The sequence below is a fragment of the Octopus sinensis genome, linkage group LG14, assembly GCF_006345805.1.
Source record: "Octopus sinensis linkage group LG14, ASM634580v1, whole genome shotgun sequence".
Taxonomy (NCBI): Eukaryota; Metazoa; Mollusca; class Cephalopoda; order Octopoda; family Octopodidae; genus Octopus; species Octopus sinensis.
The window spans coordinates 217,870-289,958 of record NC_043010.1 but is presented as its reverse complement, the minus strand read 5'-3'; the positions used below and the strand labels follow the sequence as shown (position 1 = coordinate 289,958).

Sequence of the window (72,089 nt, the reverse complement as noted above, 5' to 3'; positions counted from 1 at the left end):
CTCTTGGTTTTTAAGAATCACATTATTTCATAGATATGAAAACTGTGGATCAAGTTTGCTTATAATCTATTAACTGAAAAGGATGTTTGGCATTACACGATAATAATATTTAAGCTTTATACCAGTGGTTCTTTGTTGTAACAAAAAAAAATTAACAAAATAAAGGTAAATGTTAAAGCTACAACTCAGAATTAATGAGGGGTTTGAGGGATATGAAGTGGGGGTCAATAAGTAAAGAAAATGGTAAGTGGCGCTAAGATAGTAGAATAAGAATACTAAAGGTATAAGGCAATACTTTTGCATTTTTTTATAAACTTCTCATTATTTGACCATGTTCTCATTAAGAGAATAACAAATATAATTAGAGAAATTACAGCTTTTTCTCACGGGCTGCCCCCTCCCCCGCTAGAAACTACTGATGCCTTCCCATAGGGGGCGCGCCCCAGGTTAAGAACCACTGGTCTAGTCTCTTATCAATCACTAGAGATTTTGTGAATGCAATGATTAAAGTATGCCGTAACATTTTTCCAATCAGTAATCTTAGATATTTTTTTTCACTTTTCGCGGTGTATTGTCCGAAAAATTCAAGCTTATGGAATAGACGCTGAGTTTGCTTTAAAAATGCGCATCGTGTGTGCTCTGGCGTTTGTCTGTACGAAAAGATGTTGATACTTTTAAAACGCTGTGTAATGATGACATTTTCCTTTCAGAGACTCAAAACATTATTGATTATTTCGAAGACCTGGAGAGGGCGTCCAGACAGAAGACAACGTCGTAGACACCCTAAATATCTCCTCGAAATGTAGAATGTTTACTCTTCCGTCAGAGGTAATTTACCAAAAACTAATAATAATGTTGAAGGGAGGCATAGCGCCTTTGAAGAGAAAATGACGTCTTGTCATTCCAGTATATGGAAATTATTGGAGTGCATTAAAAAAGAACAAAAGCTAACTGAAATTAAAATTGAACGGTACATTTCTGGAGAAGCTCTTAACAAAGGATAAAAAGCCTACGTTGCTTTTGCTGTGCAAATTCAGACTCAATCAAAGTTACAATGGAAATAAATTGCATCCGCGACTACTTGCGCGGAATAGCGCATAACATCACTTATTAGAAATCTGGTTTACTTATTTAATTAAAATCATTAATCTTTAAAATTTTGTTCATTAAATTGATTGATTAAACCCATTTAATTTTTGAATAAATTGATGATAAGGTTATTTTTTTCCTTTATTTTTTTACTGTGAAATTTCCTATTCGTTGATTAAACACTTTAGAGTTCGAAAATTAGATTTTTTTACTTCTTTTACTGTGAACTTATCTCTCCGTATATTTTGTTTGCAATGAACTTCCCTCGCAGTGAACATTCCTTACTGTGAGCTTTCCTTGCGGGAAATTGTTGACGGTGAACTTGGCGGAGAGTACGCAGCAGATGCTAAACAATTAGAAACAATGCTACAGAGAATATATGGTTTTAGTAGAGGAAATGATATGAGATTCGGCGTGACAAATGCATCAAGGCAACCTTGATTAAAAAAAAAAGAGTAATAAACTATTTAACACTTCGAAGGCCACCGAACTTTACTCGGCAGTACAGTAAGGGTACACAAAAATAAGATGATGATGCTGATGATAGTAGTAGTAGTAGTAGTAGTAGTAGTAGTAGTATAATTATTCTTTTACCTTGAACTTATCTCTCCATAAACTTACCTTGTGGTGAACTTTCTTCGCAGTGAACATTCCATTCGGTGAACTTCCCCCACAGTGAACAGATGACGGTGAATTTACCGAACATATTCTTAACCCCAATGATTTTATGCTTGTGTCTCGAAAAAAATATTTTTTCCATATAAAATTTTTTCATATCATACGAGGGGCGTTCAATAAGTAATGCCCCTGACTCACTTCTCATAGCAGTAGAGCAACAAAACTTGGCACAGTTATTAGTCTTTTTCTACATAGGAACCACCCAGAGTTACGCATTTCTCCCATCGTTTGATGCAGCTCTGGAGACCGTTTTTGTAGAGGACCCCAGCTTGGTCCTCCAACCACGACATAACTTCAGAAATCAAGGCCGTATCATCTGGGAAACGCTTTCCTTTCAAAAACAACCTCATGGCTGGGAAGAGGTGAAAATCAGAGGGTGCAAGGTCAGGAGAGTAGGGGTATGGGGAAAGAGTTCATAGCCGCACGCCTGTGTTTCTGATCTGGAAACACGTGAGTTGTGGACCGGAGCGCTGTCCTGCAGGAGGAGGATGCCTTTGCTGATCTTGCCCCGCCTCTTGATTTTGATAGCTTCTCTTAATTTCCTCAAAAGTGAAGCATAATAGGCTCCTGTAATTGTGGAACCCTTTGCCAGGAAACCTGTCATCACTATTCCGTCCTGGTCCCAGAAGACTGTGAGCATGACCTTACCAGCGAAGGGCTGCACCCTTGCCTTCTTTGGAGGAGGTGAGTCATGGTGCTTCCACTGCATTGACTGGGCTTTGGTCTATAGATCATAGTGATGGACCCAGGATGAAACCTGGGTAATCAGTCTTTTGAAAAATTTTGACTTATCTTCTTGGCACATCTCCAAATTCATCCTTGAGCACTCAACGCGTTCTTGCTTCTGGAAAGGTGTGAGCAACTTGGGAATCCATCTGGCAGACACCTTTTGCATATGCAAATGGTCATGAATGATAGTTTCCACAGACCCGGTACTAATCTTGACCTCATAGGCTATTTGGCGAATAGTTATGCGTCGATCTTCCAAAATGGCAGCCTCAACTTGACGGACAGATGCCTCATCAATGGCAGAAAGGGGGCAACCAGATCTGGGAGCTGTTTCCACAGAGTTCCGACCATGTTTGAATTCACGATGCCAGCGTTTTACAAGGTCATATGATGGGGCATCATTACCATAAGTTACTTTCATTTCATCAAAAGTCTCCCGTGGTGTGTGTCCTTTCAAATACAAAAACCGGATCACTGCTCGACACTCAACAGGCTCCATTTCACACTTGACTCAGTTCAAACACCTGTAAATCAGAAACCACAATTAGTTTAGAGCTGTAATTTACCACTTAATCTATATAGATAGTAATAATTTCACACGCAAAATTTCAGCTAGATCAAACAACTGCAAATGGGTCAGGGGCATTACTTATTGATCGTCCCTCGTATTATTGTATATTCCTTCGAGTTTTGCAAAATTTGATTTTTTAAATTTTATGTCACTTTGTTTTATTTTATTGGCACAATACGAGGGAGTGCTGAAAAGTTCCTGGCTTTGGGTAAAAGAAAATACAGGGTGATTAGACAATTATGATTGTGGTGTTAGTGGTGTTATGGGCTGTGATGATCTATGTGGTGTTGGTGGAGAGGATTGCAGATGAGGTAAACGGAAGTGAAGACTGCAGGGGCCGGCAGAAGAGCCACGGGGACATGCGCGGGCAGAAGCACGTGGGGCAGTTCGAAGAGAGACGGCGAGTGTGGAAGGACGTGTTTTTTCTTGACGATAAGGACAGTGATTGCTCATCCCGCTTCGGTCAGCAGATAAGGTATCTGTATTTCTTTCTCCCTTTTGCTTCTTTTTCTCTTGTCTTTTTCCTCCATCACACAACAATGTCTCTGTATTCCAATATATTTCCCTCTCAGATTCACACATTTTTCGCAGCAGTTCTTCAGTTTTTTAAACACTGTAAAATAACTCGGAAGATTGGGCCTCCAACTAGGCCTTTCGTGATACTCTTAAACCCAGGAACATTTCAGCATCCCCTCATATATATATCATGTTCTTACCCTTACAACTATCATATAATTAGGGCTTTCGGCTATTTTTTAAATAATATGTTTTTAAATATTACATTTTAAAAATAATATTTGTAGTTAGAATGCAATACATTTAAACTGAATCAACCAGACTTTGTCATCTGTTCACCCGTCATCTCTTTTCTTTTATGGAACAATTAATCCAAGAAATTAAACCCATTAGATTTCAACAGGACTATTTATTATTGCTGGCAGGAGCTGGCGCGTCAATCGTCGTAAAGTCGATCGGTCGTAAGTCGGATAGTTTGTAAGTCGACGACGACCTGTATATTTTTTAAGCCTGGTGCCTTGGCAAGTGAATTATGTAACTGAATAATTCTATTGGGTCAAACAATAATCTCGGTTCTCTACCAGCCTTACATAAAACTAGTTGCACTGATTGCCATATATCTCAATTATCTAATTCTAAAAACAAATTTCTATGTCCTCTGAATAATTTATGCTTTACATAACTAACCTATACACTTTTACCTATATCGGTTCCACCTCATGCAAATTTCAAGTAAAGATTTTACAATAATTCTTTTTTCCTTCAATAATTGTTTTAAGGCTACGGTCAAAAATTGAATTCCAAATTACTTGGAGCATAATAAAATATGTTTTACCATACTCAAATGATAGGCATGGGCACCATTTGCTGTGCTGAATTATGGGAAATTCTTAAATGTCCAGGTAATATCCTTTATAAGTCTCATGAACTTAGAATGAAATGCCTACATAATACTGATTTCAAAGTTTGGCACAAGGCCAGCAATTTCGGGGGAGAGGTTGTTACATTGTATTCTATACCCGACATTTACCCGTTGACATAAATCTGTGTCACGGATGGGACAGTTTGTAAGTGTGCATTGATTGTTGTCCCTTGTTTGTTTCTTTGCGAGGTGTCCTCTCAGAGAGGGGCCGGAGTGGGCTGGTTGTATGTCTAGCCCTTCTCTTCTTATGGCTCTTCGGAGGGATGTAGTTATCCTCTCGCTAAAATGGGGGTATTTTAAGAAAGTATGTGTTGCTGGGTTTTCTATGTGTTCGGCGTATTGGTCCGTCTCGGGTACTTAAGCCAATTTATAATGGCTCTAGGGTACCCGTTGGTTTTAAAAGCTTTACCATTTTATATATGGCAAAAAGTCGTCGTAATCTATAACTGGCGGTAGATCGTCAAACTCTACCCTCACCCCCATTGATTCTGTTTTATTTCCAAACCATTTCTTCAATTTCTCATATCTCTCTTTTGTCTATTACAATGGCTTTTCTACTTTCTGGGAAATGTTCCGTTGGTAATTTAACTCTTATCACCGATTTAAATTTGATTTTTTCCTTTCTATGTCTGTGTTTTCTGTATATGTTATCATATGCCATTTATTTTTTGTTTTTTTCCGGGTCTCTTGACCGTTCGTTCCTGCTGTGGAATTTGGTTGCCTGTGATGGTTTCCTTTTCTTTTTCCTTTGTTGTTGATGCTGGTGGAGGTTCATGAAGTGAAAAATATGTTCAATCTACTTCACTCTTCTTTTTCTTTATTGGACTCTTCAGAGGTGAGTTCACAAGTCATTTCCTTTATCTTTTGGTAAATGGTTCTTCCGCTTCTTTCGAGCATTTTTCATTTTCTAGGTCCGCCACTTCGGTATTCTGATCCTGTTGGCTTTCCTCGTTCTTTTTTTTTATTTTCTGAGGACACTTTATTCTAATGTGTCCTTTTTGCATTGATAGCAAGTTGGTGGCCTTCCTTCTACCACCACTCTCAAACTTATGTCCTCCGGTAGTATTACTTCTTCAGTAATTTCATTAGATCTTGATGTCCCACCTAGATGACCATTTCTAGTCCGTATCCCCACAATTTACCATCTTTCTTCGTCTCACATTTAGACTTTTGGACTCCTCTTCGGTTTTATGCATTACGGATTCCACCAGCCACGTTTCTTTGATTTCTGTTGGCACTCTACCTATTCTCATCTGGCGCCCCTTTTGCCGCAGTAGGTAGGCAAGAGTACCCATTTTTCTGTCTTCAGCGTCACAATGGAGTGATTTATTGCCTCCTGTTCGTTGGCAGATCTCACCTCCACTGTGCCGTATTTTCTGCCTGTTGTATAGAATGTTGTCAGGTTCTTAATTTCCTTCAGACATTCTTCAATTGCTTCTTCTGTAGCTATCTCTATTTTGTTGGTCGCTGTCGATAGTGTTCTGTACACCACTGTTGTTTTCTTGGTACTGGTTGTCACTTCTTCTGGAGGGGTCAGCTTTAAACTGGCCCTCTCTTTCTGAATCGGCCTGTAGTATTCCTTTAGCTTCCTTTGTTCAATTCTAATTTCTCGCACTTCTAGCGAATCTGCACTTTTCCCAGCTGCTGAAGCATAACTCCCGGCATGTGCTGGAACTGGTTCACATTCCATTTTTCCATTTTTTTCAGTTACTTCACTCCAAAATGGGGAAGAAGACAAACACGAAATTTAACAGGCCCGCAGGCAAAAACAGCTACGGTATTAAACAAAGTCAACAAAACATGGAGAGCCTTCAACAAAGATACAACAAAGTACATCACGACTTACGTCAACCGGAATCAAAATTGATTGAACACTAACAAAAATACCTCGCGGACTGTTTTTCTTTATTTGGCACACAGGCTACGACACACCGGGGGACGGCACAAGGACAGACAAAACACCACAGTGGGGACAAAAAACATAAAACGAATGAATGAGTGATGTATAATAATTAAATGAGGATGTAATGGTTGCTTGAACCTCACTCTTAACTGTTTTAATACAAAGTTTTTATATCATTTTCCTTCTTTTTTCCTTTATTTTTTTCCTTTATTCGGCATGCAGGCCGTAACACTGAGGGGACAGCACAAGGACAAACAAAACACCACAGTGGGGGCATGAAACACAGAACGAACAAAGGAAGGATGGATTATAACACTGAGGATGAAATGGGTTGCCTGCTCCCCACTCTCTGGCAGTATCATTTAAATGTTTTCCGTTTAATGTTTATGAATCAGTTTTTTTCCTCTTTTCCCCCTTTTTGCATGTTTTTACACTCATCTAAAATTTTTAAATATTTACTTTTTTTTACAATTTTATGTACAGCAACAGGTCATCGTACTCTATTACTGGCGGCAAGTCGTCGAACTCGACGCGTACTTCCGTTGGGTCTATTTTCTTTCCGAACAGCTCTCGTAGTCAATAATAATTTCTTTGGTGCTCTCTGGATAGTATTCCGTCGTTAGTTTCACTCTTATTACTGTTTTCATTTTTGTGATTTTCTTCTCTATCTCTGTACTTTTCGCATATGTTACCATATGTCATTTATGTTTTGGTTCTTTTTTATTCGTTAGTTTCTGTAGTCCCACTTGTTTTTCCGCGTTGGCTTCCTTTCATGTTGTTGGTATCTCATGTTGTGCTTCTTGTTTACTTTCTTTCTTTTCTTTAGTGGTCTCATTGGCGGTGAGTCCACGTCTTCTTTCCTTTCTTCTTCCTATTCACCACCATATACTCTTCCTCCACCTTCTCTGGACACTGGGTTCGTCGCTTCTGCATTTTGCTGCTGCTCTTCACCTGCTGCTATTGCTCCTTTTCATCTTTATCATCGTTCTGGGACACCTTGCTCTCATGTATCCCCTTACGCCACATAGGTAACAGGTTGGAGGTCTTCCCTCCACCTCTACTTTCAATTTCACATCCTTTGGTAGTATTACCTCTTCCGCTATCTTATGCAAGTCTTGTAAACCGAGCTGGATGGCTACTTCGAGGCTGTAGCCCCATTAGTTCACCTCTCTCGTCCTCGTCACCTTCAACACCTTCACGTCCTCCTCCATATTATACAGGATGGCTACCACCAGCCACGCCTCCTCAATTTGCGGGGGTACTCTGCCAATCCTTACCCTGTCCACTCAGGTATCCTTTGTGCCACAGTGGAGTGGTTTATCGCTTTTTGTAGCGAACCTTACCTCCACTGTGCCGTATTTCCTCCCTCTCGTGTAAAATGCTGTGAAGCTTTTTACCTCCTTTAAGCATTCCTGTATAGCTTCTACTGTGCTATTTCTATTTTCTTCGATGTCTTGGACAGCGTTCTATGCACCACTGTCCGCTTCATCTCGCTCGTTGTTAAATTTTCTGGCGGTGTCAACCTCAAACTGGTTCTATATTTCTGTATGAGTCTGTTGAACTTCAGCTTCCTCTGCTCCATCTTTATCTCTCGTACCTGCTACACGTCAGCTGTCAAACTTCTTCCAGTGGCTGAAGCATAGCTGTCGGCTGGAATTGGTTCGCACTCCATCCTCTGTTTCTTGTCTTCTTCACCTATGACTGGGGAAGAAAACAATTGTAATTTCACAGACAAAAACACCAACAACAATTCAACAGTTTAACAATGATATTCAACCAGCAGGTTCACCCTCACGGGAGATCTTCAGCAAGTGTATAATTTTTTTAACTCACTATTTAACTCACAGGGATCAAAAATGATTTAAAAAACATCAAAATACCTCGCGCAGTGACATTACTGACTGTGTCAGTCCACTATTTATTAGTTGTGGTCCAGCCCACTTCTCACCTGGGGGCGTCCACCACAACACTTTGCTAACCTAATGATGTTCTAGTTTTCCTACTTGCAAACTATAAGCACGATAGTTGCTGACGTCTTTCTTCTATTGAAGATGTTGCATCACTGACACGATAGGTGCCTCATGTGACATCGATACAGATTTTAGAACACTGCCATCACCCTGATGTGGGAAGTATAGCCTGTCTACATCTCCACTGATGTTGAAGTTTCCGGAATCACCGAGAAGCTCGCGAGTCCGTACGTCTATCTCCTGCAGTAACCAGTTTAGAATGTGGATGTGAGGATAAGGAATGTGAAGATGTGGGCGATAAGCTGAGAGTTCAGACGATCATATGCTTTAAAACTCTCTTGAAGCATTTCTGTCCTCTCCTTATTGATGGCCTCTTCATAGCTCATCCTTTCAAGATACTTGTAGCTTTCCCAGATAGTACGTACATATATATATTTGTTTACTACCCACAAGGGGCTACACATAGAGGGGACAAACAAGGACAGACAAAGGAATTAAGTCGATTACATCGACCCCAGTGCGAAACTGGTACTTAATTTATCGACCCCGAAAGGATGAAAGGCAAAGTCGACCTCGGCGGAATTTGAACTCAGAGCGTAACAGCAGACGAAATACGTCTACGCATTTCGCCCGGTGTGCTAACGTGTCTGCCAGCTCGCCGCCTTTATGTATGTATGTATGTATGTATGTATGTATGTATGTATGTATGTATGTATGTATGTATGTATGTATGTATGCATGCATGTATGTATGTCTGTATGTATGTATGTATGTATGTATGTATGTATGTATGTATGTATGTATGTATGCATGTATGTATGTATGTATGTATGTATGTATGTATGTATGTATGTATGTATGCATGTATGCATGTATGTATGTATGTATGTATGTATGTATGTATGTATGTATGTATGTATGTATGTATGTTTAATCATAGATTTTGAGATTGTAAACTGTATTTTGATCTTAGCTAAAACGTCGAGGGGTAGCCTTTTGACTAAGAAGAAAGTGTAGTATTTAAATTATTAAAATTCATCCGAATTTCCGTAAGGACAGAATTGCAGATAGTATTTCGAAATTAGTTATCATACTTTAAAATTTCCGTAAGCGCGAAACAACCGGGGGAAACCGTAACACAGGAAGAGTCTATAATTATTTTCATTCGTAAAAGTAGTTATGTTGCTTGGTTGTAGTCGTTTCGAAGAAATTCCATTCGAATGTATTTTTTAGAGCATGAAAACCAATAGCAAAGTCAATTTCACGTCGTGATTTCATGTTACAGTAATTTTTCCAGGAACTCATTATTTCACGTATAAGCAGAGGATTCCTGCCAATCACCTTGTTATAGTTGTAGTTGGTAGTGACAACAAATTGTCTGACTGCCATGCAAAGACTTCGTTGAGTTCTTATGTCTAGTTAGTCGTAAAGGTATGAGACATTTTGGCACATCCGTTTTGGCTCCGCTTATTTGCTGTCGTTGGCTCGACGATGACTTCACAGCAGACGCTTTAACGTTTCTTTTGTTTTAATGTCTTTCTTTCTTTCTCTCTTTCTTTCTTTCTTTCTTTCTTTCTTTCTTTCTTTCTTTCTTTCTTTCTTTCTTTGTGAACGTCTAGTTATGTTTGTATGTTAATGTAAAGTCTCTCTCTGTCTCTGTCTGTCTGTTTGTCTGTCTTTGTCTATCTATCTGTCTGTCTGTCTGTCTGTTTCTCTCTCTCTCTTTCTCTCTCTCTCTTCTCTCTCTCTCTCTCTCTCTATATATATATATATAATATATATATATATATATATATATATATATATATATATATGTATATATATGCATATTTCTGTGCGCGCGCCTGTGCAATCTTCAGTGCCAAAACATACCACCTCCAAAGGAGGTTGAATATCAAGTCAGCCGTGCCGAATCGTCGACGTCCAGACAGCAGCGCCAACTCGTCTCATTCTGTAGAAACAGTTTACAGCTGTATGCAGCGGGAGCACTGTATAACTGATTTTTTTTTCTCGTCCAGTTCGAACTTTACTGTGGAGAAACAAATCGATGCAGCATATCAAAATTCTATACAACTGTTTGATTAAGAAATGTCAAGCACGGGCCTCTATGTATTATACTTGCAAATATTGATTCGAATCTGAATTGAACTCTGAATAGTAAGGTATCAAACTAGATACACATCTCAGTCTAAATCCACCGTATGACAACTGGAAACAAACAAAAGAGAGCCAGGGCAGTGTGTTGGAAACATGAAAGAAAAAACATCTCAAACTTATTAGCTTTAGATGTAGCAACTTAAGCAACGTTAAAGCTTGAAATGTCATGTCTATAGGTTAACACGGGTTGTAATGTGTGTATCGGTGTTCTTTACACAGATATCGATACATAGCGAAACATATAATTCACACACACACACACACACACACACACACACACACACACAACCACTCTCACACTCTGTCTCTGTCTCTCTGACACATAACAGCTTCATTCCTTTTTAATTTTCTATATTTTTCTATCTCCTTCAACAGTAAGTTTGTGTGCCTACGTAAGCAAGTTTACACCAATACATTGACAATCTGATAGACAGACGGACGATTGTCAGGCAGATAGCTAGCTAACAAAATAGATAGAAAGAGGGAGATATATAAGTGGAGTGATACATAAATATTTTATGATTAAATTGTATGGAGAAAGGTTACATTTTTTTACGTTCTGTTCCTCTTCATCTTTCTAATCACAGCAGTTAGACACATACAGTAAAATAAACAAAAGCGCATATACAAACACACACGTAAACGTAAACACATTCAGTGAACGATACTTTTCTTGTTTGGATAAGACGCTAAATTAAATTATTTTCAGGTGCTTTCAAAATGTGGAAGCGATTGCTGAAATTTGACTTCGTTTCGCAAAGTTAAATTTTCATTAAATGCTTAAAACTAATATTTCAAACGAAATTGATTCATTTTTAATAATACTGTTTTCTCTTTCAAGACAATGCACACGTGTGAATAGTATTAATTTCGATTTACTGACTCTAATTTTCTCAGTATTCGTTGGTCCCCCCATGCTTTTTTTTTTGTGTCTGTTGATAAGTGCAGAGCGCTGGTTATTAAACGATTCCATGGCGGATTGTCAAGAAAGCGGAATCTCAAAATATAGAAGGAGCAAACTACTGGCCGATATCTGAAGAAACGGACAGTAGATTTGCAACAGCATGACACCGTTTGCATTTGTTTTTGCCTCTCGGGCTTAACAGTTATTATATAACTGACCGTCGTTTCAAGGAAGGTAGCTTCTCTCACCTGGACCAGGCGTGGTCGCTGCCACCGTCAACTCCCTTTTCCTTGATGGCATCTAATGTAGAAAAAGTAAAAGACTGCCCTCTAATCTAGCAGCTACAAAAAAAGAGAGGTAAGACAAGATTTTCGCTCACATTTACATGTACTATACAGCACACATATTTGTTGTCGTTTAACCGTATGTATGTATGTATGTATGTATGTATGTATGTATGTATGTATGTATGTGTGTATGTATGTATGTATGTATGTGTGTATGTATGTGTGTATGTATGTATGTATGTATGTGTGTATGTATGTGTTTATGTATGTATGTATGTATGTATGTATGTATGTATGTATGTATGTATGTATGTATGTATGTGTGTATGTATGTATGTGTGTATGTATGTATGTATGTATGTATGTATGTGTGTATGTATGTATGTATGTATGTGTGTGTATGTATGTATTTATGTATGTATGTATGTATGTATGTATGTATGTGTGTATGTATGTATGTATGTATGTATGTATGTGTGTATGTATGTGTGTGTGTATGTATGTATGTATGTGTGTATGTATGTGTGTGTACAGACAGAGAGACAAAGAAAGAGAAAGAGAGAGAGAGAGAGACATTACTCTTATTCACTTTATGTCTGACTACTTGTTCTTCTCGCTTCATTTCATATTTCTCTTAATTCTCTTTTCTCATATCAATCTGTCTTTTTCTCTGTCATTCTCTGCCACATGCAAACGCATTAAAGATGTGCACATATTTACTAATTACCTGTCATTTCTCTCTCTCTCTCTCTCTCTCTCTCTGTAAATATAAACACAAACACGTTATTTATCTATCACTTGGCCTCCTTCCTGTTCAAATGCTTCCTAGACACATAATAGCACTCACATTTTACTCACATTTAATAAACACGCGCACACTAAAGTAACTTAAGCTGTCAGCCCCTATTTTATCTCCCTCATTATTGTCGACGTAAACAATAACGGAATGTAATATAAAATATATTCTGTATGTGTTTGTGTGTGTATTACACCCGATACGTACACAAAGCAATTTCTCTCCTCCTCTCTCTCACTTTAAATGCATTAACACACTCTCTTTCTCTTTCTCTTGCTTCTGTTACTGTCTCTCCTCCCCTCTAACGTCACCCTCTCCTCTCTCTCTCTCTCTCACCTTCTTTCCTCTCTGTTTCTCCTTCTCTTCATCGTTTACATTCTCCATTCCCTCTTGACATGTAATATTTTGTTTGTCTAGTTTTTTTATTTATTAATGAATGTCAGAGGGGGTGCATTGTATCAGTATGTGTTGCATTATTTTCCTGCTTCTGGAAGAAGTGACTTCGACTAATTGTCAGTTACTCCTTCAGTCGTTCCATCCGAAAAAGAAATTATAAGGAGTAACGGATAGAGATTAACAGGGAGATAGAGGGAATATGTAAACATATGGATGGATGTTGCTACGACATACAAACACATTCGTCGATATAAACAAGCATGTATAATATAAAGACAATGACAAACATACGTTCATGTGTATGTGTATGAGGGTTGTACTGAAAGTAATGCAAAACAGGGTATTATATACACAAAGGTATCACTCAACATAGACTCCATCACAGACGAAGTATTTTCGCCATCGTTGAACTCATCTCTTGAAACTTATCTGAAAAATGTCAGATGTGCACTGTTGTTCCCACTCTACACAGTAACTTTTCCCACGCCTGTGTCATCAAATGGTACAGGTTGCCGCTTGCCTGAATTGTTCCCAATGGTGTTTGTGGTAAAGTATTTTCCTGTTGAATATATATATATATATATATATATATATATCGTTTTCAGATTCTTGTTTGCTCTCTTCCTTCTAATGACTTCTCTAAGTAGTGTCTCAAAATACCGTTCGTTATTCAAGATACAGCCACGTTTCAGAAAATCAAGGATAATAACGTTCTTATCATTCTACCAAAACAGTCACTATGACTTTGTGTGCCGATCAGGCTCTTGAACTTCTAAGGTCTTAGATTGGAAGTATGACGCCATTCCATCGACTGATCCTTCATTTCTGGATCATAAAGATATGCCTACATTTCATGCCTTCTCTCCAGATCGGGGAATAAAAATCTTTTCTTCATTAACTTCAAACACTTCTAGCAAATCATAGCAGACTTCCCCATTTCATTCCATTAAATCGGGTATCATCTTACTATACGTACACACATTCCGATACCGAAATTCTTCTACCATCTTTTGTAATTCATTGTAACCACAGTCCAGTTGCGCAGTTAGCTCATGGATTTTCCACCCGTCTATCCGCTCCAATCAGTTTGTCCTCTCACTGACGAGGGCATAGATAGTCTCTTGTCCGAAGACACTGCTTTTATTACCGTTCACATCTAGGACTACCAGTTTACCGTCTGGTTCCAGGAATATAGCCTGTACCTCGAGCTCTAAAGATTTCCGGAATAACGCTGCCACCTCATCACCGATCCTGATAGAGATGGAGATGAGAATATCTCATAGTCGTTGAAAATTGATGAATGCTTGCACTCTAAAGATCCTGGTCTTGCTGATTGCTATATTATCTATGTCTAGCTACCTAAGATCATTGAGCAGGTTAACGTGCTTCCAGGCTGACCCCAGGCCACGTACATTTATACATCCCGCACTCAGCACAGCTATGTTTGTCAGAGAAAGTAAATAGAGAGTTTATTCATCTTGCCCTTGGAGAAGATCACATGATCCACCTTCTTCGTTGGTTTGGAGGAAAACGTCAAATTGATATTCTAAGACGTATTTGTTGGGTATTTTTCTAAAAAGCTTAACGTCGAAAGGGTAGTCCTCTTCTAGGTGTCTGTAAGTTTGTGAGTCAGTTTTTGCTGTAGACTGTCTGTTGGGGGTTTGGGGAGAATCTTCCGAAATCTTCCCCCAATTAAGGGATATTTATATCGTTTGTCATTTACCATCTCTTCTATTAGTTCAATGTTGCTCTTCCCAACAACAGTGAAGCTGATGTACGAGGGCTGATCTAGTGTGTTTTGTTGTTGTTGTTGTTGTAGTTATCATTATTGTTGATCTTGTGGTCAAGGTGGTCTCTTCTCTTTCTTTTGTAATTGCTGTTTTTGCAATTGTTATGATTGTGTTTATGATTTTCGTTTGAGTTGCGGTTGTGATAATGGTAGAGATATATTCTGACCTTGTGAAACGTCTAGTACCCTTTTGATTTCACTGGCTTTCACTTTTGGGTCGGCTATGTTCTGTGGTAGTTGGGGAAGGTGAGTGTGTAATTGTGTGTGCAGTTGTGTTTGGGCTTTTCTGTTTTCAAGTTGCGTTTGTATGGTCAGTTCTCTACCAGTACCCGACCATCCACTCTCCAGGTGAAACGTATGATACACCTTTCATCTTCATCACCTATTACGGTGGTTATCAACCACCATATATATCTATTTCTGTAGGAGCCTCTTTACCAATGTTGCTGGGATGAGCTGTTGTTGTGATGGTTGCTGGTTGATTTGATGAAGCTGCATGTAATGATTTAACAACACCTAGCAAACATTTAAACATGATTTATTAACGCTACTCAAGTCATAAAAACAATCTAAATAGACGAAAGAAGTATAATGCAATATGCGAGGAAGCTGGATATCAAAATTTACCAGTGGCTTGATTAAATACAAGGCATATATATATATATATATATCATCGATAGGATGATACACAAAGTCAACCTTGGTGGAATTTGAACTCAGAACGTAAAGGCGGACGAAATGCTGCTAAGCACTTTGTTCAGTGTGCTAACAATTCTGCCAGCTCATTGCCTTAATAATAATAATAATAATAATAATAATAATAATAATAATAATAATAATAATAATAATAATAACAATAATAATAATAATAATAATAATAATGCTAATTGATACGATGAGGTAGCGAAAGTGCTAGTTTAGAAACTACGCGAAAAGTGGAGTCTAGAGAGAGGCAAGACGTGGTATGAGCACAAACTGCAGAGAGTAATAGAGTCGGAGACCTGAAAAATCCTGGGGGATTTCCCAATCGAAACTGGTCAGGTGCTAGACCATAACAAACTGGATCTAGTGGTGGTGGACAAGGTGCGTCACATGTGCTACATAATTGATGATTCGTGCCACTTTGACCGTTGAACAGTCAAGATGGAAGGCAAAAAAAAAAGATATATACAATCCTCTTAAGTACGAAACAGCCGGAAAACGAAGGTAAAGATAGCGCCAATTATTGTTGGGTTTTTTGAGGACAGTAACAGAAGGCACCAAGAGGAATATAATGGAAGTCGGAATAGAATGCCCTGTTAAAAAAGATTTACCTTCTTGGCACGGCCAGAATAATCAGGAAAGTATTAGATAGTTGAAAAGAACATTGCCATGGTACGGTAGGCTGCAGGTAGCGAACCCGCTACGCATGCAAGATAACGTTTCTCTAAAAGAAATGGAGAAACTTTCAAAATACAAAGACCTGGAAATAGAGGTAACTCGAATGTGGAGTCTAAAAACAGAAACAATTCCTATCATAGTGGGCGCATTAGGTATGATAAAAAAATATTCAGACAAATACATAACAAAAACACCACCAGGACTTACAAATATATATAACATACAGGAAATAGCAGTACTAGGTAATGCACACATCCTACGTAAAACACTTTCAATACAGTAACCATAAGAGCATCACAGCAAACCACAGCACATACCCAAGGTACACAGAGCTGCGCTCGGTAGTGAAGTGAAAGCACGGGATAAAAATAAAACTACTGAATAATAATAATAATAATAATAATAATAATCTTTTCTACTATAGGCATAAAGCTGCAATTTGGCGGGAGTGGGATAGTCAATTTTATCGACCCCAGTGCATAACGGTACTTATTTCATCGACCCCGAAAGGAAGAGAGGCAAAGTCGAATCGGCGGAATTTGAACTCAGAACATAAAGACGAGCGAATGATGATGATGATGATGATGATGATGATGATGATACTAATAAGGCACACAGAGTTGCGCTCGGTAGTGCAGTGAAAGCACGTAATAAAAATAAGACTACTGAATAGTAATGATAAGAATCCTTTCTACCAAAGACACTAAGCCTGAAATTTGTGGGGAGGGGACTAGTTGATTACATCGACCTCAGTATCTCACAAGTACTTAATTTATTGACCCCGAAAGGATGAAAGCCAAAGTCGACCTCGGTGGAATTTGAACTCAGAAAGTAGCGGCAGACAAAATACCCATTTCTTTACTACCCACAAGGGGCTAAACACAGAGGGAACAAAAAGGACAGACAAACGGATTAAGTCGATTACATCGACCCCAGTGTGTAACTGGTACTTAATTTATCGACCCCAAAAGGATGAAAGGCAAAGTCGACCTCGGCGGAATTTGAACTCAGAACGTAACGGCAGACGAAATACGGCTACGCATTTCGCCCGACGTGCTAACGATTCTGCCAGCTCACCGCCTTCATGATGATGATGATGATGATGATGATGATGATGATGATGATGATGATGATGGTGGTGGTGGACACTCGCATCGACGACGACGTATGAGAGTTCAGTTTTTGCCGGACAACAAGGTGCTAAACCCTCCACAATTTTGCGATACTACTACTACTACTACTACTACTACTACTACTACTACTACTACTACTACTACTAATAATAATAATAATAATGATAATAATAATCCTTTCTACTATAGGCAAAGGCCTGCAATTTAGGAGAGTGGGATATTCAATTTCATCGACCCCAGTGTTTCACATGTACTTAATTTATCGACCCCGAAAGGATGAAAGGTAAAGTCAACCTCGGTGTAATGTGAACTCAGAACATGAAGACAGATGAAATGCCGCTAAGCATTTCGCCCAGCGTGCTAACGCTTCTGCCAGCTCGTCGCCTTAAACAGGTGAAATAATAATAATAATATTTACCAGCTGCCAGATGAAATCAAACAAGCAGCTGATTGACGAAAGTGAAAGTAGTGACTTAAACTCAAGTGTCAGCGGACTTAATTTTATTGATGCAGGCGTAGCTGCGTCGTAAGAAGTTTACTTCCCAACCTTATGGTTCCCGGTTCAGTCCCACTGGGGAGTACCATGGGCAAGTGCTTTCTATTATAACCTCGGGCCGACCAAAGCCTTGTGAGTGGATTTGGTAGACGGAAACTGAAAGAAGTTTGTCGTATATATATATATATATATATATATATATAATATATATATATATATATATATATATATATATATATATATATATCTGTATGTGTGTGTGTGTGTCTTTTATCTGTGTTTGTCCCCCAGTGCTGATTGACAACTGGTGTGAGTTTACGTCCCCGTAATCTAGCGGTCCGGCAAGAGATTCCGATACAATCAGTACCAGGTTTAAGAAATACAATCACGGGGTTCGATTCAATCGACTAAAAATTCTTGACGGCAGTGCCCCACCATGGCTGAATCAAGTAAAAGACAGAAGATTACATGGATGAAAGACAAAGTTGATCTTGGCAAGATTTGAACTCAGAATGTAAAAGATGCGAGCCTTTTGCGTCTAAGGCTTTAAGGATTCTGCCAAACCTGCCATTTTATTTTCCCAGTTTTTCAGTCAGTACTATTTGATTCTGACTAGATGTATTTTAATGAATACACAGAGGCATGCCTGTGTAGTTAACAAGCTCACTTTGCAACATGATTTTGGGTTCAGTCCCACTGCACGGTACCTCGGGTAAGTGTTTTCTACTATAGCACCGGTTCGACTAGTACCTTGTGAATGTATTTGGCAGGTGGAAACTATGTGAAAGCATGTCGTGTGTATATATATATATATATATATATATATATATATATATATATATATATATATATATATCTGTGTGTATGTATGTATATACACACACACATATATATAGTCTTTTAATACCATTTTGAGAACGATCTCCATTTTGTTCGTACTAAGGCTGTTCGTTCAAACGTTTTGTGAGCTATCTTCATCACTAAGAGGTTACCCTTCAGCTTGTCCTTATATCTGACCCATGGTTGACCAACATTCCTGTCTCCACTCTCAGGCTGGTTGTACATGAAGACTTTAAGTATTCTTTTGTCACTCATTCTGACGACATGGCCAGCCCAGCGCAATTGTCATTGTATAAGGAAGCTCTCAAGTCCACCAATCTTACACTTACTAAACAAGTCGGTATAAGAAATTTTGTCTTTTAGGGAATAACCGCAGATTGTCCTCCGACAGTCTTTGTGGAAGATGTCTAGTTGGTTAATGTGTCGTCTATAGGGTGTCCACGATTCTGAGCCATACAAGAGAGTAGTAAGAACGGCTGCTTTATAGACCCCTACTTTGGTGTAAAGTTTGATGCCGTTTTCATTCGATAGGCGATGACGGAGTTTGCCAAATGCGTTGATTGCCTTTGCAAGACGGTTGACGATTTCATCATCAAGAGAAGCGCTCAAATTCACTTTACTACCAAGACATGTAAATGACTTAGCATAATTTACGCTTCTCACATCAACCTGTATAGGAGTGTCAGGAAAATTGTGAACCGGTGGCCTCTGCTTGACACCGAATTTGTTTAGGAGTACGTCTTCTTTATGCTGATGGTCAAACCAAAGACTTTACATGCAGCAGAAAACTGTTTAGATGTTCTTTCGATTCCTCTAAAGAGGTCGCTACTGGTGCAGTATCATCCGCAAAAAGCAGATCACGAATGATACTGATGCATAGCAGTGTTCTGGCTTTGAAAACGCTGATGATTGAATAGTCCACCACTTGTTCGAAAGTGGAATTTGACACCACTTTGTACGCCAAAAGCATACCTCAGCATCACTGAAAAGAAAAGAAAAGTGCAAACAAAACAGGAGCACACCCTTGCTTTGTGCCGTTTGTAACGTCAAAGGGAGCCGAAGATTCCCCACCGGACACGACAGCATCTTTCAATTCCTCATGAAAGGAGATGATAACATTCAACATCTTGTCAGGTGTACCAAGCTTTTTCAGAACTTTCCATAGTGTTTGCTATTTAAGTGTCGAAGGCCTTAGTAAGTTCAACGAATATCAAGAACAACTCTTGATTTTTCTCACATACCTTCTCCATGACTTGTCGAAGGGAAAAGAACATGTCGATAGTGCCACGACCAGAGCGAAATCCGCACTGTGATTCTGAATAGATATTTACAACGTGTTTGAAGATCTTGTCAAGAATAAGTCGAGCAAGAATCTTACCAGCAATAGACAAAAGCGATATACCACAATGATTATCACAGACACTTCTATTTCCTTTGTTCTTATACAGATGTTAAATTGAGGCATCCTAGAAGTCCTGAGGTACACAGCCTACCTTTCAAATATTTATGAAGAGGTCATGCAATTTCTTAAAAAAGCTTCTGTCCACCATGTTTTTAAATTTCAGGAGGGATAGCATCACTTCCAGGTGTTTCACCAGAAGAGATCTGCTTAATAGAATTTACCACTTCCAGTAAGGTTGGCTCCAGAGACAGTCCAAGTATTAAAGTATGCTGTGGAACCGACATTATGACGTCGTCTTTAGTGACTGAGATGGAGTTTCAAAGTGATCTTTCCATCGTTTCAGGATGTCAGATTTGTCAGTATGCAGTGTCTCTCTATTTGATGAAAAAGTAGGAGTAACACCGTGCTCTTGAGGACCATACACTTTCTTGAGGCCATCATAAGAGGCTTTAGAATCCTTTCTGTCTGCAGGAGTTCAGTAGCCTTGAAAAACCACCAAGTTTCCTTCATCTGTCTCAGAGCATGTTGGACCTGGCCTCTGCATTTCTTGTAGGCATTCTCTTTATCATTTATCCAAGTTTTGTGAGAGCTGTGCATTTTATCTATCCACTGTTGGACATCTGTGTTGTTATCGTTGAACCAATCTTGATGTTTACGAACAGGAAGACCAAGAACCGCTACAGATGCAGAGTGCCGAGCCTTTCAAGATGATTCTATGTCATGATTGATATCAACAGTGTTGAGTAGTGTCCAACTTGATAGAGAGCTCAGCCTACTTTTCAACAGTTTTCAAAGGCAGACTATGAATGTGCTTAGGCACTGATCACTTTTGTAGTCTTGTGTGTTTCAGATGGAACGTCGCTTTGCCACAATACCAAGAACAACACACTTCAGGCTTTTTCAGAAGTTTCTCTAGGTGATCTCAAGAGAGGGGCGAAAGACCAGCTGTACAGCTTTGGGGTTGGTCCAGTGAATTGAGAGATTTTGGCCTAACAAATAAGCTGGGGACGATGAGGTTCATTCTCGCTCCCATGACGATCCCAGACAACTGATGATAAACTTCACCTGAAAACGTGAAGCAGTTGGGGGGTGGGGAGAACGAGTCCAGAGAGGTGAAGAAGTGTAGATAAGCTGGATTTGAATACAGTACCATGGTTGCGAAGGTACTGAAGGGCCAGGAGGTCATCATTGTGGGCGATGACAGTATAGAAGGATTTCATGGTCACGTTAGTGGGAGGGGCTCAGTGGGAAGAAAAAGGAATTCAAAAGATGGAGAGTATGATTGGTATCTTGGACGTGGAATGGGAGGTAAGTGACTGGGGGAAGGTAGGATGAGGTCCAGGTATTTTGAACTGAGTAGGCAGCTCGAGTAAAATCATTATCTATATGACATACTTAACATATGTGTATTGTTAAAAAGCCAGATACCGCAGCTTTTATCCAGGACTTAAAATACTTTATAGACATATTCTATTAAAAAATACAAAATGAAATTGGCCCAAAAGTGACAAATCAGCTTGTCGAAAATATAAACATGGCTTGCTACGATGCAGCTTAGGCTGAATACAATTTGAACTGTGCAATAGAAGCTCTCAAGTAAAATTATTATCTAGGTGGCATACTTAATGTATGCATTTTATTGAAAAGCCAGACGCTACAGATTTTGTTTAGCAGTAGACGGACGTGGTGGTGAGGTTAGGTGATGTGTGTGAGAGTGTGTCGCTGTGTGTGTACGTGTGCTTTTATATGTGCGTATGAGTGTGTGAGTACGTTAGGTTAGGCGGTAGGTAATGACAAGTGCGCTAAACACATTTGCTACCTCCGTCCTCCCTTTCAGGGATAGCCTCCACCAGACCAGGTCTGAGTTATGGACGCCACCCTACCCGTAACTTCGCTCCAATTCTTCTCTATCTGGAGGTCTGGACCAAACCAGATTCCAAGTATTTTCACCGGATCGTCTGTCCAGCGCCCGACGACGCTGTTGCACGGCATCGACTTGCCTCTCCAGGTGCCGAGCTGCAAGCCGACCGACTTATCCCGGTTAATTCTTGCTCCTGCCACCGCTTCGTAATCCTTTAGGGCCTCACCTACCCTCTGTAGGTCCTGGTCCCTGGATACAATGACAGTGACATCGTCCGTACATGTTGTGACTGACTTTCCATACCCTAGATCTTGCAGGTCTCCACTTGTCGCCTCCAATCTCCACAGTAGTGACTCGATAGCCATACATACAGCAGTGGTGAGAGTGGACAACCTTGACGAACCGAGCGATCGATACTGAACAGCTTTGAAAAGAAACTGTTCACCGGAATTACTGACTTGATGTTGCTATATAAAGCATTGATCCGGCCGCGGAATGTCGGGCCAAAACCGGCCACCTCGAGGACCGCCACCAGATGCCGATGGTCTCCCCTATCAATGGCTTTGGATTGACAGGAATCCTATTTATCCTTTCTAAGGTATAGCGTTTAAGGTGGATATTATCGTGTATGGTCTTGCCAGGGATGGTGCTGGCTTGCGCCTCCACGACGATACTATCCACAACTTTCACCAACCTTTCTGCTAAAACCTTGGCCAGAATCTTCAACTCTTCGTTAAGTAGAGTGATCAATACCACCATTCCCTGACTCACGAACTAACTCACTTACTCAGACTGCTAATGTTTATATATAGTGGTCCAGTCCATTCTCGCCAGGGAGCGTCGTACTCTCGCACAACATCTCCTCTTTTGAGACTTCGTATTCCAAAAGAATAAAGAATTTTTTGTTTATATATATATATATATATATATATTATATATATATATATATATATATATATATATATATGTATGGCCTGCTCGCTTAGCCAGCAAGGTGGCGTCGTTTGAAGGCTAGAACAATGCGAAGCGCATTGTGACCAGCGATGTGTAGCAACATCTGATTGCCTGGTCAGTCATGTGATCATGTGATATATATATATATATATGTATATATATATATATATATATATATATATCTTTCGTTTGGGTATTATCTCAAGGTGTTCGGTCTGCTTTCTTTTCCTTATGCTGATTCTACGGGACTCAATTACTTTTGGTACCGCTACATCGAATATTTCACAGAATACTTCCATGGGAATTTCTTCCTGATCTTGGCTATGCCTCTTCCTTAGTTGGTTTTGTATGTGTCTTATGTTGACCAAGTAACCCTTTAATCAAATACATCATACATCATAGGCGCAGGAGTGGCTGTGTGGTAAGTAGCTTGCAAACCAACCACATGGATCCGGGTTCAGTCCCACTGCGTGGCATCTTGGGCAAGTGTCTTCTACTATAGCCCCGAGCCGACCAATGCCTTGTGAGTGGATTTGGTAGACGGAAACTGAAAGAAGCCTGTCGTATATATGTATATATATGTATATATGTGTGTGTGTTTGTGTGTTTGTCCCCCTAGCATTGCTTGACAACCGATGCTGGTGTGTTTACGCCCCGACACTTAGTGGTTCGGCAAAAGTGAGCGATAGAATAAGTACTGGGCTTACAAAGAATAAGTCCCGGGGATCGAATTGCTCGACTAAAGGCGGTGCTCCAGCATGGCCGCAGTCAAATGACTGAAACAAGTAAAAGAGAGAGTAAAGAGTCTACTTCCAAATACACGACCGTCTTTTCAGCCTTCTTTATCCTTTCTGAAATGCACTTTATCACCTATCTCGGCGTTTTCCGTTGGCTCATCGTTTCTGAAATGCACTTTATCACCCATCTCGGCGTTTTCCGTTGGCTCTTCGTTTCTGAAATGCACTTTATCACCCATCTCGGCATTTTCCGTTGGCTCTTCGTTTCTGAAATGCACTTTATCACCTTTCTCGGCGTTTTCCTTTGGCTCTTCGTTTCTGAAATGCACTTTACCACCTATCTCGGCGTTTTCCGTTGGCTCTTCGTTTCTGAAATGCACTTTATCACCTTTCTCGGCGTTTTCCTTTGGCTCTTTGTATCTGAAATGCACTTTATCACCCATCTCGGCGTTTTCCGTTGGCTCTTCGTTTCTGAAATGCACTTTATCACCCATCTCGGCGTTTTCCGTTGGCTCTTCGTTTCTGAAATGCACTTTATCACCTTCTCGGCGTTTTCCTTGGCTCTTCGTTTCTGAAATGCACTTTATCACCTATCTCGGCGTTTTCCGTTGGCTCTTCGTTTCTGAAATGCACTTTATCACCATTCTCGGCGTTTTCCTTTGGCTCTTTGTTTCTGAAATGCACTTTATCACCCATCTCGGCGTTTTCCGTTGGCTCTTCGTTTCTGAAATGCACTTTATCACCTATCTCGGCGTTTTCCGTTGGCTCTTCGTTTCTGAAATGCACTTTATCACCTATCTCGGCGTTTTCCGTTGGCTCTTCGTTTCTGAAATGCACTTTATCACCTATCTCGGCGTTTTCCGTTGGCTCTTCGTTTCTGAAATGCACTTTATCACCTATCTCGGCGTTTTCCGTTGGCTCTTCGTTTCTGAAATGCACTTTATCACCTATCTCGGCGTTTTCCGTTGGCTCTTCGTTTCTGAAATGCACTTTATCACCTATCTCGGCGTTTTCCGTTGGCTCTTCGTTTCTGAAATGCACTTTATCACCTATCTCGGCGTTTTCCGTTGGCTCTTCGTTTCTGAAATGCACTTATCACCTATCTCGGCGTTTTCCGTTGGCTCTTCGTTTCTGAAATGCACTTTATTACCTATCTCGGCGTTTTCCGTTGGCTCTTCGTTTCTGAAATGCACTTTATCACCTATCTCGGCGTTTTCCGTTGGCTCTTCGTTTCTGAAATGCACTTTATCACCTATCTCGGCGTTTTCCGTTGGCTTCGTTTTGAAATGCACTTTATCACCCATCTCGGCGTTTTCCGTTGGCTCTTCGTTTCTGAAATGCACTTTATCACCTATCTCGGCGTTTTCCGTTGGCTCTTCGTTTCTGAAATGCACTTTATCACCTATCTCGGCGTTTTCCGTTGGCTCTTCGTTTCTGAAATGCACTTTATCACCTATCTCGGCGTTTTCCGTTGGCTCTTCGTTTCTGAAATGCACTTTATCACCTATCTCGGCGTTTTCCGTTGGCTCTTCGTTTCTGAAATGCACTTTATCACCTATCTCGGCGTTTTCCGTTGGCTCTTCGTTTCTGAAATGCACTTTATCACCTATCTCGGCGTTTTCCGTTGGCTCTTCGTTTCTGAAATGCACTTTATCACCTATCTCGGCGTTTTCCGTTGGCTCTTCGTTTCTGAAATGCACTTTATCACCTATCTCGCGGTTTTCCGTTGGCTCTTCGTTTCTGAAATGCACTTTATCACCCATCTCGGCGTTTTCCGTTGGCTCTTCGTTTCTGAAATGCACTTTATCACCTATCTCGGCGTTTTCCGTTGGCTCTTCGTTTCTGAAATGCACTTTATCACCTATCTCGGCGTTTTCCGTTGGCTCTTCGTTTCTGAAATGCTTTATCACCTATCTCGGCGTTTTCCGTTGGCTCTTCGTTTCTGAAATGCACTTTATCACCTATCTCGTGCGTTTTCCGTTGGCTCTTCGTTTCTGAAATGCACTTTATCACCTATCTCGGCGTTTTCCGTTGCTCTTCGTTTCTGAAATGCACTTTATCACCTATCTCGGCGTTTTCCGATGGCTCTTCGTTTCTGAAATGCACTTTATCACCCATCTCGACGTTTTCCGTTGGCTCTTCGTTTCTGAAATGCACTTTATCACCCATCTCGACGTTTTCCGTTGGCTTTCGTTTCTGAAATGCACTTTATCACCCATCTCGACGTTTTCCGTTGGCTCTTCGTTTCTGAAATGCACTTTATCACCTATCTCGGCGTTTTCCGTTGGCTCTTCGTTTCTGAAATGCACTTTATCACCTATCTCGGCGTTTTCCGTTGGCTCTTCGTTTCTGAAATGCACTTTATCACCCATCTCGACGTTTTCCGTTGGCTCTTCGTTTCTGAAATGCACTTTATCACCTATCTCGGCGTTTTCCGTTGGCTCTTCGTTTCTGAAATGCACTTTATCACCCATCTCGGCGTTTTCCGTTGGTTCTTCGTTTCTGAAATGCACTTTATCACCCATCTCGGCGTTTTCCGTTGGCTCTTCGTTCCTGAAATGCACTTTATCACCACCTATCTCGCGTTTTCCGTTGGCTCATCGTTTCTGAAATGCACTTTATCACCCTCTCGGCGTTTTCCGTTGGCTCTTCGTTTTGAAATGCACTTTATCACCCATCTCGGCATTTTCCGTTGGCTCTTCGTTTCTGAAATGCACTTTATCACCTTCTCGGCGTTTTCCTTTGGCTCTTCGTTTCTGAAATGCACTTTACCACCTATCTCTCGGCTTTTCCGTTGGCTCTTCGTTTCTGAAATGCACTTTATCACCTTTCTCGGCTTTTCCCTTTGGCTCTTTGTTTCTGAAATGCACTTTATCACCCATCTCGGCGTTTTCCGTTGGCTCTTCGTTTCTGAAATGCACTTTATCACCCATCTCGGCGTTTTCCGTTGGCTCTTCGTTTCTGAAATGCACTTTATCACCTTTCTCGGCGTTTTCCTTTGGCTCTTCGTTTCTGAAATGCACTTTATCACCTATCTCGGCGTTTTCCGTTGGCTCTTCGTTTCTGAAATGCACTTTATCACCATTCTCGGCGTTTTCCTTTGGCTCTTTGTTTCTGAAATGCACTTTATCACCCATCTCGGCGTTTTCCGTTGGCTCTTCGTTTCTGAAATGCACTTTATCACCTATCTCGGCGTTTTCCGTTGGCTCTTCGTTTCTGAAATGCACTTTATCACCTATCTCGGCGTTTCCCGTTGGCTCTTCGTTCTGAAATGCACTTTATCACCTATCTCGGCGTTTTCCGTTGGCTCTTCGTTTCTGAAATGCACTTTATCACCCATCTCGGCGTTTTCCGTTGGCTCTTCGTTTCTGAAATGCACTTTATCACCTATTCCGGCGTTTTTCCGTTGGCTCTTCGTTTCTGAAATGCACTTTATCACCTATCTCGGCGTTTTCCGTTGGCTCTTCGTTTCTGAAATGCACTTTATCACCTATCTCGGCGTTTTCCGTTGGCTCTTCGTTTCTGAAATGCACTTTATCACCTATCTCGGCGGTTTTCCGTTGGCTCTTCGTTTCTGAAATGCACTTTATCACCTATCTCGGCGTTTTCCGTTGGCTCTTCGTTTCTGAAATGCACTTTATCACCTATCTCGGCGTTTTCCGTTGGCTCTTCGTTTCTGAAATGCACTTTATCACCTATCTCGGCGTTTTCCGTTGCTCTTCGTTTCTGAAATGCACTTTATCACCTATCTCGGCGTTTTCCGTTGGCTCTTCGTTTCTGAAATGCACTTTATCACCTATCTCGGCGTTTTCCGTTGGCTCTTCGTTTCTGAAATGCACTTTATCACCCATCTCGGCGTTTTCCGTTGGCTCTTCGTTTCTGAAATGCACTTTATCACCCATCTCGGCGTTTTCCGTTGGCTCTTCGTTTCTGAAATGCACTTTATCACCTATCTCGGCGTTTTCCGTTGGCTCTTCGTTTCTGAAATGCACTTTATCACCTATCTCGGCGTTTTCCGTTGGCTCTTCGTTTCTGAAATGCACTTTATCACCTATCTCGCGTTTTCCGTTGGCTCTTCGTTTCTGAAATGCACTTTATCACCTATCTCGGCGTTTTCCGTTGGCTCTTCGTTTCTGAAATGCACTTTATCACCTATCTCGGCGTTTTCCGTTGGCTCTTCGTTCTGAAATGCACTTATCACCTATCTCGGCGTTTTTCCGTTGGCTCTTCGTTTCTGAAATGCACTTTATCACCTATCTCGGCTTGTTTCCGTTGGCTCTTCGTTTCTGAAATGCACTTTATATCACCTATCTCGGCGTTTTCCGTTGGCTCTTCGTTTCTGAAATGCACTTTATCACCTATCTCGGCGTTTTCCGTTGGCTCTTCGTTTCTGAAATGCACTTTATCACCTATCTCGGCGTTTTCCGTTGGCTCTTCGTTTCTGAAATGCACTTTATTCACCTATCTCGGCGTTCGTTTTCGTTGGCTCTTCGTTCTGAAATGCACTTTATCACCCATCTCGACGTTTTCCGTTGGCTCTTCGTTTCTGAAATGCACTTTATCACCTATCTCGGCGTTTTCCGTTGGCTCTTCGTTTCTGAAATGCACTTTATCACCTATCTCGGCGTTTTCCGTTGGCTCTTCGTTTCTGAAATGCACTTTATCACTCCTCTCGACGTTTTCCGTTGGCTCTTCGTTTCTGAAATGCACTTTATACACCCATCTCGACGTTTTCCGTTGGCTCTTCGTTTCTGAAATGCACTTTATCACCTATCTCGGCGTTTTCCGTTGGCTCTTCGTTTCTGAAATGCACTTTATCACCTATCTCGGCGTTTTCCGTTGGCTCTTCTTTTCGTTTCTGAAATGCACTTTATCACCTATCTCGGCGTTTTCCGTTGGCTCTTCGTTTCTGAAATGCACTTTATCACCTATCTCGGCGTTTTCCGTTGGCTCTTCGTTTCTGAAATGCACTTTTAACCCTATCTCGGCGTTTTCCGTTGGCTCTTCGTTTCTGAAATGCACTTTATCACCTATCTCGGCGTTTTCCGTTGGCTCTTCGTTTCTGAAATGCACTTTATCACCTATCTCGGCGTTTTCCGTTGGCTCTTCGTTTCTGAAATGCACTTTATCACCTATCTCGGCGTTTTCCGTTGGCTCTTCGTTTCTGAAATGCACTTTATCACCCATCTCGACGACGTTTTTCCGTTGGCTCTTCGTTTCTGAAATGCACTTTATCACCTATCTCGACGTTTTCCGTTGGCTCTTCGTTTCTGAAATGCACTTTATCACCCATCTCGACGTTTTCCGTTGGCTCTTCGTTTCTGAAATGCACTTTATCACCATCTCGACGTTTTCCGTTGGCTCTTCGTTTCTGAAATGCACTTTATCACCCATCTCGACGTTTTCCGTTGGCTCTTCGTTTCTGAAATGCACTTTATCACCTATCTCGGCGTTTTCCGTTGGCTCTTCGTTTCTGAAATGCACTTTATCACCCATCTCGACGTTTTCCGTTGGCTCTTCGTTTCTGAAATGCACTTTATCACCCATCTCGACGTTTTCCGTTGGCTCTTCGTTTCTGAAATGCACTTTATCACCCATCTCGACGTTTTCCGTTGGCTCTTCGTTTCTGAAATGCACTTTATCACCTATCTCGGCGTTTTCCGTTGGCTCTTCGTTTCTGAAATGCACTTTATCACCCATCTCGACGTTTTCCGTTGGCTCTTCGTTTCTGAAATGCACTTATCACCCATCTCGACGTTTTCCGTTGGCTCTTCGTTTCTGAAATGCACTTTATCACACTATCTCGGCGTTTTCCGTTGGCTCTTCGTTTCTGAAATGCACTTTATCACCTATCTCGGCGTTTTCCGTTGGCTCTTCGTTTCTGAAATGCACTTTATCACCCATCTCGACGTTTTCCGTTGGCTCTTCGTTTCTGAAATGCACTTTATCACCTATCTCGGCGTTTTCCGTTGGCTCTTCGTTTCTGAAATGCACTTTATCACCCATCTCGGCGTTTTCCGTTGGCTCTTCGTTTCTGAAATGCACTTTATCACCTATCTCGGCGTTTTCCGTTGGCTCTTCGTTTCTGAAATGCACTTTATCACCCATCTCGACGTTTTCCGTTGGCTCTTCGTTTCTGAAATGCACTTTATCACCTATCTCGGCGTTTTCCGTTGGCTCTTCGTTTCTGAAATGCACTTTATCACCCATCTCGACGTTTTCCGTTGGCTCTTCGTTTCTGAAATGCACTTTATCACCCATCTCGACGTTTTCCGTTGGCTCTTCGTTTCTGAAATGCACTTTATCACCTATCTCGACGTTTTCCGTTGGCTCTTCGTTTCTGAAATGCACTTTATCACCCATCTCGACGTTTTCCGTTGGCTCTTCGTTTCTGAAATGCACTTTATCACCTATCTCGGCGTTTTCCGTTGGCTCTTCGTTTCTGAAATGCACTTTATCACCCATCTCGACGTTTTCCGTTGGCTCTTTCGTATTTTCTTTTCGTCTTTTTTTTTTTTTGTTAATAGGTTATCAATTCTGCGGGAGACTTCCCTGATTGGGGGGTCACTCTGTATATTCTTAAGAAATTTGTCAGTGCTTCGTCTTTACTTAATTTATTCCTCGCTTTTCTTAACGCCCTCTTAAAGGTGTCCACAAATCTTTCTACCTGCCCGTTTGACCTCGGGTGGTAGGGTGAAGTGAAAATATGCTTTATCGCAGGTCTTTTACCGAAGTTCTTGAATTTATACTCAGAGATCTACGTTCTGTTGTCTGAAACTAGCGTGTTAGGGATACCGTATCGTGCAAACAATTCGTATAAGAACTTTATAGTTGTCTTAGAGGTTGATCTATAGCACCTGCAAACTTCCGGCCACTTGGTACAGCAATCTACTATGATTAGGTAGTAAGCGCCGTCTACCGGTATGGCATAGTCAATGCGTAACCTTGACCATGGGTTCTCCATCTCTGGCCGTGATTGATATTTACCGAGCGCGCAACCTCGGCAGGTTCTCACCAAGTTTTAGATATCTCGGTCTGTAGACGGCCAATAGACATAACTCCTCATCAGAGCCCCCATCCTTGCCATTCCTGGATGTTCGCCGTGAAATTGTTGTTATACATCTTTTTGTAATGTAGTTGGAACACTTTTTTAGACCAATAAATCAACAGCAAAGGTCTGTGGTCTGTTTGCAATAAAAGAACTTCTGCCATGCAGAAACCAGTGAAATTTTTTAACTGTAAAAATAATTTCTAGGGCCTCCTTTTCAATTTAACTATATCTCTTCTCTGTCGCTTTTAGCGAGCACGAAACATGAACCACTGGTTTTGTACTTCGTCTTCGTATTTATGAAGCAGAACTGCACCTAATCCGTGCTCGGGAGCATCAGATACTACAGTGATGACCATTTTGAAATCATAATGTGCTTCAAAAGTGTTCTGTCATTTAATGGACCAATTCCACTTTACTCATTTTTTTTAATAAGTCGTTTTTTAATAAGCTCTTAACTCGTGCAATATTAGGAATAATAATTTGCCGATCCAAGAAATGCTTGTGAAGTTGGAATATTTGTCGGCGCAGTAATATTCCTTATTGCGTCTGCCCTCGACGGGTCAGGACGTCTTACACTTTTATTAAATAATTGCCCTAAGTACTTAATTTGGGGTAGAATAATTCACATTTGTCTTCGCTCAAAGTGAACCCCAAAACTTTAATTTTCTTAAACACAGTTTTTATGTTCCACATGCTGTTCGCAAGAATTACTCCTGATCAAAATATCGTCCAAGTAAAGGATTGCAAATTCACAATCAGATAACTTAGTATCCATGATCTGCTGGAATATTGCTGGTGCAACTTTTAATCCAAAAGGTAATCGTGTGTATCTGTACAATCCTTTGTGTGTATTTATTGTCAAATATTTTGAGCATTTTTCATTTACTTGTATTTGTAAATAGTCTTCAGACAGACCTAATTTGGAAAATAATTTTCCACCATTTAACTTAGAAAAAAATGTCCCCTTCAGTCGGGAGTGGATGCTGTTATGTTTTTAAGCAGTGGTTCAATCCTGTAGAACAGTGATTCAAAAAGATTTACGTGACAGTCCCCTTAGTTTTTTCGAGGATTCACGGCCCCTTATAAAATGCAGGGTAATCAACATGGAAAAAATTATATGCATTCATGTACTATAATTTCCGGACTATGAACCGCTCATATCTCATTCGGCATATCTCCTGACGGCATTATAAAAAAGATAAAATTCAGTAAACCAATTTAATATAACTACATCACATGTTTATTTCGCATAAAGCCCAGCCACCATGCGGGATGAGAATTGGTGTCTGGCAAAGTGCACAGTCATGCTGGAACATGCACCGATGAGGATAACGACGGCAAGAGACATGCAAATGTGTGAACTGCAATAGTGGAGTGGTGAATCATGTGAGAGTTGAATACCGACAGCACATGCACGATCAACAGTTATACTCGCATATTTTCAATCGGCCAATCACACTTGTTGTATAACAAGTGTGATTAGCAAATGAGCGATTAGGAGTGGCGTGGGTTTTTGAGGCCAACGACAAAAAAGGATGATAACATGCGAAAAGCTAAAAGTCCTGAAATTTTGTAACTTAACTGTCGCAACCCACCCGTTTTCACGATACTTCAGCATCCCTTCGCGGTCCCCCAGGGGACCGTGGATTCCAGTTAGAGTACCACTGCTGTAGAGAAATCTGCACACAGCCTGATCTTATTATTCTTTTCAAAATACATACCGTGGGTGCCGCCCTCTTCGAGCAATCCACCTTTTTGATGACTCCACTCTTTTCGAGTTTGTCCAACTCTTCATTTAAGGTTTCAATTGTTGCAAACGGTACTTCTCTGCTTGCTTTAAATACAGGTATAGCGTTTTCACTTACTTGGAAATAGATCTTCGCCTTTCTTCATAGACTTAAATCCTCTGATAACACTTACGAGAACATTTTCTTTTCAATTTTTTCATCAGCAGTTCCGAAGACTTGTTTTTAAACGGAACAACCATTTATGTTATTGCAGTAAGGATTTATGGGGAGGTGCCATAAACCGAATAGTTCTAACCAATCTGTGCCAAACAGATTGATTGTATTATCCACAACGAATAATTTTGCTTCGCGTGTCTCTTCTCGAAATGTGACATCAGTACATGTTTTGCCCATGAAATGAAATTTATTGCCTGTTACACCACACGCTATTTTCGCTGTTTTACGTAATCTCGGTTTACCAACTTTTTCCAAGTATCCGCATTTATAATCGAGATGTCACTACCAGAGTCTAACTGTAATTTGGTATTCACATCATTTATTTTTACGAGCACAAATTTTCTTTTTTCCGTCGCAATCAGTCTTCGCTGTAAACACCTTAGAACTTTTTGTGTTCGAGCTCGTAGTCTTGTTCTACAGTGAGAACTCATGTGTCCCAGTTTCTGACAACTATAGCACTTTTTGTTTTTAAATGGACAATCCTTTTTGACGTGTAGGTCTCCACAACCATAACACGGATTGGGGCCTGACATTTTTTTATTGTGCTTCCCGAGATGCATTTGAATTTTCGCAAAGTTTTTATCTTGTATTTTTTCACATCGTGTTTAAGATGGTCTGTAGAGATAAATCCTGGTTCGCTTGCTCCACATTCGAAAAAATCCTGGTCAGAATTTCTCTATCTTCAGGGGCTATAAGTCCTTGCACGAAGATAAGTGATTTGACCATATCATGAGTGAGATTCCTGGAGTTTGAAATTTTCGCACATACGGTTGACTGCTCTGGTGTTGGTGATAAAATCCTCCTCCTCATTTTTTGTTGTTTCAACACTCCATTCTGGTGTTGAATAATGAACTTCTATCACAAAAAAAGCAGTTCCATGACGCAGAAATTGTCAAAACCAATGTGTGTTTCGAACGATCCTCCTCGCCAGATATTATATTGTTACGAACCACCTGCCGTCGCTCAAACTCTTCGGGAAAAAACCCGGGACCCTACCAAGTCGAGCGACGACGATTTACCGGCCCGATCGATCGGTGAATTCGCCACGGACTCGGGGAGAGAGAGAATTCGGTGGGGGGAAAGGCGGCAGCGAACACGGCAAGACCGGCGAACGGAGATAACAACAACAGGAAGAGATACAGAGAGAGACGGCGGAAGGCAATTGGCTACATTTAACAACAGTTTATACAATTATTACAACATCAAATAAATCAAAGATACATCAGGTATACATTAAAGAACATACGTGCAATCAAATTAAAGCATGCAGATTCAATATACAGTTCAGATCAATTAAAACAAATAACGTTCACATTAACGATACAGTTCAAAGTTCTTTAAAGTCTACATTAGAGTTTTTCTCCTTCTTTCTTTAACAGTTCTTTCTTTTTCTTTTAGCACTGTTCTTTCTTTTTCCTTCTTTTTTTTTCCACATATCAAAGCATAAATAAACACATACCGTTACGTTCTTTTCACAATGTCTTTACACAATAGCCAGTGCCCTCATACCGTAGTCCCTCTCTCTTAGCTCCTTAATCTTATCTGTCTGTCTGTCTTCCTCTACGCTGTCGCCGCCTCTCGCGGTAATCCTATCCGCCTGTCCTCCTCTTTCACATTCACCGTCATTCTCTCCTTGTCATCCCTCACATTGTCTGTCTGTCTTTCTCAACTGACCACCCCCGTATCAGTCCCGTCTCTGCTAGAGCTGCCGGCCGACTGTCCCAAACTCACAGCTCGTTCGCTTTTTAAAGGGTAGCTTCCTCGAACTTTCCCTGACCGGCACAAGGCCAAAGGTCGCCTCAAAACTCATTAATCCTTCCAGAATCTGACGGAACAAAGGACAATAACTTTGTATTCCAGACTTTCAGACTACAACGAGCAAAGTAGGTCATAGCATTTGTTTCCCGAATTGACCTACTCATAACAATATCCTTATGGATAAAGTTACAGTAATGCTCGTGTTCGGCAAGAGCTACTTTGAGTAGTAAAAGCCTTACTTTCTGCTCCTCCGACTATGACTTGCACTCGTTGTTAAAAATTTCCTCGTATCTTCTGTAATACACGGGAAACGTAATATCCTCCTCCGGATTATACGTAAATTCAGAAATTTTGTTAGCCACGCCGTCGGACTTCACCGACTGTAACTCAGTTAATTGTTGTTGTTGTTACTGGTATTGTTGTTGTTGTATTTGTATTTGCAATTCCTGTAGTCGTTCCTGTTGCTTCTCTTGAATCTGTACTACTGCGGCTAATAGATTTTCCATGACGCAAAAATTGTCAAATAACCAATGTGAGTTTCGAACGATCCTCGTCGCCAGATGTTATATCTTTATGGATAAACGAATACACTGCAACAGACGAAAATACAAAAGTGGGGACAAAAAAAAATCGAATGAAAAGGATTAATTAAATAATGAAATGGAAAATGAAATGAAACCACTAGGCCCCACATCCGGGCTTTGTTATACCCGATAATTTACTTATTTCAAAACACTTTTAAACCTTATTCACCACATAGAATGTCTATATTAAAGTCTTTAAGAAGTTCGTTGTAATCTACCGTTGTTAGTATACAACTGGTGTTGATTTTCTTTTGCAGATCTTTTCGGTTTGAACGGCAGTTTTTAACATAATTTCTAGGTAACTAAAAAATTTTAAACTTCGTATACCGGTAGAATGTGTTTATAAAACATCTTTTTCTCTTGGCTTTATTGAGAAAATTCTATAGTTTGTAAGATATTTGTTGTCTTTCTTCAATTTCTGCAATTTCAACCAATCACTGACGTCTATTGAGGTAAAAAACATTCTGTGCCGTATGAATATGTCCCTCGTTTAAGAAACAGATTGGGTTTTTTTACATTTGTGAAGAAAAAAAAATACCCTTCCCCCACCCCTTACCCTAACCCTAAAACAGATTGAAATGCAATAGATCGATACTAGGGTCATAATTATGGGTGACAATTTCATATGACACCGCTAGAAAAAACTGCCGTTCAAACCGAAAAGATTGTGCGCTTGTGGTTAATTTGTCAGTGTCAGAAGGGGTAGGATGAAGGTTAGTGTCTGCAGGAGAAGGGTGGAGCAGTGTGGGTCTAAGTGGGAGTCGGGTGGATGTGGGATGGGGGTTATCATTTACAGATTGTGCCTTTTTTTTCCTCTTTCTGCTCTTCTTTCCTGCAGTTTCCCACCTGTCTTTGGTTTTATTTTCTCCTCCTTCCTCTGTGCTGATCTCTCTTCCGCTGGTTCTCACCGGCGGTGGAGGTGCAGTTTCTTTTACGATCACAGGTGCCTCTTGTGACTTTACGGGCGGTGGAGGAAATTCCACTCTAATGTGGCCTTTTTGGCCACATTTGCAACAACAAGGGATCCTGTTCTCCTCTCTAAGCCTGAGTATTACATCTTTGAGTGTAATGGTTTCTACCATATTTTCTAGGTTCTCCAGGGCTGCCTGGATTACCATATCCAGGCTCTGCCCTTGCCAATTTTTATGTGGAGTTCTGGTAGCTTGGAGGGCCACTATCTTTTTTTGCATGCCCAGCAGTTTAGCAGCCACTAGCCAAGCCACATTTATTTCCGGGGGTATGTCTTCTACACGTCTTCCATGGTATATGGGCAGAAGTACCACCTCGTCAGTTTTTAAGGGGGTTTCCGAGTGTAGCCTGGCAGTTGCTTCATCTCGGAACAGTACCTCTACCGTTCCAAACTCTCTTCCTCTGGCAAGGTAAGAAATTCTCTGCCAGATGGGTTTTAACGCCTTTTCAATTTGATTTGTAGTCATTCAGTCGATTTTCTTGATTTTGACAGATTAAGTTCCATAGATTATCATTTCTTTTCTTTGGTTTTCTGTAATACTTCTTGCGGGAGAGGACACCGTTATGTTGTGCCTCTCCCTACGAAGCATATTCTTGTATTTACTAAGTTCCTTTACATCAATTTCTTTGTCGTGGCTTTTGGTCACGGTCGCAAAGTTAATTTTTTCTTCTGTTTTGTCTTTCACAGAAATTGCTTTCAGCAGTTCTTCCTCGGAAGAACTCAGATTTTCGTACTCCATTTTTTAAAACTATGCTACCCTCTTCAAACAAGAGGGAACACGTCAATAAAACTGCTGTAAGGCAGCAAAACAAAGTGTTGTTCAACACAAAACAAGTAGAATAAACAGCAATTCAACAATACAGCAATTAATTTAACAGAGTGACTTACTACAAATACGCTTTTTAACACAAAGTGGAACTAGCACGATGATTTTATTCAAACCACAAGGGTTAAACAAAGAGGGGAGAATACACGGGCAAATAGGGGTCGAGCACTTATTGGATGTGATTACATAGATGAATAAATGCATTATAATTTCGGATGAAAATGAAAAAAATGAATGGACGTGGAATGGGCTTGACCCCACCAACCACATTCCTGCATTGAACCATTTACTTCGTCCTTTAATCAGGCACTTACATACCCAACATTCAGGCTGCTTTCTTCCATTTCTTTTTTAACTAACTCACTTACTTAGACTGCTACTATTCAATCAGGCAAAGCTACGAGCTGCAAAGTACATCCATCTCAAGGATAGCATCAATAACGATGTTGCCCCTGGAAGGATAGGCCAATTGTGCATACTTACGTCTTCCTTTACTGGTAGTCCTATATATATGCACGAATGTACGTAAGACACCATGATTTACGTTCGGCACTACAGTGGGCCCGACCTTTTCATTACCTTCACTTGTAATGCCAGGTGGAATGAAATATAAGTGAGTCTTCAGCCAGGTCAACAAGCCCATGATAAGCCTGATGTCATTGCGAGAGTTTTTAGACTTGAACTACTTAAATTCAAGGACCTCTTCACCAATGGCCAAATATTTGGCCATGTTAAAAGCTTCATGTTCACTATTGAGTGGCAAAAGAGGGACATGCCTCACGTACACACACTTCTATGGTTAAGTCAGAAAATAAATACAAATGGCATAGACAGGCTAATTTTTGCTGAAATACCTGATCCGGGCGTTGATAGTGAAGTCTAATATGCTCCATGGCCCTTGTGGGTTTGCCTACACAAGGAAAGATTGCTTGATAAATGGTGTATGCTCTGAGAATTATCCAAAAAAATTCGTGTCCCATACTCAAGCTGCTCAAAACGGGTACCTTCTGTATAGGTGCAGGAAGCCATGCGACAGAGGCTCGACCTTAACCATAGGGAAATTTGAAGCTGACAATAGATGGATAGTACCTTACTGTCTGCTTCTTTCAGAGACATTTAAAGCGCATATCAACGTTGAATTTTGTAATTCCATCAAATCAATCTGTGGTGTATGCGAGAGATTCGAAATAAAGGCCCCTACCTTCTCTTCGCTCAGATGGAGACCCTTCAGCGGTAATGGATCCTTCAACACAGCCCGACCCGAACGCTAGAGATAGCAGCTTCTTCTCCCAAACCATAATAGCGTGCTGACTCGTCTTACCCGCTAGGCGACCTGACTCGAAAAGGCAGAATCCTCCCTCGCTGCGTGCACGTCACCGCTGCCCCTTCCGGTCAACCCTAAGTTCCAGTCAGCTGCCCAGCTGTTGACGTCATCACACACTCCACCCTGATCTTAAAGATCACAATCTCTCTACTCCATGTCGTAGTCCACCATCCAACCGGGAGGGCGCCTTGCGCGTCGAGATCTTCTCAAGCTGGGCACCTTGTTCTCCTCCTCTCCACAATCGTCGTCTGTCGAAGCGACAATCCTGCGAAGGTCCAAGACGTGTCGTGGCATCCCATCCACGGAGACGTTGTTTTTGGAATTGACCGCCGTCACCGTTCCTCTGCTCCATTGAGACGTACAGCGCGCCTTTGGTGGCTTAAGCCAGACTTCCTCCCCTATTTTCATGCAAACGGGTCCCTTCTCTTCCTCGTGGCCCTCCGGCGCTTTGCTCAGGTGCCTCCATTCATATTTAAATACAACTCTCTGCGGCACAGATTCTTCAGCTTGTCCGGATTGAGGAGACAAGTTGTACCAAAAAACTGCTTCAAGTGGCGAAATGTGCCCTCTTTCCGCTATGGCCTTGACTGTCCGATGGTGCCTCTCTACGATCCCGTTACCGCTCGGCCTATACGCTGCTCTGAACAAGCGACGCACCTTCCACCGCTCAAGCATAACCCTCAATGCTTCCGAACGAAACGCCGCCCCGTTGTCCATCAGCAGTTCTTCCACGGGACCTCTCTCTAAAAATATCCCGTTCAAGATCTGCGCGATCTCGTCAGCAATGCCCGTTCTCAACTCCCTCCAAATGGCCAGCCGGCCCGGCCCGCAGTCCACCATGGGGAGATACATTCCCTGACGGTAGCGCGTCACATCCACAGCTAGTCTTTTCCAGTTGTGCTCCACCGAAAGGTTTCCCTGCTCATGCCCACACGGAGCAGGGTCGATGGACTGACACCTGTCGCAGCTCCCGACCACTTTCCGGATGCTTCTCCTAGTGACGTCAGCATCAACTTTCTTCGCCAGATACAGGGACCTGTCCACACCCAGGTGATGCATAGCATGCAGTCTCTTCAGTTCAGAGTCATCCAACCGACACGCCACAGCTATCCCTTTCCGGGCCTCCTCCGGTTCTTCCAACCACGCTCTTTTCACCCTGGTCAGTGTGTCCGCCCTGTTTTTCTCCGAAGGCACGAAAACCACATTCAGCTTCAGTCCGAACTCGGTGATCAATTCACCTAGAACTCCTAGACGGCGCTTCACTAACATCTCCGCGGCACCTTTCGTCCGCACTCTCCTTTCACCGGTGATCACTGATCCTACCCAGCCAAGCACAGTGGCCGAATCCATCCGGATTTCAATTGTGCGCAGCCCCCATTTCAGGGCCAAGTTCAGCCCTTTCAGCACCGCGTCTAATTCAACGACATTGATGTGGTTGAAGTCATCTGCTTTCCGAAGCCAGGCCGCGTCCTCCACCGCAGCCCCTTCGATTGCCAACACAACCCCTATCGCTATACTGCTAGCATCACACCAGACGGTCCCGCATTCCGTCTTGGGCACGTATCAGTTCCCCCTGACCGGGTCTTCCGCTCTCGTCCTCTCTCGGATTTCCTGCATCATCGCCACCGTCCCTTCTCCCACCTTGTCGCTCCAACTCTCCCCCTCCGCTCGTCTCTTGATGTAACTGCACGCCGTGCGCAGCCATCCAGCGACGCTGGAACTCAGCTCTGGGATTTCATTCCCTCTCCAGAACACCAATTCACCCGATCTATCTCTTCGCAGCTTCAGCCCCAGCGCGGCTCCTCCTTCCATCGACTCCGGTGGCTTCTCAATCAGTCCCAACTTCTCCAGATGTCTAACTACCTCGTTGGCTGGCGCTACAGTTTCGTCCACCAAAATGTCATCAATGTAGGAGCTGGTGGCCTTTCTAATCTTGCCGTCTTTCCCTAGGACGGACTTAAGCACTGCCGCCATGATCTTCGGAGCGGAATTCAGCCGAAACCCAGCCTGGTTAAACAGTACGTCCGGCCTTTGTACCGCACCAGCTGATATCGCCACAGTTTGTCGCTCACATGGAGCTGCAAGTATGCTGATTTCAAGTCGACAATCGTCGCTGCCTTGGTCGACCGTCTCCACACACGTAACGTCTCGCCACAAACGTCTGTCGCCTCACCTCCCGTGTGACACGATATATGCTGGTTTAGCTCCCTGAAGTCCAGCACCGGTCTGACTTTTCCCTTCGTAGAGGCACCACCGCCATCAGGGGTAGCACCGCCCGCTACCTCCTCCTCCCAAGGGACAAGGACCCCTTCCTCGATCCACCTCTCCACCTCGTCTTCAAACTAAACCCTGGCGTGGCCTTTCAGGGTATGCTGGTAACAGCTCACTCTGTTTTTCAGCATCGGGGGCTCGTCCTTCCATCGCCACTCTATCATCCACCGCTGACCATCGAACGCCACCTGAAAGTCTTTGTCCTCGATGGTGTAAGCGGCGCAGTCCCTCGCGGGGATCTGCTCTCTCTGGCGATCCTGTCTCGCAGTGCACGATGCCCCCACGCTTCCGAACGTGACCTCATCTCCCACAATACTGACGCCACCGAGGCGGTTGATGGCGTCCATCCCCATCACCACATCAACCCCATCTATCACGCGTTCAGCCACAATTACCTGCAGCCTTAGTGTCGCGCCACGCACCACTATCTCTACCTTGCTGCTGCCTCTGCAACGGATTTCGCTGCCGTCGACCGCCCGGACACTACTTGCCCCGTTCCATTTCTTCGTCACCCTTGAAGTCACAAGGGTGGTCGTACAGCCCATATCCACGAGGGCCTTGAACGTCTTCCCCTCGGCCTCCACGTCAATTAATGGCAGCGTCTCCAATAGCGCCTCTACTCGTTTGTGGGGAAAGTTCGAGAGGCAGCAACTTCCCCGCGGTCGTTTCCCTGGTCGCAATCACGGGCGATATGCCCTGTCTGCTTGCATCGATGGCAAACGGACCACGGTTGCATACTGTCCTGCGCCATGTGCGACCCCTGACATCTAAAACACCGACCTGAGAACGGCCGCTGTCGTTGCATGGTAGGCTTCTGTACGTCTTTCTCCAGTCGTCGTCCGTCTTTATTCCCCTCCGCCACCGCCATCACTATCGCCTTCTGTCCAGAGTGTCGCGTCAACACGCGGGCTTGAGTCACAAGTTCGCTCAGTGCCATCTTTTTAATCCCGGGCAATCGTTGTAGGTGAATCCCTACATCGTCGGGGAACCCATTTACAAACGCCAGTCGCACTGCTCTCTCCAGCCCTTCTCCTGTAAACCCAGCCAGCGTCACTAACCTTCTGACTTCTGCTGCGTATTCGTCCACCTGTCCTCCCGTCCATCTAATCGTACCCAGCTTAGCAAAAGCTGTGTATTCACACTCTGTGTAGGCATCCCTCAGACGTTGCTCTATCTTTTCCTCGCTCAGACGTTCTTCCTCGTCCATCTCAAGATATAGCGTCAATGCGCTCCCTTCCAAATACAGCGCCATAAGACTTGCCACATCGCTTATACCTTGCAGTCTTGCCACTACCCTGATTTTACGAATCCAGACCACTACATCGCCTTCACCATTAAAGGGTCTGATGATGTCGCTGGCAATCCTGATTTTCGCTGCCATTGTGGTGACGTCTTATATGGAGTGCCGAAATAGCTTGTGGTGTGTGCGAGAGATTCGAAATAAAGGCACCTACCTTCTCTTCGCTCAGATGGAGACCCTTCAGCGGTATGGATCCTTCAACACAGCCCGACCCGAACGCTAGAGATAGCAGCTGCTTCTCCCAAACCTAACAACGTGCTGACCCATCTTACCCACTAGGCGACCTGACTCGAAAAGGCAGAATCCTCCCTCGCTGCGCGCGCGTCACCGCTGCCCCTTCCGGTCAGCTCCCCAGCTGCTGACGTCATCCCACACAATCAAATATGCCTGCAAATACATAAAAAATGGGTCCGATGTTGCCATGTTAGGCCTCCAAGGCATCAACCAACACGATGAAGTAATGCAATACCAGGCTGCATGGTACGTAAGCAGCAATGAAGCGTTTTGGCGTATTTTCGGTTTTGCAATACACGAAAGGTATCCTGCCGTTGTTCAGCTTGCTGCTCATCTTGAAAACGGTCAAAGAGTGTATTTCAGTGAAGCTGCTGCTGCCCAGGTAGCATAGGCTCCATCAGATACTAAGCTTACTGTGTTTTTTAAACTTTGTCAGGTCGATCCTTTTGCACGGACACTCTTTTACCCACAAGTTCCATCCGACTACACCTGGAACAATAAGATGTGGAGGAAAAAGAAGACAAGTAAAACTGTTGAAGGGCACGAAGGCGTTAAGTTCAATCATTATTTTGGGCACGTTTATACCGTGCACCCAAATCAGACTGAGTACTTTCATCTCCGTCTTCTTCTACACAAAGTAGCAGGCCCAACTTGCTTTCAGGATTTAAGAACTGTGGATGAAAACGTTTTTGCAATATACAAGGGAGCATGTCAATAGCAGTCTTCTTGACGATGACAGGCAGTGGCAAGCCTGCTTATCAGAGGCTTGTGTATCCAAATCACCCGGAAGCCTTAGAACACTTTTTGCTGTTATACTGCACAATTATGCACGCAGTAGTCCGTATCCTTTGTGGCTTCAATTTAGGAATGACCTGTCCAAGAACTTTAGGTGAGCCGCTCAGCTTCGATTCCCTACTTTAAGTATAGGTTTCACCGATACAATATATAACCTAGCGCTGATTCAGATTGAAAACAAAACTTTAGCTTTAGGTGGTGACGTAATGACCACTTACGGGCTTCCCCCCCCTCACTGCAAAGCCTACCTCAAATGATCTCCCTTCTGAGATTATTCGGAAAACATCTTACAACATTACTGAACTATTCGCATATATACAGATCAATGAGGCACTCTTGCTAACTGACCAGAAGCACGCCTACGACACTATCATTCAGCAAGTCCAGGGTCGTAAAGGTGGCGTTTTCTTCCTTAACGCTCCTGACGGACAGGCAAAAACGTTCATAACTAGACTAATTCTTGCAAAAGTAAGGCTACAAAAGTGCATCGCTATGGCAAATTGGGGCATAGCTGCTACTCAGCTCCCTGGTGGCAGGACTGCACACTCTACAAGTTCACCAACGCCTGTTTGCAACATTTCAAAGATAACGGGCAATTGCTCACACAATGCCACCTGATTGTTTGGGATGAATGCACAATAATTGACAAGGGTGCCCTTGAGGCATTAGATGTTACTTTGTGAGACATAAAGGAAAGCCACAAACCTGATCCTGGCGTTGATAGTAAACTCCATGGCATAGTGAAGTCTAATATGGTCCATGGCCCTTGTGGGCTTGCCTACACAAGGAAAGATTGCTTGATAAATGGCGGGGGGGTATCACTGTCTTACCATTCACATTCTGCAGAGTGCAGTTTCCGATTTACACCATGTCCATTAATAAGTCCCAGGGGCAGTTGCTGTCTGTCGTTGGACTTTACTTAGCTCAACCATGCTTTTCACATGGTCAGCTGTACGTTGGCTGCTCAAGAGTGGGTTGTAGGAACAGCCTTCATCCCCCGGGGGAAAACTAAAAATGTTGTTTATAAGGAAGTTTTATAGACTTGCCATATTTCAGTCCTACATTATTGCTGTTATAATTTTTGTTACTTTATTTTTTTACTTGATTGTTGTTGTAATATTACACATGCGGTTCCCCGTAAAAAAGTTACTTAGGTGTTAGTCTTGCCATAAAGCGTGAAAGATGCTTAAGGGAGGGGGGTGTTAATCGCTTTATTAGTTTCCTAGCCTTTTCGAGAGTTAATTATTATTAAAAGTAGTAGTGTTGACTGTGGCAATGGGAGTAATAATAAGAGAGAGAGAGAGAGAGAGAGAGAGAGAGAGAGAGAGAGAGAGTGGGTATATGAGAGAAAGAGGGAGATGATGTACAACTTTCCTGGAGAGAAACTCCTGTGGCCAGCATACTGGATCAACTACTGAACACCATAATTTTGGTTTTATTTTTTGCATTCTTTAATACATACATACATACTTATATATCCCTCTCTCTCTCTTTATTAGAGAGACACAAGAACCTACACACACATATACACACGCAGCAGTAACTTCTGCCTACCAAATTCAATTACAAAGCTCTGGTCGGCCCAGGGCTATAGCAGAAGACACTTGCCCAAGGTGCCACACGGTGGGACTGAACCTGAAATCATGTAGCTGGGAAGCAAGCTTCCTATCCACACAGCCATGCCCGCACCTATATGTATGTATATATGTATATATATGTGTGTGTACATATATACATACACACACACGCACACACGCACACACACACACACACACACACACACACACACACACACACACAAAATACACTTCAATTGAAATACAGTTTCCCCAAATTAAACATATCTAATATAATAAATGTGAATGTCAGTGTGTCATACTTTTTCAACTTTACTTCTCGAGTCCAACATATACCATTTTGGAATCTGGCTTACTCTGTGAGTAAATTATTGAAATATTTCAAAATATCTGGTAATGACTGTCAGATAGCCCCCCCTCCCCTATAAAAGTGTTACATGTTCCAACCGAAGCAAAAAGACTTTCGTTGTGATTTGCTTATTTGTCAGATTTTATTTCGTATACCAATCTATGATCATTTGACTCATGACTTTCATTAAGAATGGGTAAAATACGAGTGACAATTTAAATCAAGAGTACACGCACACACACACACATACACCACTTCCTAATCTTAGGAATATTTAACTGCTATTTCTAGCAAGTCAAGGTTCCCTCTTTGAGTGTGGTGAACATAGATATACATCAGTTAATATTCAGTTATCTAACCCTTTCCACTCCCACAATGTGTTTTGGAAATGCATGAACATCACAACTTGCCCTTTTCATATTTTCAAAAAAGTGATTGTACTTATTGTATGTTCTTTTATTGTTTATTTGTTAATTGAAAACTAAAATGAATTATTTTCTTTTCTACCATCTACAGAGCGTGTTGAGAGCAGCAGTGTTTGTCAACTGACCTTTCCATGAATGAGGTAGGATCTGTCTTACATTCCTACTTCTTGTAAAAGTGTTCAAGTCATCAAGTGAACCAAGGACTAGACTCAAGTGACCAACAACACATCATGCTATTCGACTGCGATGAGTGTATGAATCTCTCGGTTCAAAACAGTACATCAATGCCATGTAAAAAGAGAATTAATTCTTACAATGACAGCAATCCATATAAATGCCAGATGTGCAACATCAGTAATAAGGGTGGCTGCTGTGGAGATGATAATGAGGAGCAAGGGGAATGTATCAACCCTTCATCCTGTGGAAGTGTATCATCATATGGAGGAGACTGCTCTATGTCATGTGCTGAAAAGAACTGTAACTTTCAACTACCCCCACTACCAATGCCACCACCCATATCAGGAATATCACCAATGCAGGGTAGTCCACTTCCACCCAAGCTGTTTGACTGCAAGATCTGCTGGAAAGCATTCAGTCAGCGATCACATGTTAGTGTTCACAAACAGATCCATTCTGCAGTTTTGCCCTACAAGTGTGATCTGTGTGAGAAGAGCTTCCCACGTTTGCAAAACTTGGAACGTCACAAGAAAACACATGAGGATGGCAAATTGTTCAACTGTGAAGTTTGCAGTAAAAGTTTCCGCCAGCGATCGCATCTCAAGGCTCACACCCGTGTGCATTCAGGTGAGAGACCATTCAAGTGTGAGGTATGTGGTTATGCATTTTCTCGAAATGGCAATCTGGCCAGGCACAATAAAATGCACAGATCCAAAAAGAAACACTTGTTTGAAAATTCATCATCAGAAAATGCTTTGGTTCTTCCACCTAAAAATGCTTCGAAAAAGAATGGCAAGTTACACAAAAATGGTTTCCTTAACAAAAACACAAACAAAGACTGCTTGATTTACAAGAAAGGAAATTTATTAGACTGTGCCATTTGTTGGCGTGTTTTCAGTCAACGTTCACACATTAGTGTCCATCGGCGTATTCACAAGGCTGTTCAGCCTTACCAGTGTTCACTTTGTGGCAAATCTTTTACCCAGTATGGCAACATGCTAAGACATAAGCGTCTACATATGGGTGAACGTAGGTTTGTCTGCAATGTATGTCCAAAAGCCTTTACACAGCGTACACATCTGAAAGTGCATCAACGACTGCACACAGGAGAAATGCCATTTAAATGTGGCATTTGTGGATTCTCTTTTACCAGGAATGGCAATCTCATGCGTCACATGCGACTTCATTCAAAGTTAGGGCAATTTGGTCCTCCTGCAACAAACATTCCTGAGACTGGACAAGCTGTGTTCCCACAAAACCTGCATTTAGATGAAGACGATAAGGATGGAAGTAACTGCAACATGGGTTTGGTGACTAATCAAGGTGAGGAGTGCGACCATGCAGATGACACAGACAACATGCAGTTGGACTGTGGTGCTTGCTGGAGGAACTTCACACGTTCACAGCAAGTGAGTAGCAGCAACAAATGGATGCAAACACAGTTGCAAACATTTGCTTGCAACATCTGTGGCAAAGGTTTCACCAACATGAATGATTTGGAGCGCCATCAACGTGTACACATGCCTGGTGCCAAGCGATTCCCATGTGAAGTGTGCAACAAGACCTTCTCACAGAAATCCCATATGAAAGCTCACATGCGGATACACACTGGCGAGCGACCATACAAATGTGAAGACTGTGGCTATTCATTTTCCCGTGTCGGCAACTTGATACGTCATAGGCGTGGGAACAAGAAAAAAGGAAAACGGTGGAGTTGTGTCAACAGACGCAACCTTGAATCAACTGCTGTTAGCATCCCTAATACAACCATCAGTATCACTTCAACCACCACTACCTCCACTACAAACAACAACAACAACAGCAGCAGTAACAACAGTAACAATAACAGCAATAACAGTGACAGCAGCAATAATATCCAGTCAAGTGCTGACACCAAAGAGTTGCCCAGAGAAACTTGTCAACAAAATCTTGCCACCCAGATGGTGACAAGTGGGGTAGAAGAGGGCAGTATCACCCCTGTCACTAGCGGTGTTGCTAGCAGCAGCAACAGTAGCAGCAGTGAAAACCAATCAGGTACCAGCCCTCTCACTCACCAAGTTGGTATCCCACATCAGATGTCTGTCCATCCACGACACTCCAACATGTCACACCACACCAGTGTGACTTCACATCATAGTAGCAGCTCATTGGGACAAGATCACCAGTTAGGGTTGTCTTCTGCACAGCAGCAGCAGCAACAACAACAACAACAACAGCAGCAACAACAACATGCATCACTTCCACCACAACTTCCTCCCCCGCCACCACCACCCCCTCCGCCCCCACCCCAGACACATCACCAGCATCAACCACAAACGCCACACCCAGCAGGTATGGGGGGGCATCACCATCCTCATCACCCTCATCAACAGCAACAACAGCATCATCATCATCAACAACAACAACAGCAACAGTCCCATTCACACCATCAATCACTCAGCCTCCCACCCCACCACCCAACCAGTGTCCTCTCGCAACACATGAATGTCTCCACACATCCACTTGGCATGCCACATCATTCCAGCCTTCCCCGTCACCTCAACATGATCCAACCACACCCAGCGACCGTGCCACACCAGCTCAATGTGTTGCAGCAACACCATCACCACCAGCATGCTGGTACTGCACCACACCAGCTCGGCATATCACAACAGCTTAACCTTCCACACCACATCAATGTTCCACTCTACATCAATGTACCAACCTCCACATAAAGAGAGAAGAGGCTGATATATATATATATATATACTTTATTTTAAAGCAGCAGATATATATAACAAAAGCTGTTACTCGGAGTTTCACGTTCCCGTTCGTCAGACAGTTTTTTTTTTTAACAAAACTGTTCGACAAACAGGAACATGAAACTCTGAGTAACAGCTTTTGGTATATATTTCTGCTGCTTTTAAATAATGCATATTATTCTACCTCTGGTATTTGAGTACTCTTTTTTTCCACCTTGTTTCACATTTATGTGCTTACTCCAGTATATATAAATATATATATATATATATATATATACACATATATATATATATATACAATCACACACACATATATATGATTGATTATACTGATGTATTATGTATGCATATATATTTTATATTTCATGTAAATATATATATATCATATGCATACATATGTATATTATATATCAATGTCGTCGTCGTCGTCATCATCATCATCATCATTGTCGTTGTTATTATCATCCTCCTCATCAGTTTCATATAAACTTTTCCATGCTTGCATGGGTCAGATTTTCTATGGCCAGATACCTTTCCTGTTACCAACAGTTAGCTGCTTCTGAGCAAGGTAATATTTCCCCTGCACAAATATATTTTATATGTAAAACTGGCAATTAGAAAACATAAACAAACATACATATATGCACACACTCACACAGATATACATACATGGTGATTGCTCCATCTTCACAGACAATTGCTGTCTCTGAGCTTCCTTGTTGACAATGATATTTCTGACATTCTGCCTATGACCTCTCTTAAGACTATTAAGTCCCACAGCAGACCTGTTTGTGTGTGTGTGTGTATGTACATATGAATGTATATATGTTTGTATGCATATATGCATGTAGATATGAGAAAATTTGTCATTTCTGTGATCAGAGCCTGCCCCTACTTAACTATACCAACAATAATTTATTGAATCAAACCATCCCCCTCCTCCTTCCCCTCTCCTCTCCCCTCCTTGTTGTTGTTATCGTCATCGTCATCATTATCATCATCATCATTCCCATCATCATCTTCATCATCATCCCCATCATCCTCCTCATCATCATTCCCATCATCATCTTCATCATCATCCCCATCATCCTCCTCATCATCATTTTCATCCTCATCATCAGCTTCAATTGTCAGTCATTTACAGGAATTTATAAGCAAAGATATACTAAAAACAAAAACCATCCAGCAAGCTAAAAGTCTTCAATGTTTTCAGTGCCATTAAACATAACATACCAAGACATTTTCTATCTTTTATGAATTTGACTATCAGGAACTAACTGACATCACAGGACAAGAATATCACCAGCATCAAACTGCACAATGGCTTGAATCTTATGATGAAGGCTATAAGGTCTTCACTGATATCATTGGTGATATTTCTTAACATCACATCATAACATGGACTCAATCCCTTATCATACCATGATTTTTACAGTATCATGTTGCAAGTCTTGTTATGTCTTGTTTATAAATGGACCCTAGTATAAACTATAACATTGGGCTTGACAATCTCAAACAATGTGTGTATATTTATGTATGTATATGTATATATCAGTTCAAGGATTCCTATTCTTGGTCACTGGAGTGAATTAATTTTCAAATACTTACAATCAAATCTTTACTCTGCAAATATTTTGAGTTCTATCTTTCTTGGAGGATGTCATATCTTGTAAACTATACTTATTCTTCAGCATATGTGCATATGTAAATATATATAGACGTGTGTGTCTATGTTTATTTTTATCTATATGCGTATATATATATATATATATATATATATACACAATTAATGAGAGAAATAGAAGATGGAATATATGAGCATCTTTATTGATCACTACTATACGCAGTGAATGTGCTATACTGGTAAACTACTAGGTGTGTGTGTGTGTGTGTGATTTAAATACATGCCGTTGGCCACTTTGAGTAGTTCCCTTAGCTCATTTTTGTTTATATATATATATATATATATATATATATATATATATATATATATATATATATATATGTATATATATTTATATAAAGTGCAGAAGTGGCTGTGTGAAAAGAAGTTTGCTTCCCTACCTCATGATTCTGGGTTCAGTCCCAATGCATTGTATGTAGATTTGGTAGATGGAAACTGAAAGAAATCAGTTGTATATGTGTGTGTGTGTGTGTGTGTGTGTGTGTGTGTGTGTCTTTGTATCTGTGTTTGTCCCCACCACTGTTTGACAACTGGTGTTGGTGTGTTTATGTCCCCATAATTAGCAGTTCAGCAAACGAGACTGATAAAATAAGTACCAGGCTTCAAAAAAAAAAGCATTGTGATTAATTCATTTGACTAAAATTCCACAAGACAATGTCTCACCATAGCTGCACACTTGCACACACATACACACACAAAACATCATTAGATAGTTTCAAATCAGAAAAGTAGTATCTCAAAGAAAATAATTCCTTCCAGTGGATTTGCATATGCAAATAGTGATTTTATAGGGAACACATTGTTTTGTTTGTTATTTATTTATTTCATAGTTATTAGTAGGTCAGTCTAAAATCTGTGGATTATGTACTTCAGCAACATTAAGTAATATATATAATTATCAAATTAGAGAACCTTAACAAGTGTAGCCATTTCATAAAGTACTTTCTAATTAACAAGAGATTCTCTTGATTCATCACATAATGAGGTTTTTGTACATTTTCTTTCACTCCTTCATTTAAAATTTAATTTACTTTGTAAAATACTTTCCCAGAGACTTCCATTTTCTTTTTTCCCATCAAAGAGAAACTAACTAAAACACAAAACACTTTTCATCACCTGGTCCTTTGCAATAACAGGAGACACCTGTACACACATTATTTAAGGCACTTTACAAAATTTTCCAATTGATGCCTTCTCTGTTATAGTATAGGTGACTTTTCTGACTTGAGTCTATTTGATGAATGCCTACGTGTATGAAATTTCAAGTTATCCATATTTTGAATTTTCAGTCCTTCACTATGTTCTGAAAAAAATTTATGTATCTGTTGATAAATGTGTGTATATATGGCTCTGACCACCTGCATGTTTATATATGAATATAGAAATTTACAGACATACACATACACGTACACACACGCGCACACACACGTGCACACACACACACACACACACACACACACACACACACACACACACACACACATTCATTGAAATTCATTCATATCAGTCTTTCTTTTCTAGCAACATTTCATATATTATTAATCATATTGATTAAAAAAGGAATTTTATATCTGAATATTTATTTTCTGAGTAAGACCAAGAAAATATAGACTGATCCTTGCTCTCCTAGTGTATTGGGGCCACAATAATCTATTGGTTTTCAAAAGACTGAAATATCCAGTCTATTATGAGATATGATGTATTATTTAATGCTTGTACATAAAGGGCTGGGGGCTATACTTAAAATCACAGAGGATAATAAACAATAAAAAAGTAGTGGTCTTCTGATTGCAGCCCTCCTGTGAAATCTGGCTTTGTACAGCTCCTGCCAAACAGTTTTTGTGGAAACTGTGTTCTCAAGGTGGTCATTAAGCTCTGCAGTAATTTTGGGAGCTGTACTTTTATGATCCTTTCTAACAATTTGCATAAGAGTCTGACAGTCCCTATCTGAAAGTTTTGGTTTTTTTCTGGAATTTTGTTTCAACGAGGAGGATTTTTCTCTTTCTCAAAGGCTGTCATTACTTTTGAGACAGTACTTCTTGATACACCAAACATTACGGCTGTCTTCATTATGCTAGCGCCTGCCATACAAGCACCAATAATTTGACCTCTTTGAAAGTCTGATAGATCTGTCATTTTAATGAATATTAATTACCTTTTTCTGAAGATATCTGAAAAGAGACAGCAATTTTAGCAAAACATATTAAGCAACAGTAATAATAAACCAAAAACATAAAAATAAACAAGATTTTGATGATTTTATAGATATTTCAAAATTATGATGCTATGATGCTAGGTGTTTCCATTATTTTGTCCAACCCCCTTATATATATATATATATATATATATATCACCGTGATCACTGTGACCGACCAGGCTATCAGATGTTGCTACACATTGCTGGTCACAATGTGCTTCGCATTGTTTTTGCCTTCAAATGACGCCACTCCGCTCGCTAAGCGAGCAGGCCAACAGTAGAAAGAGTGAGAGAAAGTTGTGGCGAAAGAGTACAGCAGGGATCGCCACCACCACCCTGCCAGAGCCTCGTGGACCTTTAGGTGTTTTTGCTCAATAAACACTCACAACACCCGGTCTGAGAATCAAAACTATGATCCTACGACCGCGAGTCCACTGCCCTAACCATTGCGCCTCCATATATATATATACATACATACTTATATATGTATATACATATATATATATATGTGTGTGTACACATGTGTAATGACTAACATGTACACACACACACATAGATATATAAATACATATAGTCATATATATATATATATACATACATATATATACACAGTAGTAGCCAAAATTAGAGAACAAATATAAAAATTAAAGATATTTACATTTCTACTTCATTTTTACCAATGAGATTTTTACTGGATATACTTTAAAGTATATTCATTATTTACAAAAACTTTTGTAGGAAGTGATTCAATAACTAAATAATTTATAACAGAGAAAATGTTTATTTGAAAAAAAATCAGAGAACGTATAGCATAAAATTCAAAAAGTACAATCTGGCAACACTCTGACCAATGTAAACTAAGATTTTTATTGAGCAGTAGTGAATTAACAAACATGGAAAACTGACAGAAAGTTGAAGAAAACATCAGGAAGCAATTGGTCTCATTGAAAAAAGAAGGAATGGCAATTTCTGCTATTGCCAGAGGTATAAACAGATCAAAAAGTGTTGTTTCAAGAATATTCAAGCTTTATGAAGAAACAAGCTGATTTGTATCATTAGAAAAACAAGGCAGACCATGATTAACAAGTGTTTGGTAAGACCATGTGATTCAATCCTTAAGAGACTGTTTGATACTGCTGCAGGAATTTCTTACCAAATAAATTGTGATTATGGAATGAATGCTTGGAAGACTGTGGCTCATTGTTTGAAGGAAGTCATACTTCATGCCCGTTCCCCCAATATTAAACTTCACATCAGTATGTAGAACCGAAAAGTGAAAGTGAGGTTAGTCTTTGTCAACAAGCATGTACTTTGGACAGGCAACAGCTGGTTGTATGTGTTCTTCAGTGATGAAAGCAAGATCAATTTGGTTGGCTCTGGTGGTAAAATGTATGTGAGATGTTATAAGTGTGAAATATTTCCCCTTAAATGCGTGAATAAATCAGTGAAGTTTGGAGGTGGGTGTTTAATGGTCTGGGGAATGATTTCTGCAGCAGGTGTTTGGCCTTTGATCCAGATCCATGGTAATAGGAATGCAGCCATATACAAAAGCACTGTTCTGCAGCATGTTGTGCCAGCTATGAGGTCGTCTCCAACTCATCAGCTAATCTTTATGCAGGATAATGCACCATGTCACATTGCTAAAATAGTTAATGATGTGTTTCAAACTGAAAACATTACTGTGGTGCTTTGGCCAGCTAAGAGCCCTGACCTTAATTCCATTGAAAACTTATGGAAGATACTTGGAGTGCACTGACATGTGAATATTATTATTTTGTGGGAAAAACTTTAGGATGAATGGAATAAAATTATGTCAGAACAATGTGAGAAATTGTTCAAATCCTGTGGATGGAAATGTGCTGCAGTCGTTAGAAATAAAGGAATGTGCACATCTTATTAATACATGGATGTGGATTGTAAAAATTTCTGGCAAAATCTTGATTTCTTGAATTTTACATCATATGTTCTCTAATTTTGTCCATCTTGTATTTTTCAAATAAACATTTTTTTCTGTTATTAATTATTTCCTACAAAATCTATTGTAAATAATGAACATACTTTAAAGCATATACAATTAAAATCCCATTTGGAAAAATGAAGTAGAAATGTAAATATCTTGAATTTTTATTTTTGTTCTCTAATTTTGCTCACTACTGTGTATATATATATATATTATATATATATATATATATATATATATATATATATATATATATATATATATATATATATATATAGTGAAATGGATACAGTAAACTTGCCATGAGGAGTGGAATATACAATGTTTCAGATGTAATCCTTCACTAGGGTATTCAGAAAAAGAGAAGTTGAAGAAAGAGTTTACATCCTCTCAGCTTGAAAAACTGGCTGCAACTGATAATGGATGCAGAATAACACAGGCTGCTACAGTGAAACAGAAGTTATAGGAGAGGGTGTGCAAAAAGGGGGAGGAAAAGAGTGATGGAGAGAGTAGAGGTAAGTAAATACAGGAATGTTGCAGAGAGAGGGTGGAAAGAGATTAAAAAGGGTAAAAAAGAATTAAGAGGATGAAAGGAAAATGCTGTATGGTTGTTACATCAATGACTGCATTGGTGCCATAAGCCTTAACAGACAACAGCTCAACAATTTTATTTCTTTCATTAACACCTTTCACCCAGCCCTGGTATTTACCTACACCATATCTGATACTTCTGTTTGCTTTCTGGACATCTCTGTCAAAATACACAGTACCCACCTCTCCACTTCTGTCTACTATAAACCTACTGACTCTCACTCCTACCTTCTCTACTCTTCCTCTTACTCCAAACACATTAATCTGCCATACCTTTCTCTCAATTTCTTCACCTTCTACAATTTTGCAGCATTGATTCAGATTTCGAATCCCATTGCAAAATGATGCAGCAGTTTTTCCTGAATGAAGGCTATTCTCCATCAGTTGTCAACCCAGCACTCCACCGAATCTGAGCCATTAACCGCACCACAGCTCTCCTACCATCTTCACGTACTTCCACCGACCGTATTCCACTCTTTCTCACCTACACCCATCCATCCTCCCTCTAAAATACAAACACCCACAATTATGGCATTCTTCTTTCTGACCCAACAACCACCCCTATCTGTCCCACACTGCCTCTCCTGTCTTTTAAAAAAGATAGGAGTCTTAGAAATCTCCTTGTTGGAAGCTTCACAGCTCCCAGCTCCGCACAACCAGGAACCTTTAAATGTTCTTGCTGACAATGTAACACATACCCCTACATCAGCAATATTACCACCATCAAGGAACCAAGAAGCAATATCACATAACACACCACTTCTGTTACACTTTGGCGAATTTCATATATTGCAAATGCTGTGGTGCTCTTTACATTGGAGAAACAGAGTGACACCTTGGGGATCGCTTTCGCGAACACATCAGAAGCATAATGCTATGTATGCTAGGTCAACCTGTTGTCACCCACTTTAACACTGTGAATCATTCTATTGAAGATTTATCAGTGATTGGTATGGCCTTACACCATGGACCCCTCTTCTCTAGGAAATGAAAGGAGCAACATCTCATATTTGATCTTGGCACTATGTCCCCGACAGGTATGAATGAGTGTTTTTCCTTTCATCCTTCCTTTCCCTTCCTCTTAATTCTTTTTTACCCTTTTTAATCCTCTTTCCACCCTCTCTCTGCAACATTACCATACTTGCTTACCTCTACTCTCTCCATCACTCTTTTCCTCCCCCTTTTTGCACACCCTCTGTTTCACTGTAGCAGCCTATGTTATTCTGCATCCATTATCAGTTGCAGCCAGTTTTTCAAGCTGAGAGGATGTAAACTCTTTCTTCAACTTCTCTTTTTCTATACCTCCTGATGAAGGATGACATCTTAAACGTTGGATGTTCCATTCCTCATGGCAAGTTCACTGTACCACTTTCACTTTTTTCTATATTTTTTCAAGTCTTGCTGACACAGAGCTACACAAGATTCCTTGTAGTTCGCCTGATTATATACAATACATACATACATACATACATACATACATATATGTATGTGTGTGTGTATATATATATAACACACACACACATATACAAATGTGAAGGCACGTGGCCTAGAAGTTAGGCTGTGGCACTCGTGATCGCTAGATCGTGGGCAACGCATTGTGTTCTGGAGCAAAACACTTCATTTCACATTGCTCCAGTCTCCACTTTTGATCAGGGTTGAATGTTGGCCTGCTTGCCTAGCCTGCGAGATGGTGTCATTAGAAGGCTAAAACAATGCAAATGTGCATTGTGACCAGTGATGTATAACAACATCTGATAGCCTGGTTGGTCATGTGATCACGATATATATATATATAAAAAAATACAAACTGGAACAAGAACGCAAAACATTTAGAAGATGATACAAAAAACACGGACGGGACATTCAAAGCCTTCAATCTTCAGTCATGAACCGGATCTTCCTCGCAATTTCGGCTGATTAATCTTGAGATTGCTCCAATCTCAGATTGCTCCAAACTCAAGATTAATCAGCCGAAATTGCGAGGATGATCCAGTTCTTGACTGAAGATTGAAGGCTTTGAATGTCCCATCCGTGTTTTTTGTATCATCTTCTAAATGTTTTGCGTTCTTGTTCCAGTTTGTATTATATATAGCGGCATACGTACCCTCTCTCTTATATGTATTTATATATATATATATATATATATATATATATATACATATATATATACATACATACATACATGAGTGAGTATATTTTAGGTATATACATATATATATATCTGTGTGTGTGTGTATATATTCAGACACACACATTTTCACTCCCCAAATCAGAACTCTAAAATGAACTCATCATGTCCTCTTTCTCAATCAACAAACTCGTTTCTGGTTTCTGAGTCACTCACCTTGATACCTGATTATGCTTTCTTTTTTCCTAATAACTATGTAATCATTTGTTTATTTGTTTCCAGTTTTTAAAAATATTTATTTATTTGTTTATGTTTCTGAAGAGTTGGGATAAATTTTGAATCCAGTGAAGAATATGTAAAAGAGATTAACAGCTGATCAAGAAATCCTAATTTTTTTCTTTGATACCCGGTGACTGGAATATCTATCTGTCTGTCTGTCTGTCTGTCTATCTACACACACGCACACACACACACACACACACACACACACACACACACACACACACACTTTGATTTGTTACTGTTTCAATCTGACCCCCATTTCATGATTTATTGATCAAAAAAAGAAAAGAAATAGTGAGCTACTGATCCTAAGGATCTAAAAAGCATTTCAGTGATGTTAAACAGCTGAAAGATAAAATGCATCTACCTCTCCACAACCTGGACAGGTAGCTTGGGTATTGCATTTAATTTTAATTTGCCTGCAGGAGGCTTTGAATGAATTCAACCTGGTCAGCCAATGAAACTTTGATCACTTATACTGCAGCACAACATCAATAATCTTCTGTGTATGCATTCCATCTGCTAGAAATAGCAGTCAAATCTTGTACAGGAGAAGGACACATTACATAAAATGTCCCTTTATACACACCACCTGAATAAAAGATAAGATGGTGAAAACTGGAATATCTTTGTTTAAGTAACAATTTATTTACAGCATTGGGAATGGACAGTGGGCAGTACCAATGATAGGATATGAACTACTGACTACTTGGCTGAATGAACAGTAAGTCACTAAGCTGACAATCCATCTCCATTGGTTGGTGAAACTGATGAACTTTGGCTGTAAGCCTACAAAATGGCAATAAAATATCATTAATGGTGTAGTAATGTCTTATAATCTGTTGGTTGTTGGGACATCACTGAATGTTTCCTCTTAAGGTAGTGATCCATGGCGAGGCTGTGAAGTTTCCTATTGTCTACGTGCAGAACAAGAAGCTTGCAGTGTCAGCTTAAAAAAGACTTCTTAGATATACAGCCATTGCCTGGTATGTGGCTTGAATCCCATAAACTGACTGAGTCTATAGGGGGGGGGGGATGACCGAAGACATGCACAACAATATACACTAGTGGGTTTTATCATAATCTCTGGGTTTAAGATTCAGAATAAGTGCAAACCCTTTGAGCACTTAATATACTTGTCAATTACATACAATGATTTTTGGTAATTAGACCCCACCAATTCAAGACTTTATCTGAGTTTCAGTGTCTCCCCCCACTACCTCACCCACTGAAACCATGAAAAATATCAATATACTTGTCCTTTTATTCTATCCAAACATATCATGCCACTGAACCTAGTCATAAAAGGAACTAGTTAGTGTGTGATTCACTACTTGCTAAAAGGGACTTCAGTTTGGCTAATTTCTTACAATATCCTACCTTTGCCAATCATAAAGAAGCCAATTGTTTTAACAGGTGTAATCATGTTAAATATTTGTCAGGTTTCCATTTTGAAATATTTCTATTGCTCCATGTTAGTGACATGACATCCTTAAATCAATATGTGTATGTGTTGCAACATTCTACTTTTTTCTTTTAAAACTGGCTGCGGAGAAAGTAAGAATACCATTGTAATAATAATAATAAACCAAAGAGAGTGAGTGAGGGAAAATGTGAGAGATGGCAGTCTGTTGTAATATAATGTTTTTACCAAAGTATTCACATCAAACTTTAGAGTTTATTTCACTCAAAATATTTAAATACTAATCTGCAAACAGTTGCCATAGACTCCAGTAAATATGAAAGAGAAAGAAAAGAAGATGGCAAGTTGACTGAAAAAGACTTAAGAATGAAGTTGACATGGTTGGAACTAGTCAACAGAGAAATTGATAAAGAAGAAAGAGAATGGACAATAACAGACTTTAACTATAATCTATGCAGTGTGGCTGCCTCAGACATTTACCCAAAAGCTACCTATCATCAAATAAAATTATTATTTAATTCTTATATTTGCTGCATTTATTTCAGTATTTTTTGTAAGAATTTTAAAGCAGATATTCTTAACAAAACTGGATGAAACAGAATTGGGGAATGAATTTTATTTCAGGGCATTTTTCTGGTTCTTGAAAGGAAAGATTCTATTCCAACATTTTTTATCAACTGTTCTCAATGTAAACCATGACATGTTAATATACAAACCAACCAGAGACCTTCTACACAGTTGCCCAAACTGCTAGAAATACCAATTAAAACCCTCAAGACACACCCGACCCTTTTAAATAAGTTGGACAAATTGGACTTTTGGAGTGTCTCTAATCATAAATCTGTTGAGTCAGTACTAACCACACTCCTGGTAAAACTAGTTTAATCTGGTTAATTCCTTTCATATCCAACAGACCAATAACTTTATATATAGATTTTAAAAAATAATGATCTATTCTAAATACTTATGGAAATTAATAAAAACGTTCAATCCCTTTTATTTAATATTTCTTATAAATTCTTTTATCCTTTTACTGACTTCAGAAATTGGACTATGGCCATACTGGAACACTACCTTCAAGGTTACAGTGGGTTATATTGAACCCAGTACTTGATGGTAACTATTTTATCACCATAAAACAATGTAATGAAATACCACGGAGTATTTTGTCCAATATTTCTTACTAGAAATTCTAACGTTCACAATTGTTATTCTTGTCTATCTCATTTCAGTCACACAAATATTGATGATTCTGAGGATAAAAGTTCTTTCCTGTTCAAACAAATTTCACCTGATTACTTCGTAAAAATAGACACAACTATTTCTGTTGGTCACCTTCAATATATGCATCATTATTACTTCCAAATATTACATTTACCTTTGAAATTCTATTTCAGTTTAATATTTGTACTTTTAACCACTACTTTCCCACCCTACTCTTATGTTTAGTAAAGAGTTACCTGTATCTGTCACCACTACAACTATCAAATGAGAGTTATTTTTATTTCACACCACATCCCCATTACTAAACACTCCAATTTAGTTGAGAGTTACCTTATATCTTTTACCAATACAGTCCAGAATTATTTGCACATTTTGCTCTCTGGGTGTTCAGAAATTTGTTGATATTAAAACAAAAACAGTTGCTAACTCTCTCTCTCTCTCTCTCTCTCTATATATATATATATATATATATATATATATATATATAATTATACTCATCCTTCCTATATCTATTTTAAATACAAACTGTTACAATAATCAACATTGTCTTGTAACAAATACAATATTTCACTGTATATTGAAGTTAAATTACAAAATCCAGGGAATGTCAGTCAATAATAGAAATCAAGTTCCGCTTCACTACCAAAATCGCCAGCTGCAAGATTGTTCCCTTATTTACTACTCAGTCTAAAAAAAATTGTGCTGTTAGAATCCCCTCTTAAAATACTGATTTCAAATTTTGGCACAAAGCCAGCAAGTTCGGGGAAGGTGTAAGTTGATTACATTGACCTCAGTACTTGGCTGGTATTTATTTTATTGACCTTGAAAGGATGAAAGACAAAGTCAACCTCAGTATGTAAAGATGGACACCTTTTCTTAAAATATTATAAGCATCTTAAATTTTTACAATCACTGGTTTATTTTTATTATCATTTTGTATGAAGCAGACAAACAATGACCTCATAAAATATTTTACAATACCAACAGACCCAAAATGTCATTTTCAGATAATATGAACACTATAAGTAGTCCATATTTTTAACTAGACCTCTTTTCAATTTCAATTTCTATCTATGCGTAACAACAAGTGTATGACTGGTTTTAAACTGTTTAATCAGCCTCCCTATTTGCTTGATTGAGCCCCATCTGACTATCATCAGTTGCCCAACATGAAACACTCTTGGCTGGGAACCAGTATTGCAGTGATGCCAACATCATATCTGCTTTTGATGACATTTTTGACCAGCAGGACAAAAGCTCTTTCACTAATGGGATCCACACTGCAACATCCATGGGAGAAGTGAGTGAACTGCAATTGGGGCTATGTTGAGAAATAAACCTCAGTTGGTTACATTCCATGAGAGCATCTTTGCCAGCCGCTGAACTTTTCAGCCAATCCTTGTGTGTGTGTGAGGGGGTACCCAAAAGTAACTGGAAATGTTCTCTGTGGGACAAACCCATTATAGTTGAGGCTTCTGTTGCTAGAAGCTACTTCATGCAACCCTCAGGCACCAGTCTGCTGACTGGTGTTGTCATGTGAGGTTGTACTGATATGTGGCACATCTTTGTTTTGCAGTGTTTCTCCCCTGTTCATCAAATTTCTGTGATGGCTGAAATAAAGGAACAACGTGCTTCTGTAAAATTCTATTTTCTGCTGAGGAAAACGGCAGCTGAAACAGTTGTCATACTTCAAACAGCCTACAAAGACGCTGTTATGAGCAAAACACAAGTGGTTTCCATACTTTAGGAATGATCACTTGTTGCTTGAAGTTCAACCTTGTTCAGGATGATTGTTGATCTCCCAAACAAATGAAAACATCATGGAAATTCATGAACTGACCTTGGAGGACCATCAATGAACAATTGATGAACTTGTTGATATAACTGGTGTGTCTTGAAGCTCCTGCCAATGAATTTTGAGCAAGGAATCATGAATGAAAAGTGCTGCAGTAAAATTTGTGTCTCTCACTTGCTCATGGAAGAGCAAAAGTGGTCACAACTGAATGCATGTCGTAAACTGAAAGAACAGTTGGTAATTGATCTGGACCTTTTTTCACTGGTGATGGAAGCTGGTGCCATGGAATTTGCAGAGGTGGAAGAGGTGAAGGAAAAAACAATGAAGGCATTAAAAGCATCACTTCACAAGAGTTCCAGTGCTGTTTCAAATAGTGGAAGACATGCCTGGACTGATGCATTGCTTCAAATGAAGAATACTTTGAAGGCAAAAAAAGTGTAAGCATATAAAATTAAGTGAATAAAATATTGCCAAATTCCAATTTCTTCTGGGTACATCCTCATATATGTGTGTGTGTATACATATATACATATATATATATATAATATATATATATATATATATATATATATATATGTTTGTTGAAATAGAAAGATGAATTATCTTGTTACGGATTATTCAAAAGTTTAACCAATACCTGGGTAGCAAAAATCACAGCAGAAAAAACATGGTTGGAGATAAGACCATATGGTGTTGCAACTGTGCGTTGGTGCGGATAATTGAAGTTTAATATAATTAGTGAATGGAAGAAATGGAGTTGAACGAAGATTGTACAGAATTCCTTTTATTACATTCTACACATGTTTCAAAGGCCACAATTTTCCAAATTCTGATTAAATAAGGATACCATATTGCAGCTTTCTCTTTAGGAAAAACCAGGAATTACGTTGTTAGAACAAAACAAAACAAAGGCGCTGCAAAGCAATTCGAACGAGGACGCTCCTTAAGAGCCCATGGGTAAAATGTTTATCAATGTACGTTGAAATCGGGGGTTTGGTGGGGGCCGACAAAAGGTCCGTTGGAATAAATCCAGGTCAGGCTGCGGTCAAATCTAGTAGGTGAGGAATTAATGAGAACAAGGGGTGTGGAGATGTTCTGTATACACATACATGCTTTTAGGTAGGTATTGTCTCGCACCCAAAAAAATACACCCTGTATTCTTAAAATATTCAGAACATTAGCTTTGGTCACACAGAACATCTCCACACCCTTTCTTCTCATTAATTCCTCACCTACTAGATTTGACCACATTATGACCCGTCGTTGCCGGGTCATAGTGCTAGTGCATGTATATATGTGTATATATATGTGTACATATTACATGTACATCTATATATATATACATCTACACATAAAATACAAAACACAAAATTATATCTTGATATCGCTAGTGATAACAATACTCAAAATATATAACTGACTGGAATTGTAAGCCCGTCTCTTGTAATTTCGATCAATTGTATCTTGTTGTCCCTCTTGTATAGAAGTGTGGCTACAATCCAGCCTACCTCTACTTCTGAGTGGGGGGGCATTTTAAATTTTTATCCGAGACATCCTACATCCTAGATATAAAGGTAAAAATAAAATATTTCCACTTTGCAAGTTCGAGTCGAGTACTCCCTTGCACGCTCCGTTGACTCGAACATTACTTCTATTGTGGCGAATTTACCGCCCCTGGTTAGATATCTTTCATAGACGCACCAAGACACTTTTCGAAGGTGCTTTCCTCCAGGTTGTTTTATTATTACCCACAAGAGGCGAACATAGATGGGACAATACAATCTGATGATGGGGTCAGACAAACGAGTGGGTTTTTACAATAAATCGGATTTAAAAATTTTCATGAATTACAATAAATGGACAGAAATCGAATGATGGGACAGACCGGAAGACATTACGGGTGGAGTGGGTGCGGGTTTAGCTCGGACCCTACGAGCCCCGCCTCCCCACTGATACTTTTGGTTGCGCTTGGTATTACATTTATGTTGTATCTTTCACTCGCAACTTTCGTGCTACATCCTTCCATCGTTCTTCATACACTCTCCTAGTCAGGCATATTCTCTCCAGCCCTATCTTCCTTTTCAGGTGAAAGATGAAATAATCATCAAACCAGGGCCGGAGATGAACTTGCCTGACTGTAAACCTTTCATTCTCGTCTTCCATATCACCTCTTTCGCAATTGCTACTACAACGAGAAAACGAAACTTACCTTCATTCACGAGGAAATCCGGTGGGTCAATTTTTGTAATCGACTCAGTCGACAGCTGTACTCTTCGTGTACCTGACAACAGGTGTTCGGCATAACCCACACCTCAGACACGTCCGGACAATGAACAATAGCGTGCAGGACGGTTTCCCTATCCCGCCCGCATCTTGGACATATCGGACTGTCTTGGCCACCGTGCCTTGCGAGTTTATCCCGAACAGGTAGAGCTCCTCTGTAGCATTGCCATGCCAGAGACTTCTGGAAGTTGTCCAGTGTCCTCGGCTCGAACGTACGTCGGAACAAACTGGCCAGCTGATTATCGTCGAGACCTAGGGTTTCCCCCAAGGTATCTTCACATTCCGCCTCTACCAACCCTCTATAGAAGAATGTGGTGGAACCCCCACCGCAGGCGTTGCCCGAGCGACGGAATAGCAGGAGAGCCTTGCGACACTCCGTGTACCAAGTACCAAGTTTCGATCTACGATTCAGCCAGGTTTCCCATCCACCGAAACTAGTGAACTTGGGAAACATCAGTTTTGCTAGCGAAGACCACACCCGTTCACCATCCAGGTAGAGCCACAGATGTCTTAACCTCAGCGCATGTCTGCGCATCATCAGCCAAGGCATCCCTAGCCCACCCTTTAACGGTTGTTGACAGCAAGTAGAGCGTTTCACAAGTGGTTTCCCGCCCTTCCACAAGAAGTAGAAGAGCTGTCTTTCCAACTTGATCAACCACGAATCAGGGCAAGGAACGACGGAAAGGCGGTAGGTGATAACCGATGCGATAAACACATTGGCCACCTCCGCCCTCCCTTTCAGGGATAGCCACCGCCAAGACCAGGTCTTGGCTACTGCAGCCACCTTGCTCGTTACCTCGCCCCAATTCTTCTCTATTTGGAGGTCTGGACCGAACCAGACCCCTAGCAGATTAATCGGACCCTCCGTCCAACGTCCCACGACGCTGTCAGGAGGCATCGACTTGCCTCTCCAGGTGCCTAGTTGCAAGCCGACTGACTTTTCGCGATTAACTTTTGCTCCTGTCACCGTCTCGTAAACCTCTATGGCCTTGCCTACTTTACATAGGTGGTCCATTTCGGTTACGATGATGGTGATGTCATCCGCGTACGCTGACACTGATTTTCCATTACCTGGCTGTCTCGGGATGCTGCTCAGTTTTCGCAGTAATGGCTCGAGAGCCATCACGTACAAAAGCGGGGAGAGCGGACACCCTTGACGAACCGAGCGTTTGATTTTGAACGGCTTCGACAAGAAGCCGTTCACCCGAACTACCGAGTCGATGTTATCATAAATTTGGATAATCCACCTGAGGAAGCCAAGGCTCAGCCCGAACTGTGCCAGGGCAGATACCAGGTAACGATGGTCGACCCTATCAAAAGCTTTAGATTGGTCTAATGGACCAGTGCCCCACCCTTGCCAGAATCACTATTAAACCCCTCTATAGTGTACCGCATTAGATGGAGATTATCCTGAATGGATCTGCCCGGAACGGCACATGTCTGTGCCTCTCCGATCAGACCATCCGCGACACGCGCCAATCTTTTCGATAACACTTTGGCCAAAATCTTCAACTCTGTGTTTAGTAGAGTGATGGGCCTGAAATTATCAATGCACTCCCCCTTGCTCGGGTCCTTTCTGACGAGAGTCACTACTCCCCGGCGCACAGATCTGGGTATAAGCCCGTTCTGCTGCCAGTTCGCATAGACCTCCGCCAGTAGGTGCCCGAACAAGTCTGGCATACTCTTATATAACTCATAGGGTAGACCATCCAAACCCGGCGCCTTGCCCGCGCCGCAGTCCGCCATTGCCTCAACCACCTCCTCAGGCGTGATTGGCCCTTCACAGCCCTCCGCATCTCGCCCCGATAAGCGCGGCAGCCCGTCGAGTAGGTCCGTAAAGGCCCTCCTCCTATCCAGTCCGCCGCACTCACCGAAAAGCTGAGCGAAGTGCTCCTGAAAGGCCTCACACATCTCCTCGGGTTCGTTTATCAACTCACCTTGTTGGTTCGTCAAAGATCGAATCGTGGCATCGTTACCATGCTGAGCTTCCACCACTCGGGCCCATCTCACGGCGTTGATTCCTTCACATCCCATATGGCGGATTCTAGCCCTGACAATGCAGCCCATGTGTTTGGCCTCGAGGTGCTGGTTTAACACCAGTCTCTTGGACGCCACCTGAGCCGCAGAGCCAGTTTTCATGGCTTCCTCTAATTCCTTAACTAGAGTAGTTTCCCTTCTAGCCTCTCTAGCCACTACTCCTATGCTATATCTAATAGACTCAAACTTGATGGCTCGTTTGAGGGCGTATCACCATTTGTTATTAATGATGGTACCAGATAGTGCCCTCTGAATTATATTCCTAATCCGGTCTTTGTACTCCTTAATCGCCAAAAGGGACGTATTAAGTTTCCAGTAACCGGATCCTCTATTTTTAACCTTATCTATGTCAAGCTTACAAGTGACCATTTTATGATCACTGTAGCTGATCGGGTAAACCTGTGGACACTTAGCTATTTTACTGTCTACTTTTCTAATTAGTATTCTATCTAAATATGACCTGGAAGATCCGTCGCTGTTTGACCATGTCCACAATGGAGCGTTCGGAAATTCCAGCCTATAAGGATCTGCTAGCTCAAAGCGGCTTAGCAGTTCCATGAAGCCACTGTTGCCTTTTCTATCTGGACACGAGCCAACATAATCTACATCCGCTTCGTAAATTGTGTTAAAGTCTCCTAGCACCACTAATGAATGCGAAGTACCAAGAAAGTTTTCTAGTTCACGAAAATAATCACTTTGCCCTGTATGGTTGGGTGCGTAAATTGCAACCAGTCTGATAACTTTACCATTACTGAACGTCAAATCCATGACGACCAGCCTACCTTCTGGATCTGCAAAAATTAACTTTTTCTCAGAAACCCGGTTTCTTTTTAATAGGACCAACACCCCACTCCCGCCTGTAGGACTGCCAGGAGAGAAAAAACTCTCGTAGCCGTCAAACAGCGGGAGTAGACCTCTTGGCCCCTCTAACCGGGTTTCTGTAGCAACAATAACATCTAAATTACGCGACCTGATATCATGCAGGAAGCGACCTTGCTTCCAGCCTGCTCCCAGGCCGCGCACATTCAAACAACCAACATAAATGTAATCCATTACTTACCTTATATCAGTGGTTCGGTTTTCTCTTGTTCTTCTAACTCTTTTTCTGGGCCTCGTGGGGGAGTCTGACGTAGGCCCTCGAATATATGTGGAGATGTCACATCCAATCTAAGTGGGCCTACGTCATGGAAGAATTCTGACTTTATCCGCCCGTAATCCTTCCGACCTATTCTGTAAATTACAAAGTCGTTTTTTTTCACTACTTTCTCCACTTTGGCCATGGCTGCCAACACGTTTTTAAAATTACTCTGGGAGGGGTGGTTTCCGTTTTTCTTTTTTTTTTCCGGTAATTTTTGCCCACCCCTCCTCATTTATCTTTTCCTCGCTCTTTTTTTCCTCCGCCGCTGGTTCTGCTGTCACCGTCACCTCCACACCTTCAGTCTTCCCTTCTGGGCCGTCCGACGCTGCTTCTGGTGACACATTATCTTCTTTTTCTTTTGGCTTAGGTGCTTCCTGCGGTTTGGGTTGGGGTTGGCATTCCGCCCTTACATGACCCTTCTTGCCGCAGCCGAAGCACCTCGGCTTCCTGCCCTCCACGAAAACTGTTATTTTCTCGTCTTCACTAATCTTTACCGTTTCTGGAATTTCTTCCAGTGTTTGCACCTCCGCCTGAATGGCTATCACTATTTTCTGCCCTTTCCAAAACTCCTCTTCCTCCACTGTGGCCTGGAGGATGTTTATTTTTTCCTCCAGACCTACCATCACTGCTGCCACCAGACATTCAGCATCTGCCTCTGGCGGTATGTTGTTCATTGAAATTTTCGACGTCCTTTTTCCTTTATACAATGGTAGTAAGACAATGTTTTCCGCTTTGATTGGCTCCATCGATAGTTTCTTCGCTATCTCCTCCGTAGTAAAACGCACCTCCACTGTGCCGTATTTTTCCTCTGTTTATATACGTTATTTTATCCATAAAAGGTTTTAGACAAGACTCTATTTTTTTTCTTCGATTTTTTGGATCATTTTTTTCGTTGTGTCGTAAGTTTTATATATTATTCTTTTTTTCTCTATATCGTCATGTATTTGTATGTTTGTGGCCACAGTCACTTCTGTGCCTTCTTTTTTTTACGCAGTCTGCAAATTTTTTTAATTTTATATTTATTTTTTGATCTTTTCCCAGCCACTTCAGCGAATTTTTTTGCTGGAGTTGATGCTGGTACTGGTTTTTCCATTTTTTGGCGACGCCGCCTCTTTTTTCTTCGGCGACAACGCCTTTTTTTCTTGGCGACAACGCCTCTTTTTACTTGGCGACAACGCCGGGTATTCATCCTCGCTCGTCACGGGCGAATAAGAGATGGGGGACTCCATCTTGAACAAATGGCTTTAACAAGCCTTGGTAAATCCAAAATAATTGTAGTTTTCCCCCACTGAGGGGGGAACACCAACGCGAAGACTTCGCGCGAAGGCTGACTTCGTCAGTTAGACAACAATAGACAAAACAGGTAGACCAACAGTATATAATAACAGAGATAATAGTACGAGAGCAAAAATATATCAACTTACTAATAAACGCAAAAATAGCTTGGAGCCAGCTGATTTTATTATTACCCACAAGGGGCGAACATAGAGGGGACAATACAATCGGGGAACTTAAAATAAGAAAGCGAATGACAAGAAAAGGAAAAAATAAAAGTAAAAAATGACATATGAAAGAATATTTACAATGAGATGTAAATGCCCACTCGATCCCCGGAATCGAGAGGTTACATTTTCGTCACATATATTTCACAATATTTTCTTTTTTCTCTTTCTTCTTCTCTCTTCTCACAATTCTATACGTATTCCATAATAGCTTTCAATTCTCTAAAGTCAATCACTGAGCCCTCAGGCAGCCGCTCTCTCACTCGAACACTCGTGTAAAACGTTACACTCTCTCCGGCAGCTCTGAGGAACTCAGCGACTCTTTCTTCGGGGATTAGAGCAGTCTCCTGCCACTGATCGGTCATCCTGTTGACCCATATATGTCCCTCCGTATTACATGTCAATTCTTTCATTTCAGGTCAGAAATGGAAGGTTACTAACTTGTAGAAGCAGTAATCTTGTTTCCGTCCTACGTTTTCCCTCGTTTTTCTTTTCGGGCTTATTTCTTCCTTGTTCTCCTCTCTTTGTTTCTCTCTTTCTCTCTTTTTGCCTTCTTTTCTTTCTCCTTCTTTCTCTGTCTTTTTGGTTCTTTGTCTGTTCTCTCTTTCTCTCGTGTTTTATGTTCCTTTTCTTTTTCTTTTTGTGCCGTCTTTTCTTTTCGTTTGATTCTGATCTCTCTCTTGTTTTTTTCCTGTTGTTTCTTTTTCCTTTTTTTTCCTGACTCTGTTTTGGTTCTATTCTTTCTTTTCTTTTATTTCTTTTTCCTTCATTGACTTATTATTTCCTTTCTCTTGTTGTTTTGTTTCCTTTTCTATGTTTTCTTTTTCATTTACCGTATTCTTCTTTTCTTCAAGTTCCTGCTCGCACTCCGCTACGAATTCGTATAACGGGCACTCTTTTTAATGTGCCCCCTTGTCCCGCACAAGTAACAGTTTGGTTTTCTTCCCTCTACAATTACACTGAGGGTTTTTTCATCTTCAATTTCTATTCTGTAGGGGAACCTTTCAATGTCCTCTTTTGTGGCCATCAAACACAGTTCTCCCCATATCCTCTCCAGTTTACCGCGTTGGACTCCTTAAAGGATTCCCCTCCACTTCCTCTTCTGCTGCTCCTAGAATAGCTGTTGCCAGCCATTCTGTTTTCACTTCTGGGGGTATATTCGGGATTTTAACCCGGACCCCTCTTCTTCCTTGTATGAGGGCCACATTATAAATTTTTCGGCTCTTAGTACAGTGGTAGCCAGTGAGGCTGCAATTTCTTCCGTTGCACATCTCACCTCCACCGTACCAAATTTCTTGCCTCTACTCACGTAGGTGATTTCCCCATTATGTCTCCCAGACATTTTTCGATTTCGGCTATCTCCACTCTTGCCAGTTTCTTTGTATTTTTGTCTTGGGTTCTATATGTCACTGTCTTGTTTTCTTTGTCCTCTTTTGCTTTCGCGGGGGGGATTAGCTTCACGCTATCACCCTCCCTTTTGAAGAGCTTTTCATATTCTTTGAGTTTACTCTTCTCAAAGAAAACATCCTTCACGATTATCGACGAATCATTATTTTTTTTTCCCGTGACCCCCGCGTAAGTCGCCATGACTAGAGGGTCAATTCACCTTCTTCGGAACGTTTCCACACGTGGAGGCAAACGCCTCGCGCGATAATAATCAATTTACACAGAACAAAGTTTCACTGTCTAGTCACAGATAACAACACGTATAGCTTGGAGCCAGCTTGTTTTATTATTACCCACAAGGGGCGAACATAGACGGGACAATACAATCTGATGATGGGGTCAGACACACGAATGGATTTTTACAATAAATCGAATTTAAAATTTTCATGAATTACAATAAATGGACAGAAATCGAATGATGGGACAGACCGGAAGACATTACGGGTGGAGTGGGTGCGGGTTTAGCTCGGACCCCACGAGCCCCGCCTCCCCACTGATACTTTTGGTTGCGCTTGGTATTACATTTATGTTGTATCTTTCATTCGCAACTTTCGTGCTACATCCTTCCATCGTTCTTCATACACTCTCCTAGTCAGGCATATTCTCTCTAGCCCTATCTTCCTTTTCAGGTGAAAGATGAAATACTTCATCAAACCAGGGCCGGAGATGAACTTGCCTGACTGTACACCTTTCATTCTCGTTTGCCATATCACCTCTTTCGCAATTGCTACTACAACGAGAAAACGAAACTTACCTTCATTCACGAGGAAATCCGGTGGGTCAATTTTTGTAATCGACTCAGTCGACAGCTGTACTCTTCGTGTACCTGACAACAGGTGTTCGGCATAAACCCACACCTCAGACACGTCCGGACAATGAACAATAGCGTGCAGGACGGTTTCCCTATCCCGCCCGCATCTTGGACATATCGGACTGTCTTGGCCACCGTGCCTTGCGAGTTTATCCCGAACAGGTAGAGCTCCTCTGTAGCATTGCCATGCCAGAGACTTCTGGAAGTTGTCCAGTGTCCTCGGCTCGAACGTACGTCGGAACAGACTGGCCAGCTGATTATCGTCGAGACCTAGGGTTTCCCCCAAGGTATCTTCACATTCCGCCTCTACCAACCCTCTATAGAAGAATGTGGTGGAACCCCCACCGCAGGCGTTGCCCGAGCGACGGAATAGCAGGAGAGCCTTGCGACACTCCGTGTACCAAGTACCAAGTTTCGATCTACGATTCAGCCAGGTTTCCCATCCACCGAAACTAGTGAACTTGGGAAACATCAGTTTTGCTAGCGAAGACCACACCCGTTCACCATCCAGGTAGAGCCACAGATGTCTTAACCTCAGCGCATGTCTGCGCATCATCAGCCAAGGCATCCCTAGCCCACCCTTTAACGGTTGTTGACAGCAAGTAGAGCGTTTCACAAGTGGTTTCCCGCCCTTCCACAAGAAGTAGAAGAGCTGTCTTTCCAACTTGATCAACCACGAATCAGGGCAAGGAACGACGGAAAGGCGGTAGGTGATAACCGATGCGATAAACACATTGGCCACCTCCGCCCTCCCTTTCAGGGATAGCTACTGCAGCCACCTTGCTCGTTACCTCGCCCCAATTCTTCTCTATTTGGAGGTCTGGACCGAACCAGACCCCTAGCAGTTTAATCGGACCCTCCGTCCAACGTCCCACGACGCCGTCAGGAGGCATCGACTTGCCTCTCCAGGTGCCGAGTTGCAAGCCGACTGACTTTTCGCGATTAACTTTTGCTCCTGTCACCGTCTCGTAAACCTCTATGGCCTTGCCTACTTTACATAGGTGGTCCATTTCGGTTACGATGATGGTGATGTCATCCGCGTACGCTGACACTGATTTTCCATTACCTGGCTGTCTCGGGATGCCGCTCAGTTTTCGCAGTAATGGCTCGAGAGCCATCACGTACAAAAGCGGGGAGAGCGGACACCCTTGACGAACCGAGCGTTTGATTTTGAACGGCTTCGACAAGAAGCCGTTCACCCGAACTACCGAGTCGATGTTATCATAAATTTGGATAATCCACCTGAGGAAGCCAAGGCTCAGCCCGAACTGTGCCAGGGCAGATACCAGGTAACGATGGTCGACCCTATCAAAAGCTTTAGATTGGTCTAAATGGACCAGTGCCCCACCCTTGCCAGAATCACTATTAAACCCCTCTATAGTGTACCGCATTAGATGGAGATTATCCTGAATGGATCTGCCCGGAACGGCACATGTCTGTGCCTCTCCGATCAGACCATGCGCGACACGCGCCAATCTTTTCGATAACACTTTGGCCAAAATCTTCAACTCTGTGTTTAGCAGAGTGATGGGCCTGAAATTATCAATGCACTCCCCCTTGCTCGGGTCCTTTCTGACGAGAGTCACTACTCCCCGGCGCACAGATCTGGGTATAAGCCCGTTCTGCTGCCAGTTCGCATAGACCTCCGCCAGTAGGTGCCCGAACAAGTCTGGCATACTCTTATATAACTCATAGGGTAGACCATCCAAACCCGGCGCCTTGCCCGCGCCGC

At 41.2% G+C, this 72,089-nt stretch overlaps 1 protein-coding gene across 1 annotated transcript; it reads left to right on the top strand.

The window, feature by feature from the left end:
* The first annotated feature begins 11,387 nt into the window (after window positions 1–11,387).
* Window positions 11,388–51,417, top strand: LOC115218936 (zinc finger protein 665-like). Its single transcript, XM_036508560.1, has 3 exons — window positions 11,388–11,796; window positions 45,030–47,856; window positions 50,975–51,417. The coding sequence occupies exon 2, from the start codon at window positions 45,169–45,171 to the stop codon at window positions 47,827–47,829; it is 2,661 nt and encodes an 886-aa protein (XP_036364453.1). The 5' UTR covers window positions 11,388–11,796; window positions 45,030–45,168; the 3' UTR covers window positions 47,830–47,856; window positions 50,975–51,417.
* The last annotated feature ends 20,672 nt before the right edge of the window (window positions 51,418–72,089 follow it).

What these genes read in the sequence shown, in the direction of transcription:
- LOC115218936 (XM_036508560.1), top strand. Translation starts at nt 45,169, where the DNA reads ATGCTATTCGACTGCGATGAGTGTATGAATCTCTCGGTTCAAAACAGT.